Source organism: Heterocephalus glaber, unplaced genomic scaffold (assembly GCF_053883595.1).
Source record: "Heterocephalus glaber isolate CG9 unplaced genomic scaffold, H.glaber_assembly_v1.0 deba00000818, whole genome shotgun sequence".
Lineage (NCBI taxonomy): Eukaryota > Metazoa > Chordata > Mammalia > Rodentia > Bathyergidae > Heterocephalus > Heterocephalus glaber.
This window is the reverse complement of record NW_028258164.1, coordinates 15569913-15642001: the sequence shown is the minus strand read 5'-3', so window position 1 is coordinate 15642001 and position 72089 is coordinate 15569913. Positions and strand designations below refer to the sequence as shown.

General features: G+C 42.0%; 1 long non-coding RNA gene across 1 annotated transcript; it reads right to left on the bottom strand.

The window, feature by feature from the left end:
• Positions 1 to 61971: 61971 nt before the first annotated feature.
• On the bottom strand, positions 61972 to 69037 carry LOC147828980 (uncharacterized). Its single transcript, XR_015449929.1, has 3 exons — positions 68917 to 69037; positions 68137 to 68291; positions 61972 to 62204 (listed from the first exon to the last, which is right to left on the bottom strand). It is a non-coding gene; the product is annotated as an uncharacterized LOC147828980 (long non-coding RNA).
• Positions 69038 to 72089: the final 3052 nt, after the last annotated feature.

Genomic DNA, 72089 nt, shown 5'->3' with positions numbered 1-72089 from the left:
CAGTGGAATAGTGGGGTCAAATGGGACTTCCAGTCCTAGTTCATTGAGGTATCTCCATACTGATTTCCATAGTGGTTGAACCAGTCTACACTCCCACCAGCAGAGAAGCAGGGTTCCCCTTTCCCCACAGCCCCACCAGCATTTGCTATTGGTTGATTTCATGATAGCAGCCATTCTTTCTGATGTGAGGTGGAATCTCCATGTTGTTTTCATTTGTATCTCTTGAATGACCAGTGGTGTTGAATATTTTTTCATGTATTTACTTGCTATTTCTACTTCCTTGTCTGAGAAATGACTGTTCATTTCAGATGCCCATTTTCAGACTGGGTCTTTAAATTTGGGAGGTCTGATCTTTTTAAGTTCTTTATAGATTTGAGATAGTAGACCTTTGTCTGAGGAAAAGCAGGTGAAGATTTTTGGGGTTTTTTATCCCAGGGATGCAAGGATGGTTCAACATTCATAAACCAATAACTGTAATACACTATATTAACAGAGTCAAGGACAAAAACCATATGATCATTTCAATAGATACAGAAAAGGCATTCGACAGAATCCAACACCCATTCATGATAAAAAAAACCCTACAGAAAATTGGAATAGAAGGTTTTTATCTCAACCTGATTGAGGCTATATATGAAAAACCAACAGCCAACATCATACTAAATGGTCAAAAACTGAAAACTTTCACGCTAAAATCAGGAACAAGACAAGGATGCCCACTATCACCACTCCTGTTCAATACAGTTCTGGAGACATTAGCCACAGCAATTAGAAAGGAGAAAGAAATAAAAGGAATAAAGATAGGAAAGGAAGAAGCTAAACTCTCATTATTTGCTGATGATATGATACTTTAAGTAGAAGACCCAAAATATTCTACCAAAAGACTTCTAGACTTAATTGACAGATTCAGTAGAGTACCCGGATATAAGATCAACACTCAAAAAACAATAGCCTTCTTATACACAAATAGCAGACTCACTGAGAGAAAAATTAGGGAAAAAATTCCTTTTATAATAGCATCCAAAAAAATGAAATATCTAGGAATCAATCTAACAAAGGAAGCAAAAGATCTCTACACTGAAAACTACAGTACCCTGAAAAAGGAGATCGAGGAGGATATAAGAAAATGAAAAGACATCCCTTGTTCCTGGGTAGGAAAAATCAATATAGTGAAAATGGCCATGCTTCCAAAACTGCTATGTAGATTTAATGCAATGCCAATTGAAATTCCAACAATATACTTCACAGAGCTAGAGAAAACAATCCAAAAATTCATTTGGCACCAGAAGAGACCTAGAATAGCGAAAGCAATTCTAGGCAACAGAGACATGGCTGGGGGTATCACAATAACCAACTTGAAGCTATACTACAACGCTACTGTGATAAAAACAGCATGGTACTGGCAAAGAAACAGACCCAAGGATCAGTGGAATAGATTAGAAGATGCAGAAACAAATTCAGACATACTCAGCCACCTCATCTTTGACAAAGGAGCCAGCCACCTCATTGGAGGAGAGATAGCCTATTTAATAAAGGGTGTTGGAAAACTTGGATTTCAATCTGTCAGATATTGAAACTAGACCCATATCTATCACCATGCACTAAACTAAAATCAAAGTGGATTAAAGATATAAATATTAAGACAGAAACACTAAACTTCCTGGAAGATAAATTAGGTAGAACTCTTGAAGATATTGGCATAGGAAAAGACTTTATGAACAAAGCCTCAGTAGCACAGGAACTAGCACAAAGAATCAACAACTGGGATTTAATCTTATTAAAAAGCTTCTGCACTGCAAAAGAAACCACCAACAGGGCTAAAAGGCAACCTACAATACGGGAAAAAATTTTTAGCAGCTCTACCTCAGACAAAGGACTACTATCTAGAATATATAAAGAATTGAAAAAAATCAGACACCCCCAAATTCAAAGACCCAATTCAGAAATGGGCATCTGAAATGAACAGACATTTCTCAGACAAAGAAGTAAGAGCAGCAAATAAACATATGAAAAGAATGTTCAACATCACTGGTCATACGAGAGATGCAGATGAAAACAATGCTGAGATTCTACCTCACCCCAGAAACAGTGGCTGCTATCAAGAAATCAATCAGTAACAAATGCTGGTGGGGCTGTGGAGAGAAGGAACTCTTCTCCATTGTTGATGGGAGTGCAGACTGGTGCAACCACTATGGAAATCAGCGTGGAGATACCTCAAAGAACTAGGGCTGGAGGTCCCATTTGGCTCCGCTATTCCCCTCCTGGGTATTTTCCCAAAAGAATTAAAAGAATCATACCACAGAGATATATGTGTACCCATGTTTATTGCAGCACAGTTTGTGATAGCTAAAGCTTCGAAACAGCCCAAGTGCCCATCAACTGGAAACTGGATAAAGAAGATGTGGTTCTTTTATAAAATGGAGTACTACTCAGCCATAAAGAATGAGAAACTAGAGACATTTATAGCTAAATGGATGCATATTGAGGACATATTCTTAAGTGAAATAAATAGGACACACATGTGTAAATACCTAATAGTTTCTCTAGTGTGAGAAATTGAGAGTGTAACTAAGGACTAAAAGGATTAATAACTAATAATTGATACTTTGAAATAGGAAAAGGTCCAAAGGGGTAGGGGTTGTGGGAGGTGATGGGAAAAGGAAAGAATGGAAAGGAAAAATTATGAGAAAAGAAAAAAAATGGAAACAAAGTATGTAAATAGGGAAGGGTGGAGGGGTGAAGGGCGAACGGGTAATGGGGAAAAAATAAGAGCCAAGATACATTGTGTACAGGTACAAGCACCCAAAGATAAATGTAAATGTATTGTATACCTAAAATGTACCAATAAAAGAATTTAAGCAAAAAAAAAAAAATCAAAGACCTCTTCTCTGAAAACTATAGCACTCTGAAAAGAGAGATTGAAGATGATATCAGAAAATGTAAGGATATCCCCTGCTCCTGGGTAGGAAGGATTAATATAGTGAAAATGGCCATACTCCCAAAACTGCTATATAGATTCAATGCAATCCCAATTGAAATTCCAGCAGCATACTTCATGGACCTTGAGAAAACAATCCAAAAATTCATTTGGAATAAGAAGAGACCCAGAATAGCAAAAGCAATTCTAGGCAACAGAGACATGGCAGGGGGTACCACAACCCCCAACCTGCAACTATACTACAAAGCTACTGTGATAAAAACAGCATGGTACTGGCAAAGAAACAGACCTGAGGACCAGTGGAACAGATTAGAAGATACAGAAACAACTCCAGACACACTCAGCCACCTCATCTTAGACAAAGGAGCCAAATATCCTCACTGGAGGAAAGATAGTCTCTTTAATAAATGGTGCTGGAAAAATTGGTTTCCAACTTGCCAAAGATCAAAACTAAACCTATAACTCTTACCATGCACTAAACTAAAATCAAAATAGATTAAAGATCTAAGTATTATAACAGAAATGCTGAACTACCTGGAACAGAGGTTAGGTAAAACTCTTGAAGACATTGGTATAGGGAAAGATTTCATGAACAAAACCTCACTTGCCAGTGAACTAGCACAAACAATCAACGAGGGGGATCTCTTCTTATTAAAAAGCTTTGGCCCACTTTCAACCAGGAGACCTAGCCGAAATCTAACCGAAGATCTAGCTGTAGACCTAGCCAGTGAGGACCCCCGGGCATGCCCACCAGCCTCATTGGCCCCGGGGGTGCCTGCAACAACAGCCTCCCCCACCCCGGCCTCTTGGCTGGATCCACACTACAGAGGCACAGGGGAGCATAAAGGCCATTGTCCTGAGCTGCAGAAGCGAACAACAGAAAGAGGGCCCCTCTCAGGCTCCCTGATGAAAACTGAAGCCCACTGGAAAAGTGAAGAGAATCTCTGCAATAAAGGCACACAAGACCACCGTGCTTGATAATTTGGAGGGACGATCACCTCCTATCAGAACCTGGACTATCTTCTGGGGAAGGGCAGCTGGAACCTACAGTAGAACCTTGCAGAGTTCAACCCTGCAGGAAGACAGGGACCTCAACTTGGGACTTGCAGCCAGAAATCTGCCTGAATCTCATGAGTCTGTGACTGGCTTACTGAGACTCATTGACTTATAACTGCACACTGCTGCCCACTTTGCCTATTGTGATAGCACAGACTTACCCTGAAGGAGGCCCTTCATTTTTGACTTTTGTTATTTTCAAACTTACCACTTTTTTTGCTCTTATTTTTAATTTTTTTCTTCTTTGCTACTCTTTTAAATTTTTTTATTTTTTCCTTTTTTCTTTCTCCTCTCTCTTTCTCTCTCTCTCTCTCTCTCTCTCTCTCTCTCTCTCTCTCTCTCTCTCTCTCTCTCTCTCTCTCTCTCTCTCTCTCTCTCTCTCTCTCTCTCTCTCTCTCTCTCTCTCTCTCTCTCTCTCTCTCTCTCTCTCTCTCTCTCTCTCTCTCTCTCTCTCTCTCTCTCTCTCTCTCTCCCCCTTGCTCCCTTCTGTCCCACATTGTTCTTCATATCCCATTGTGTTCCTGTTCTACCCCTAATTCATATTTCTTTTTTATCTTTCTTTTCTCGTCTTTCCTTCTCTTGCCTGTTCCCACTGGCCTCACTGCTAATCTTCCCCTATCCTTCTACTTACCTATTCCTCCCTCCCCAACTCCTTCTAATGCCCCACCCCAAAGGGTAAAGTTGCTGTATTGAAGAGTTTATTTACTATAAAAATATGTTGGGTTGGTCCTTGATTTTGATCTAATTCACACAGTTAAAGGAGATAGATTAATAACTACCACAAATTGGCATTTTTCTAAGAGGTACTTGATGCTACTGTGTTGCTGACTGTATCACTTGGGCTAAGGTGTTGTGATTGATCTAATCAATCGCCCTTCCTGGTATAATGAACATGAGACAGCCTCAGAGCCATTAGAAACTCATAACCTAAAGACTAGCTATATCTGGAAGACACCTCTGAGAAGCAATCATTCCATAAGTGTTCTAAGTACATCAACAAAGATATTTACAATAAGCAACTTCAAAGTATCAACCCAGGAATTAAACCAAAGACAGTACCAAAAACAAAAATGAGAAGACATTTAAGTAAGGCACAAACTCAGACTTCCACCCCACAAAAGGCAATTTCTGGGGAAATGAGGTGCAGAAGTCTGATAATCAACCACCTGGACACCCTGAACTGATAGCACAGGAAGTAACAAAACAGATGAATGAGGCTCTAGAAAAGTTCAAAGCAGAAATAATCTCCCAGATAACTACAGAGATGGTGAGCAGAGTGAAAGACATGATTAGAGGCTCTAGAACACAAACTGATGAAAAAAATAGATGAGCTCAGAAACATGCTGGAAGCCAGTAATGCCCAGCATAAAAAAGAAATGGAAACAATGATCACCCAACATAAGAAAGAAATGGAATCCATGAAACAGATTCAAACAGATATTCAGGAGATTAAAAGCCCACTGAAAGTATCCACAGCAGATTAAGGGAATCTGAAGATAGAATATCAGATATAGAAGACAGGATTGCAGTTAGAGACCATTGAAACACAGATTTCTCAAAAATAGAAAGGGACCACGAGAAATCAATCCAGCAGCTGCTAGATGATGCAAAGAAGAATAACATAAGACTGATAGGAGTCCACGACAAAACAGGAGAAAGTACAATTGACATTAAAAAACTGTTCACAGAAGTAATAGTAGAAAACTTTCCAGACAGAGGTGGAGAATTGGACATACAGATAAGTGAGGCATATAGAACTCCAACTAGCCATGATTAAAAAAAAATCTACACCTAGACATATAATAGTCAAGATCCCAGAAACCCAACAGAAGAACAAAACCCTACAGGCAGTTAAAGAAAAGAAACAAATCACCTACAAAGGAAAGCCCATCAGAATCATGGCAGACTTCTCAACACAAACCCTCAAATCAAGGAGAGCCTGGAGTGAAGTATTTCAAGCCCAGAAAGAAAATAACTTCCAACCTAGACTGTTGTAGCCTGAAAAATTATCTTTTGAAATCAATGGGGAAATTAGATACTTCCACAACAAAAAACACATGGGAAATTTCATGAACACCAAACCAGCACTACAAGCAATTTTAAACAATATCCTAGAAAAAATAACAATGAAGGTCACAACTCCATGAGGCTGAACAGAGAGAAGCCACCAGGCAAGATAAGAAAAAAAAGGGAAAGGGGGAAAAATAAATAAAACAGCCAACAAAAGTAAAACATCATGACAAGGATGAGTCAATATCTATCAATTATAACTATCAATGTTAATGGCCTCAATTCACCAATCAAAAGAAGTAGATTGACAGAATGGATTAAGAAGCAAAATCCAACAATATGCTGTATACAAGAAACACACCTAACTCAAAAAGAAATTAATAGACTGAAAGTAAAAGGATGGAAAACAGTTCTCTATGCCTCAGGAACCCAGAAAAAAGAAGGGATAGCAATCTTACTTGCAGACAAAGTAGATTTCAAACCAAAACTAATTAAGAGAGACAAAGATGGTCACCACATCCTTGTAAAGGGAACAATCCAAGAGGAAGAGATGACAATCCTAAATACATATGCACCAAATACAAATGCCCCCAACTATACAAAACAAATACTAATGGACATGAAAAATCAAATAAGCACTAATACAATTGTAGTGGGGGACTTCAATACCCCACTATCACAAATAGACAGATCATCTAGACAAAAGGTTAACAAGGAAATTCTAGAACTGAACCAAGCTATTGAACAAGTGGACTTAATAGATGTTTACAGAGTGTGCCACCCCACAAAATCAGAATATACATTCTTTTCAGTTGCACACAGGTCATTCTCAGAAATAGACCACATGCTACCTGATAGGACACATCTAAGTAAATGTAAAAGAATTGAAATTACCCCCTGTATATTATCAGATCATAGTGCAATAAAATTGGAAATCAATAATATAAGAAACTGCAAAACTCCCACAAACACATGAAAATTTAATAACACCCTTCTGAACAACCAATGGGTCACAGAGGAAATTAAAGAAGAAATTAGACAGTTTGTGCAAGTAAATGATAATGCCAGTACAACATAGAGGAATCTGTGGGACACAATGAAAGCAGTTCTACACAGGGAATTCATAGCAGTGAATGCCCATATTAGGAAAACAGAGAGAACTCAGATAAGTAACCTAATGCAGAACCTCAAGCTTCTAGAAAAAAAGAGCATAACAAATCCAAAGCTCATACAAGAAAGGAAATTATAAAGATCCGACCAGAAATCAATGCAATGGAGACTAAGAGAATGATACAAAAAATTAATGAATCAAAGAGTTGGTTTTTTGAAAAAATAAATAAAATTGACAAGCCTTTAGCCAACCTTATCAAAGGAAAGGAAAGAAAAGGCTCAAATCCATGCAATAAAGAACAAAAAAGGTGAAGTTAAACAGACCCAGCAGAAATCCAGAGGACCATCAATACCTACTTTGAGAACCTGTACTCCAATAAACTGGAAAACACAGAAGAAATGGACAGATTCCTAAATACATATGAATTGCCAAAGTTAAATGAAGAAGATATAGAAATTCTAAACACCCCAATTACAATGAGTGAAATTGAAAATGTAATAAAAAATTTACCAACAAAATAAAGCCCAGCACCTGATGGTTTCACTGCTGAATTCTATAAGACATTTAAAGAAGAACTATCGCAATTACTCTTTTAACTCATAACGGAAATTGAAAGGGAAGCAAGGCTTCCAAATTCATTCCTGGAAGCAAGTGTTACTTTGATTTCAAAACCAGGGAAAGACCCAACCCAAAAAGAGAACTACAGATCAATCTCCCTAATGAACATAGATGCAAAAACCCTCAACAAGATACTGGCAAACAGAATACAGAGGGTTATCAAGAAGATCATACACCCTGACCAAATCGGATTTATCCCAGGGATGCAAGGATGGTTCAACATTCGTAAATCAATAAATGTAATACAGTATATTAACAGAGTCAAGGACAAAAACCATATGATCATCTCAATAGATGCAGAAAAGGCATTTGACAAAATCCAATGCCCATTCATGATAAATATGCTACAGAAAATTGGAATACAAGGTCTTTGTCTCAACCTCATTAAGGCTATTTATGAAAAACCAACAGCCAACATCATACTAAATGGTCAAAAATTGAAAACTTTCACAATAAAATCAGGGACAAGACAAAGATCCCAACTATCACCACTCCTGTTCAATATAGTTCTGGAAACATTAGCCACAGCAATTAGAAAAGAGAAAGAAATAAAAGGAATAAAGATAGGAAAGGAAGAAGTTAAACTCTCATTATTTGCTGATGATAAGATACTTTACATAGAAGACCCAAAAAACTCTACCAAAAGACTTCTCAACCGAATAGACAGATTCAGTAGAGTACCTGAATATAAGGTCAACACTCAAAAAAAAATAGCCTTCTTATACACAAATAGCAGACTCACTGAGAGAAAAATTAGGGAAACAATTCCTGTTACAGTAGCATCCAAAAAAATGAAATATCTAGGAATCAATCTAACAAAGGAAGCAAAAGATCTCTACACTGAAAACTACAGCACTCTGGAAAAAGAGATGTAGGAGAATATAAGAAAAATGAAAGACATCCCTTGTTCCTGGGTAGGAAGAACCAATATAGTGAAAATGGCCATACTTCCAAAACTACTACATACATTTAATGCAATGCCAATTGAAATTCCAATGATATACTTCACAGAACTAGAGAAAATAATCCAAAAATTCATTTGGAACCAGAAGAAACCTAGAATAGCAAAAGCAATTCTGGGCAACAGAGACATGGCAGGGAGTATCACAATCCCCAACTTGAAACTATATTACAAAGCTCCTGTGAAAAAAACAGCATTGTACTGGCAATGAAACAGACCCAAGGATCAGTGGAATAGATTAGGAGATACAGAAACAACTCCAGACATACTCGGCCACCTCATCTTTGACAAAGGAGCCAACCACCTCATTGGAGGAAAGATAGCCTATTTAATAAATGATGTTGGAAAAACTGGATTTCAACCTGACAAAATTAAAACTAGACCCATCCCTGTCAGCATGCACTAAACTAAAATGGAAGTGGATTAAAGATCTAAAGACAGAAACACTAAACTTGCTGGAAGATAAGTTAGGTAGAACTCTTGAAGACATTGGCATAGGAAAAGACTTCATGTACAAAGCCTCAGTAGCACGGAAATTAGCATAAAGAATCAACAACTGGGATCTCATCTTATTAAAAAGCTTCTGCACTGCAAGAGAAACCAACAGAGTTAACAGACAATCTGCAATGTGGGAAAACATTTTTAGCATCTGTACCTCAGACAAAGGACTACTATCTAGAATATATACAGAACTGAAAAAAATCAGACCCCCTAAATTCAAAGACCCAATTCAAAAATGGGCATCTGAAATGAACAGATATTTCTCAGACAAACAAGTAAAAGCAGCAAATAAATATATGAAAAAATGTTCAATATCATTGGTCATTTGAGAGATGCAGATGAAAACAACCCTGAGATTCCACCTCACCCCAGAAAGAATGGCTGCTATCAAGAAATCAACCAATAACAAATGCTGGCAGGAGTGTGGGGAGAAAGGAACCCTTCTCCATTGCTGGTGGGAATGCAGACTGGTGCAACCACTGGAAATCCGTACAGAGATACCTCAAAGAACTAGGACTACAGGTCCCATTTGACCCAGTTATTTCCGTGCTGGGTATCTTCCCAAAAGAATTAAAAGAATCATACCACAGGGATATATCTGCACCCATGTTTATAGTGGCGTGGTTTGCAATAGCTAAAGCTTGGAAACAGCCCAAGTGCCCATCAACTGGAAACTGGATAAAGAAGATGTGGGTTTTTTTATAAAATGGAGTACTACTCATCCATAAAGAACAAGAAACTCAAGACATTCATAGCTAAATGGATGCATATTGAGGCCATACTCTTAAGTGAAATAAACAGGACACACATGTATAAATACCAAACTGTTTCTCTAGTGTGAGAAACTGAAAGTGTAAATAAGGATTAAAATGATTAAAACGAATAACTGATAATTTGAAATAGGAAAAGGTCCAAAGGTGTAGGGGTGGTGGGAGGGGAAGGAGAAAGGAAAGAAGGGAAAGGAAATATTATGAGAAAAGAAAAACATGGAAATGAAATCTATGTAAATAGGGCGGTGGGGGGCGCGGTGAAGGGAACACAAGGAATGGGGAAAAAAATAAGAACCAAGATACATCATGTACATGTACAAGCACCCAATGATAAATGTAATTGTATTGTATACCTAAAATATACCAATAAAAGAATTTTTTTTTAAAAAAAGCTTCTGCACAACAAGAGAAACCACCAACAGTGTGAAGAGACAACCCACAATGTGGGAAAAAATTTTCACCTGCTGTTCCTCAGACAAAAGTCTACTATGTAGAATCTATAAAGAACTTGAAAAAATCAGACCTCCCAAATTTAAAGGCCCAATCCAAAAAATGGCCATCTGAAATGAACAGACATTTCTCAGACAAAGATGTAAAAGCAGCAAATAAACATATGCAAAAATGCTCAACATCACTGGTGATTCGAGAGATGCAAATGAAAACAACACTGAGATTCCACCTCACCCCAGAAAGAATGGCTGCTATCATGAAATCAACCAATAACAAATGCTGGTGGGGCTGTGGGGAAAGAGGAACCCTGCTCCACTGCTGGTGGGAGTGTAGACTGGTGCAACCACTGTGGAAATCAGTATGGAGATACCTCAAAGAACCAGGACTGGAAGTCCCATTTGACCCCACTATTCCCCTGCTGGATATCTTCCCCAAAGAATTAAAAGAATCATACCACAGTGATATATGTTTACCTATGTTCATAGCAGCACAATATGTAATAGCTAAAACTTGGAAGCAGCCCAAATGCCCATCAACTGGAGATTGAATCAAGAAAAATGTCTTTTTTTTTATAAAATGGAGTACTACTCACCCATAAAAAATGGGAAATTAGAGACATTTATAGCTAAATGGATGCACATTGAGGTGATACTCTTAAGTGAAATAAATAGACACACATGCATAAATACCAAACAGTTTCTCTAGTATGAGAAACTGAAAATGTAAATAAGGACTAAAAGGCACAATAGATAATGGGAAATAGGAAGGAAAAGGGGCAAAGGGAAAGGGGAAGTGGGAGGGGTAGGGGAAAGGAAAGAAAGGAATGGAATTAATATGAGAAAATGAAAAACTGGAAACAAAGTCTTTGTAAATAGGAAGGGATGGAGAGGTTGAAGGGAGGGCAGAAGAATGGGGAAAAAAATAAGAACCAAGAGAGATTATGTACAGGTGCAATTTCCAATGATGAATGTCATATTGTATACCTAAAATGTACCAATAAAATTATTTTTAAAAAATAAAATAAAATAAACTTGAATCTTTTGTAGGAAAATGGAAGCACCTTGAGACCATAATGTTAAGTGAAATAAATCAGACACACAAGCTTCATTATTGCAAGGTTTCTTTTATATGAGAATACCAAAGTATAAATACATTAAAGAGAAAAATAAAATGATAGATAATAAGAGACAGGGAGAGAGGCCTTTTGCAAATGAGAAGGGGATCTAGAGAAGGAGAAAGGGAGGGAAAAGGGAATATGAAAAGAATTAAGATGCATTGTGTACATGTGCCAACCCCACAGTGAATACAGCCATTACATTCGGCAAACATGGACTAAGAAAAAAATTTTAAATTAAGAAAAATAAGTTCACTGCCACATGTTCTTCTTTCCTCCTGTTAGAGCTTGTGTTTACAGTCCTTACTCATCTGAATTTCTCTGTCCTGAGTTCTAAGGGGTACATGAGCCTTTCCTATTAGTGGGCAGGGACAGGATCGGTGAGACGGCAGGTGTGTCTGCTCCTTCACAGTTCCACACAGGAACTGTGTCAGAGGGGAAGGGGTCCAGCTGGCCGGCAGGTTCTTTGCTCAGCCCAAATGCCTAGGTATTTGTTTCTTTAAACTCAATTATTTACAGAATCATATTCAACTGAATCTCACAATATTCAAAATGGCTCATTTGTTCTGGGGATTACATGGCTCTAACTGCATCACAAAAAATGTATGCAAGCAGCAGAATGGTAATGAAACGCAGCAGCTACCAACAGTGGCTCAAGGACACAAAACACCGGGCAATCGCGGACAGTGCCACAGTGCCAGCCATGGCAGCAATGCAATTAGGTGCAGGGAGAATTTGGACTTAAGCCATTTAGGTAGGTTCCTACCTTATACCTACAAGATTCTTCAGGTGTTTTTCTGAACCACCTAACCCAGTGGTGGTGAATCTATGCCACATGTGCTGCAGCAAGCCGTTTGTGTCATTGAAAGCTCTAAAAGGTTTGCCATCATTAACAACTCCTCTCAGATACCCATTTTCCAATTAATAGACGCCTTAGCAAATGGCAGGGATCACAGCTCAACATGATGCATGCCATGATGGGCCCCAGACTCTGCCTGAGACTGAAAGATCCATCCCTCCAGTGCCCCGAGTGACTTCCCTTAGCCTCCACCCTCTCTGCAAGTCACCTGCAAATGAAGACGATGATGATGGCCCCTTCACTCCATAGCACCCAAGAGAGTAGGAAGCCCACAGTTTATGATGGCCCGTGGAACCACCCTGAATGTGCTCCTGGCCCTAGAGCTCCTGGGAGCTGGCTGAGGTCCTGCAGAGGCTGTGTCCATGCTGTACGGCCTGTCTGCCCTGCCTTCTCCCTTCCAAGGCTGTCTCTGTGGACAGCATCCCTGCTAAACTGCTGCACACTGGTTTCTGTCTCCAAGCACTCTTGACCCTTGACCCTGTTGTCCCACACTGACTAATTCAGTCCCCGTCCCATCAAGGTCCAGCTCTGGAAAAGTAACTAGGTGTCTCCATTCCTGGGAAGTTTGCCACTTCTGGTGTCTGACAGTGAATCTGCTTTTGTTGGGGTATGGGGAGAAATGGCTAAGAAGGAAGATTATCTGATGCTTCTCCATCCTGCTCAGTTCTCAGGTCCACGCTGAGCTCAGAGGCAAGGTCAGAGGACTTAGCTAAGATCACAAAGTTAATAACAGCTGATCTTTCTAATTTGACCACTACAAGCTTTTCACTCCGTTGCAATACCTCTAAAATATCAGACTGATACTGAACAACACTTTTACTGTGACAGACACACCAGAGACTGCAGTTTAAATGAAAGGATTAAGTCTATAATGGTGACATTTCAGGCAATGTGCAGAATTTTTGCTCACATTAAACAAATGCAAATCCTTCATAATCCTTTTCCAAAAATACCTAAAACTGATTTTTACTCTAACAGAAGCCAAGTTTTCAAAATCAATGAATGCAATTCAAAACTCTCTCCTTAATTGTACTTCCTTGAGTGATTTCATTCTTTCAGATAATTTTTCCCGTGGCTTGAAAGCCTTTAGCATAAGGCTGAGTTACCACACAAGGGGCATTCCTAGCTACACTGATCCAACAAAAATCCTATCAATACTGGTACTAGTTATTGAACAAGGGTATAGTATTCTGAAGTTTCAACCAACATAACAAAAGCCATTAACACTTATTAAAACATTTAGACCATTACAGAATTGATGAATTGGGTTTTAAACAGAATTATTAATTTTCATTTTAAACTCTAATATGTTCATCAGCTTTACTGTTCGATGCAATTTTCAGTGAAAAGAAGCAGTCCAGTAGGGAGAGAGCTCATCACTGGATATCAGTTTCCATCATAAAAGCATTCAGGATGCAGCTCTGAAAATTACTATCATAGAATACATTAGTTGGATACCAAGATTTTCTCAGGCCTTTATGAAAAATGCAGATTCCTAAGCTCATGGCAGGTGTGCTTAAAGACTGTGAGGATTAGACCCAGGCACCAGGTTTTATCAAGTTCTCCAGGTAAATCTGCTCAAGAGCCAAGCTGGAGATGTATTATAACCCCTAGTATAAAAGACAAGCAACATATTTCTAAGCCAGGGAGGAATTCCTTCCTTTAGTTTATTTAGTTTTTCGTGGTCCTAAGAGCTTTGGAAATTCTTCTACCTTCACAAAACTTTCTTGTCTCAGTGGAGGAGAAAGTAGCAGTTCCAAATAAGACATGCCAATCACGGAAAATACCAAAAATCTGAGAACTAAATCTGAGAACTAAACCCAGGCATTTGTTAATAAAAATGCACAAATTGTGGAGCTGAATATTCACAGAGCAAGAACTGCACTTTCTCCTGCAGACCAAGAAGGTTAACAAAATGCAGCATCCCAGATATGTTAGGTCAGGGGACTCAGCGGAGTAAGTCACAAATAAAGATACCAGATACTTTCCACTGGGTCAGAAAGGTGATATGCAGCTCACACTGCAGTGCAGGCAATTGGAAACGAAATTTAATAGCTCAAAGTTACTTTTGGAGGCCGAATTATGGAACACCTTGAAGATCCAGCAACTCCACTCCCCAGAAATAAGAAACGACTTAATTAATGAAAATTCTTTTTTAAAACAATCATTGAAAATCTAACTTTAAAAACTGGCAAAAGATGTAAATAGGTATTTTTCTAAAGAAAATATAAAGATAGTTAATAACCATTTGAAAAGATGTCCTAGTCATTGGAGGATCCCAATTGCAACCACTTTGAAACACCACTTCATCCTCATCCTTCATCCTCATCGAAACCCCAAAAGACAGAAAACAAGTGTTGGTGAGGATGTCTGAAGTCAGAACCCTCATACTGAAGGGGGTGTAAAATGATGAATCACTTTGTAAAACTATTTTGAAAGCTCATCAAATTGTCAAACATGGAGTTTCTGTCTTACCCAGAACTTCTACACTTCGGAATATACCTAAGAGAAATGAAAATACTTATCCACACAAAAATGTGCGTACAAATTTACATAACAGCATCGTTCATCATAGCCAAAACCAATCCAAATTGCATCAACTGATAAGTGCATTTAAAAAGTAGTCCCATCTTTACAGTGGAATATTGTTTGGTAATAAGAAAAGAATATAGTACTGAAATGTGTAACTGCATGAATGAAATGTGTAACTGCATGAATGAAATGTGTAACTGCATAGATAATCGTCAAAACATTATACTAAGTGAAAGAAGCCAATTGTGAAAGATCACATATGATAATTTCTTTTATACCAAATCCCAAGAGCAGATAAATCTGTAGACATAGGATGTGGTCCTTGGTCTTGGGTGGGAGAGGAGAGTGTGGAGCAGGTATGGTATGGATATAGCATTTCTTTGGGGGTGATGAAATGTTCTAAACTTACATTTTGGTGATGCATAATTCTGTGTGCACACTAACAACCATTTGATTGTATGCTTTAAATGTGCAGCCTTCTTCCTCTTTTCATTCTATCCAACCTGAAACCACCCACAATAGGGCCGGTTTCCCCTCAGGTTGCTAGCCAATGTGCCAATCATTTCTGGAAACACCCTATAAACACACCCAGAAATGTAATTTACTAACCTCCCAGACATCCCTTGATCCAACCAAATTGCAATTAAGATTAACCATCACACACAGATTTCCACTGAAAGTCTCTTATACATCTGATATTCACATGTAACTAGGAGTCCTATAGTTTTATTTGCTAAACCTGGCAACCCAATTTGAGGGTCTACTCCACATGTGCAGGAGGTAAATAAAACAGAAGTGCTGCCCTGAGTGTCCTCAAATCCTATCCAACAGTGAGTGTAGACAGTCCATCCACTCTGGAAAATAGCATTTTGGCCTTAAGAAGGAGAAGTCATGTGTTGTAATGCATGTGCTTGTGGACCTTAATGGATGGGTCCAGTGAGTGATGTCTCGGGATGCTAAAAACATTGAAGGAAGATTTTTTTTATAACTCACATCTTCTGACAGAAGGGAGATTACCATGCCACACAGGGCCACATACGAGATGCCAAATTCAGTCAGGAGGCAGTAGGAGCAGGTGCAAGGGGAGAGTCTTGACCTAAGATTTTATTGTATTTTCCACCATAAAGGTGAGTCAGAACAGGACAAGATGAATAGATTAGCACATCCACACTTGAACAACTTCAGTGGCCTTAGTCCTGTCAAGGTGGTTTTAGTTGTCTGGTACCTGGCCAGGGTAGTTTAGGGCAGGGGAAGTCCTGGCTTGGTGTGTTAAGAGTTGATAAGGAGATGGTGGGCTCCAGCTTGGTAGGTTTCAGAGGTGTTAGTTTTCCATCACTATAACAGAATACCTGAGATAATTAACTTATAAAAGGTGAGATCTGTTCTGGCTCACAATTTTGGACTGATTGGTCCCACTATCTTGGGACCAAGACAGCACATCATAGCAGAAGGACATAGAGCAAAATTGCTCACCTTATAGCCAAGAAGCAAAAAAGAGAGAAGAGGGGCCAGAGCCCCACAATCCCCTTTGAGGACATACTCAATGATTTAAAGACCTCTGATTTGACCCCATCTCTCAAAGGCCCACAGAACTTCCCAATAGCACCACCAAGCCTTTAACACATGGACCTTGGGGACATTCTACATCCACACTCTAGCAACAGGAAAGTTCTGCTGTCAGGACAGAACTTGTTATCTATAAAAAAAAAAACTGACTAGTCCTGGGAGGGCCAGGCCTTCCCTTCATCTTCTCCAGGATTTCAAGGCATCAAAACATCCTAAGATACAAAAACTTTAAAAGTTTTTAATATACTGGACCTGGAGCCCCTTGAAAACTTAAAACTACAACTACCATTTAATCCAGCAATCCCTCCCCTGGGTATTCATCCAAAAGAGTTGAAATGAGGATCTTGAAGACACATCAACATTATTCAAAATAGCCAAGATATGGAAGTAACCTAAATGTTCATCATTGGGTAACTGGATAAAATGGAATATTAGTCGACCTTTAAAAAGAAGAAAATCCAGCCATTCATATACAACCATATGGATGAACCTTGAAGACTACGTGAAATAAGCCACTCATGGAAGCTCAGCCAGTCCCAGCACCCGGAAGGAAGTTCCCCCGCTGCCATCCCAGGCTCCTAGGGCAGAGAAGGTGAGCCAGTCCCAGCACCCAGAAGGAAGCTCCCCCACTGCCATCCCAAGCTCCTAGGGCTGAGAAGGTGAGTCGCGTGGGTGCCAGAAGCACCCCCTCCCGTGGAAATGAGAAGACACGTAAACAAGTCTGAAAAACAGACTTCTGGATCACTTACAGCAACACCAAAGGGAAATGAGATGCAACACTCTGATACTCAACCACCTGGACTCTCTGAACTGGCAACAAAAGAGGATCTGGGAAAAATGAAATCAGAAATAATTACTCAGATAACAGCAAAGATTTTGCTCATGGAACAAGACATGATTAATAAATCTAGAGAGAACACAGATAAAAAAATAGAGGATCTGAGGAACATGATGGAATCCCAACATAGGAAACAAATGGAATTCACAAAACAGATTCAAACAGATTTCCAAGAGATTAAAAACTCCATCGAAAGTCTGTGCAGCAGAATGAACCAATGTGGGGATAGAATTTCACATATAGAAGATAAGATTGCAATTAGTGACCAGGAAAAGAAAAATTGCTTTAAAATTGTAAGGGAACATGAGAAATCAATCCAGCAGCTGCTAGGCAATGCAAAGAAGAATAACATAAGACTGATTGGAATCAATGAAGAAAGAGGAGAGAGTGCAGATGACATAAAAAATCTCTTCACAGAAGTGATGGCAGAAAACTTCCCAAGGAGGGGAAAAGAACTTGACAAACAGATAAGTGAGGCATATAGGACTCCAGCTAGCCTTAATCAAAAAAATCTACACATAGGCATATAATAGTTAGGATTCCAGAAATCTAACAGAAAAATAAATTTCTACAAGCAGTGAGAAAAGAAACAAATCACATACAAAGGAAAGCCCATCTGAATCACAGCAGACTTCTCAATGCAAACCCTCAAGGCAAGAAGAGCTTGGAGTGATGTATTTCAAGCCCTAAAGGAAAACAGCCTCCAACCCAGATTGATGTACCCTGCAAAACTATCTTTCCAAATTGATGGAGAAATAAGATACTTTCATGATAAAGAGCACCTCAAGAACTTCATGAATACCAAACCAGCACCCCAAAAAAATTTAGACACTACCCTAGGAAAAGACAAAGAGGATCACAACCCCAGGAAACCCAGCAGAATGAATCCATTGGGCGTGACAAATTAAACACAAAGAGGGAGAATCCAACAAAAAGAAAAAGTCATGACAAGGCTTTTAAAACTTTTAACTTCATCTCCCTAATTAGTGTATAATTCAATCTTATTATTGTACTGATCAGTATTTTTCTGATTGTAGAGTTGCACACCATTCCTTGTGCTATACCGGCTATTTATCATCTTCTTATGTCTACTTTTTAATTGGGTTGTCTATTAATGAGCTCTAAGAATTCTTTATATATTCTGGTCATAGATTATATGTATTGTAAATATGGTCTGTTTAAGGACTACTTTTCATTTTCATGATGTCATTTAAAGTTCTAAATTTTGATGGAATCTCATTTATCAATTTTTTTTCTTTTATACATCATGTTTTTTGTATCCTAGGTAGTTATTGCCTACCCTGAATTCATAAATATTTTCCCTTATAATTTCTTCTTAAAGTTTTATACTTTTAGGCTTTCATATTTAAGTTCATAGATCCCTTCAAGTTATTTTCATGTATGGAAAAAAAGGGTTGAGGTTAATTTTTTTATATACGGATACCAGGTGTTCTAGTGCCGTTTGCTGAAAACACTATCTCTTCCTTGGCTCTTGAATTGAGTTTATGTCCTATAAAATGCTAACGTTAAATAATCTTTCAAAACTCAGTGGACTGTATATGTGTGGTTCTATTTCTAGATTCTCTGTTTTATTCAAATGAGCTATATGTCTTTCCTTACACCAACACTGCCTTGATTACTGTAGCTTTAGAAGAAGTCTTAAAATTAGGTACTAAACGTCTTCCAACACCATTTTTGTTTTTGTTTTTGTTTTTGGCTTTTCTGGGTCCTTGTACTCTTACATAACTTTTAAATTTCAATATCCAGTTCTTCATTTATAGCAAGTATACACAGACCTGAATTTTTATATATACCTTGTGTTTTCTAATCCTGCTAAATTCAAGTACAAGTTCTAGGGGCTCCTAGAGATTTCTTAGTATTTTCTCTGTAGATGATCATTTCATCTACATATAAAGATTTTGCTTCTGCCATGCCAATCCTATCCTAATTGTGTCATTTTATTGCCAGACTATTTTGGTGGAGACTAGGTTTCAAAGTTTAATGGACAGATAAAAAGTAAGCATATCTGCCCTTGTTCCCCACCTTAAGGAGAAAGCATTGTATCTTCTCCATTTATATAAGCTGTTCTCACTGGAAGTATGGAGTACATGTCTTTAATCTGTTGAGAAGTTTCTGTTCTACTTCTAGGCTCCTGATAGCTTTTACCATGAACAGCTGTAGAATTTACTCCAATACTTTTTCTCCAACTAGTGACAGGATCATATGGCTTTTGCCTTTCCTCTGTTAAAATGATGACTTTTGGGGGTGAATCTTCCAATGCTGAACCAACACTGCCATCCCTATAACAAAACCACTTTCTACATCCTGCCAGATCTGACTTCTAATAGTTTGTTTTGTTAAACAAATTTCTATCTATGTTCATACTTTTTTCTTCTATTATCTTTATCCAGTTTTAGGATTAGCACAATGTTGAGTTCCTAAAATGAGGGGAGAAGTGTTCCTTCTTTTTTCTGCTTTAATTGTTTGATATAATTTATCAGTTAAAATGTTTATGAGCCTGCTGTTGTCATATAGGTAGGTTTTCAAGCTAGGAATATACTTTCTTTAATAGGTGCTATTCAAATTTTATATTTCCTCCAGAGTTAGTTTCATTAATTTGTCTTCCAAGGTACTTCTTAGAAGTTGTCAAATTTATTTCAAAAAAGATTTTTGTAATATGCTTTTCTATATCCTTTTAAATTCTGTAAAATCTGTGGTAATGTCTCCTAGATCTTAATATTTTAATTTTAAAAATGTATAACTGATATTGTGTAACAGGAAGAAAAGGTCTAGAAGAGCAGAGGAATTGTGAGGGGTAGGGGAAGGGAAAAAAGGGAATGGAAAAAATATGAGAAGAGGAAAAAAATGGAAACAAGGTCTCTGCAAATAGGGAAGGGTGGAGGGGGTGAAGGGAGGGCAAGGAAAGGGGAAAAAAATAAGAACCAAGATGCGTCATGTAAAGGTACAAGATGCCAATGATGAATGTAACTGTATTTTATACCAAAAATGTACCAATAAACTTAATGGGAAAAAAAAAAGAAATAAGCCATTCATGAAAGAACAAGTCTGCATGACTCCACTTACATGAAGCATCTAACATAGTCAAACTCATAAATGCAAAGACAAGGATGTAGTTTCAGGGACAGGAGAGAGGAGGAAAAGGAGACTTGCTTCTCATTAGGTGCCAAGCCCCAGTTATGCAAGATGAGGACATTCTAGGAGGCTCACCCATCACAGAGCCTGGAGTGAACTGTACTACTCTATGCACTTAAAAACTGTTAAGAATATAGATCCAAGTTCTCTTCTCACCAGAACGTGGGAGAGCCCAGAAGAAGAATTTGGAGGCCATGGACATGTTTGTCACCTGGGTTGTGGCAAGGGGTTCCCGGGTGCGTGCACATGTTGAAACCCATCACAATGTGTGTATTAAAGATGTGCAGTGTTTCATATCCATGACCCCTCTCTAGGGCTAATTTTAAAATATACCTGCCTCAGGGGTGAAAGTAGGGGATTGTCTTGGGGAGAATCATCCTCACCATGGTGAAAAAAGCAGGTAATTCACTGGCATCTGTAAGAAAGGTCCGGCTACAGCAGGGAAGTGTCTCAGAAGAGGAGGAGCAGGGACCAGAGACACGCAGTCAGGATCTGGACATCGGAAGTGGCAAAGGAAGAACTGCACGTGCCAGTGTGGCAGCCAGTGCAGCAGCAGCAACCCCATCCAATCAGCACTTGTGATCTCTGCTGCTGTCTCCCATGGTCAGGGCTGGTTCTCACTGGGCTCCTTGTATCCACATCAGCAGGATGGCTGGGAACTGTTGTTCAGGTTGTACACAGCCAGGCACTGAGGCCCCGTACACATCGTGGGGCACTGTCCACAGCAGACACTCCTGCAATTCAGAGACCCGGGCACAGCAGGCCCGATGGAGGGCCTAAATTAGTGACCAAGAAAAGATTAGCCACGAACCTGTAAAGCCTTTTTAGAACAAATGAACAAGAGCTTTCCCTGCCTCTGGGAATTTGATTCTAAAAGCTATTGCAGATGTGTACAGAGATTCAGTAACAAGGATGGTCATGGCTCGGAGGTCCTAGGAAGAGAAAACTGGAAACAATCTCAGTATCCAAAGTTCAATGATTGGTTAAAATCATTCTGAGTATTTTAGATGGAAGACACTGAATACAACAAATGGGTTTTCAACAATTCCGTCTCCCAGTTCTCTTGCTTTGTTTTGAGAACATGTTTGTGATTCAGAATGAACCCACACTGCATCATAATCCTTTTTATTTCCCTTCTCCTCTCCCTCTTCTCTCCTCCACCCCTCGATTCCCTTCCCATCAGCAAAACCATCTCCCAGCTGTTAAGTAGGGAGTGGTGGGCAACCCCAGGAAGCAACCCCAGCAGACAGATGCTGCCATCTTGAGCAGCTCTTGGTGGCACAGTTCTTGGGGACCAGGGGCTAGAATGGGAAGAGGAGGACCCACAGTGGTCTTGGGAGAAGCTGGGGCCACATCTGAGCCAGAGTCAGGGTACATGGTCTCCTCCCTCCTCACGCCCTTCAGTCTCTCACTTTTGTCTCCCTGGGACCTAACCAGGGTGGAAGCAAGTGTTCAAGGGTCTCTGGAAAGAGTAGTAGCACCAGACGGAGTAGCAATGACCGACGGTGAACAGGAAGTGATTTGCTTGGCAGATGAAGGAAGTCTGCATGAGATTTCCTTACTATAAAATGTGTGCATGGGAAAGATAATAGGCAAAGTGTACAAATAAAACTCTTCCTCTCTGTCTGTCTAGATTATGGTACAAAGAGTTGCTTGCCTGTGTTTCCCACATTGTCTACACTAACAAGAAGTGGATCAGAACATCCCATCCAGGTTCCCTCCACCCTGGCTGCAGCACTCAGCCCCATATTATAGGATGTGAGCATCCAGGGTCCCCTCTGCACACCCTGCCTGATGCCATGGCCCCTCCCAGGGGTGATGGCAGGGTGTTCCCAGGACTGACTGATGAGAAGGAAAAAGGGTTACTTTTCCCCGTCTCACAGGAACTCTGAAGGGCAGCCCAGAACTAGAGCTACCTTGAGGACCAGCCAAGGCCATCAGATGTACGAGGGCAGAGCCGTGCCCTCAGAGGCCCAATCCAGAGAACAGAACGGAAGTTCATCAGCATGGAACCACTTTCCCATGCCAGAGGTCTAATGTCCTGGGGAGCCGATTCGGGACCATGCCAGGGCAGCTCCATGTGGCCGTAACCTTCAACACGTGTCCCTTTCATGGTCATTTTGACTTTGGGGAAGAGCCAGAAGTCACGTGGCATTGATCTGGTGAATAAGGTGGATGAAGATACAGGCTCGTGTTTTTATTCGACAGAAACTGCAGTACACATTTGGAATTGATTCAGGACGTCAAGGCATCCAGGAAAAGGCACTCAGGAAAGAGGACTTCCAAACATGCTTCAGAAAGTGGTGAGAACAATGGGAGGAGTGCATTTGCAGTGGGGGGGGTATCTTGAGAGGGATTCATGGAAATGTGTTTTTTACTGTAATGCATTTTTTATTTTTAATTTAAACATTCACCGTAGTTTTTCATCAGACCTCACATATCCTCTGCCCAATGGCCATTGACTTTCCAAAAGCAGCTTTCTCTGAAAAGTTTTTGTCCCAGGTCCCTAATTCCAAAAATTTCCTCTCTCTTTCCCTTCAGATCTAAGGGTGGCAACAGATCTTTCTCTTGTGGCCCACTTTTCCTTGCTCAGAAATTTGTAAGTAGTCCTATGATTAAATCATCCTCCAATTGTCCTAATCTGAGTATGCCCTTCTTCCTCTTTAGGACCCCAAACCTTCTGCAAGGACCAGGGTGAAATCCCAAGCCAGTGGGCATTGCTGACTACCTCTTCAGCCACCCACAGCTGCTTACTCCTCCTCTCTTAGCCTACCTGGAGGCTCTAGTTGTGGTTCATATTCTGCAGGAGCAGCTTGCCCTAAGTCCCAGCAACTACAAAGCAAAGTCTTTGTAGCAGGATTGATTGGAAGTCATTAATCCAGTTTTATATAGGAGAATACCAATAACACAATATATAGCATTACTTTTAATTAACAAAAGCAATTAGCACTAATTTAAAAGCACTCACATTTGTCAAAGAGCCATTTCACCTTAATTGCTAGGTGTGTTAAATAGGCAATTAAAAACAAATTAAAATGAAGACCACAGATAAAGAGGGCAGGCAAATACATCTGTGACAGCACACAGGCAGAATGTTCTCTACTGCAAAACCTGGGGAACTGCTTTTCATAGCCACTATATCAGCTCCTGCCCGGGATGCTTAACAAGACAAGATCATAAGTGCATAGCAGGAATTGACTTGAAAAATAAAGTAAGCAAGCTTGAATTTTGACATGGAAAGGCAATATTTTTAATGTTTTACACAACCCACAAAGGAGTTCTTACTCTGTGTCTCTTCTGCTAAGTTCAACAAGGAAGAAGGAAGCCATTCTGCGCTACAACTGTTGAGAGGGATGCAGGGTTATAAGACAAGATGTTTCAAGTACTCAAGTGGGTGGCATAAGTGTAATATGCAGTAAGTGGTGCACTTGGGAAAACACTCATTAGAGGGTGGCAAATTGGTGGAAGAGGGAGAATTCTTAGCAGACCTTGCAATATGAGTAGCAAATGTTTTGAATAAGAAGAAAGAAGCAAGAGCTTTCTAGGCAAGAAGAGTAGTATGAGCACTGGCTCAGAAGTAGAAATTGAGGGCCGGGGATTTAGCTCAGTGGTTCCAGCACCTGCCTCGAAAGTGCAAGGTCCCAAGTTCAATCCCCGGTACCAAAAAGAAAGTAGAAATTGAAACCAACTGGTTTACACACACTCCTGTAAGGTGTGTGGGTTTGAGTTGAAGTGTGTCTTTTGGGCGAGTTGTCCCACAAGAGAACAAATGAATTTCTTTTTTGATATTGCTGGTGTGCTGCTCCACTGGGCCAAGTGATGGGCTGGCTGTTCTGTGAACAGCAATCAGAAAAACATTCTCTAATTCTCCAAGAGTTATCCACCTGCCAGACAGGTGGGGCTCTAGTGTCTGACTCTAGCACTAAGGTAAGTGTGTCAGTGTCTCTAAATCACTTTGTCTCAGAGTAGTTCTGTCCAAGGGAGGTGGAAAGGACAAGTTAGCAAACCAACAGAGGCTGTAGAGGGAGGAGCATATAATGGAGGCTATGGAACTCACACAAATAAATTCCATAGATATTCGGTATTGTGAGTTGCTGTAACTTCACTGACCAAAGGGCAAAGTTCAGAGACATTAAATATTATTTCAGTGGTCAGCTTTAATGAAAGCAAAAAAAATTGAAGACTTCATTATTTGGGAAGCAGTCATATTACAAGAGGTCTTGAGTTGATGTCACCGCCTGAAATGAAAAATCTCTTCCCCAGAAATATCTGAATTTTTCAGGACCATAGCAATTAGAAACAAATGTAAAACACTGATGGTTGGGGGAAGGGATCACCAATGAAAAATAAAATGGTATGTATCTCAAGATTGAAAGTTCAGGATTCACAACTGGCTGAATGATGTAGGACAAAGTCAGTTCGGCACCAGGTTCCTTACTATTCTAAGACAAACTTGGTGACCAGGAAAAACTGAGAAGCATAAAGTGTACATGGAGAAGGGAATCACACACATATCCCAGGAAAGCTGCCAACCTCTGATCTGGGGGAAAAAATAAACACAACCCAAGCCCATGAGTATCTTCTAGTGGGAGTGGGTAGAGAATGTACTACCCTAGGAGGCATCTGGAAATATTAGGAGTATATTTCCATGATAAAAACAGGGGCAGAAGGAAATGTCTTTCACCTGATGAAAGTTAATGTATTGGAGGAAAACAGCTAATGTACTTAGTAGTGAAAGACTGTAATATTTCCCCTTAATATCAGGAACAAAACAGAAATGTCCATTCTCTCCATTGACATTCAATGTTGTACTGCAGAGTGTAGCCAGAGAAATTAGGCAAGAAAAAACAGAAAGGGAAGAAATAAAGTTATCTCTATTCATAATGACATGATCTTATTCTGAACACCCTGGAGAATCCATCAAAATAACAACAAAAACTCTTAACACTAATAAAAACTTTCTCTAAGATTTCAGGGTACAAAATCAATCCACAGTTGCAGAGGAATGTTCAGAGTGAAGGGCAGATGGCACACATGCCACAAAATCAATTACAAAAATAATTTGTACTTCTAACATTAACAATGAATTACCAAAAAAGTTTTTAAAGATATAAATTTGCAAAAGTGTAGATGAACAAGCATTGCTATTAAAGTTAAGAAAGTAACTTGTTCAAGTCTCCATGGAAAGAAACCTGATGGGACCTGTCAGACTCACAAATGCATATTTATTTTACCTGGAAATTCCATTTCTAGGAATGTATCTTCTAAATATACACATATGGGGAATGATATGTTACTAATGTACATTTTTAGTCATACAAAATTTGAAATAATAATCCATGCAGCTAGTTAAATTAATTATGTACAACCACACTGTGTGTTATATTTTCTTTCTAAATTCTTGAAGGTTTAATGGAATACTTATAGATTTAAGGGAAACAGGATGATATTTTAATATGCATACCCTTCATGCACTTTTTAATATAGTCAAGCTAATTAATATATCCACATCTTTACATAGAGACCCTCTTCTGTGTGTGCATGGTGAGAACACCTAAGTTCTGCTCTCTTAACCAATTTCAGGTATACAATCCGATGTATTAACTACATTTGGAACACATTTTCATTGCACATACATTTAGACAGTGGGAGAAAAAAACTAGGACCTTCACATATCTCGAGGTTTTCTTGCTTTAAACACAAGCATAAATTGATCCTGGCAGGGGTACACAGTCCACTGTTGGAGACCAGTGTTGGAGACCAGTGTGTGCTCTCTGAATCCTGAAGCATTTTCTCACTGTTCCCCCACCTCCTTCTTAGAATGACTATGCCCTCTATTTGCCACCATGGGTCTCTTTAAATCAGCAAGTGTTCAGTGCTGTGTTATCTCTTTTTATCTGTCCTCCTGCCTTCAGAGTTTGAAGAAAGGTTGTGGACATAATACTAACACATAGAGCAAATGCAAGCAATAGCCTTAGTCCCCAGGAGTTTGTATGGAGAGTTGAGCTCCCCAACACAAGGCAGCCTAGGAGCCCTGCCCCTGCATAGTGTTCTTGGAGAACCCAGAGGACAGGAATTTTATCCTGCAAACTGAATAAGCAAGGAGACTGCAGAATTGAGCTTCTCAGTGGGAAACTCAGGCTTGAAGCTCTAGAAAAGTTAGAGCTCAGTGCCTTTGGAGACCACTTGGTGCTTGCATAATTGGTCTATCCCATTAAATATGGGATGAGTTTTTCTATGTGAATCATGCAAATCAGGTAATTTTCCAGAATGGGAACAAAATGCTCCCAGAAGCTGTGAGTGAGAGTCCAGTACAAAAGGTAAGAAGAGAAGGACCCTCAGAGCCACTCTGTGACCCAGGAGCCTTTGGGACCCTAATAGTGACACACGGAGGCCAAGGCACATTTCCACAAAGCTGGGGGTTAGAAGGGAAGAGATTCTGTTCCATCACCAACCAACAAAGATGCCTTCGGCTCCTACCAAGCTCTAAGAGCAAGGTGTGGGCATGCAGACAGGGAGAGATAGAGCCCCAGTTGTTGATAAAGGAATCATTTCACTGGTTAAAGCTGTAGTATCTTGATCAACAGTCTCCCACCCACTCTCTCCTTCCTTACAATTTCACCATGTAAGAGAGACTCAGGGAAGTTGATGGCAGGCCCAAAATGCAAGCTGTTGTTTTCTGGCATCAGACGCCGAAGTCATCCCATTGTAAAAAAAAATCTGCCTATTTGCCTGGAAACAAGACAAAAACATCAGGAGAATATCAGGACTTGGCTCTTTTATTTCCAACCATCTCATTCCACCCTGCATCGGTGGTACCTCTGTTAATGAACTTAATTCTTTCCACAATTCCAGTCACAAACCAAACCGGATGAGAACCAAATCAAATTTCCCCATAAGGTCAACACTGAACCTAACTACTGAATTTGATTTGGTTCTGGTCCAACTTGGTTGGTGACCACAATCGTGGAATGAATTGTTTGTGAACCAAGGTACTACTGTACTTACAGGTTGTGGAGGGAAAGTACATTATTGAGGCTTTGTTGAATTTCATAAATCCTCAGAACTTTCCTACAATACTTAGATGACGAATAACTTTTGTTAAAAATTTACACTCAGGGGGGCCGGGGATTTAGCTCAATGGTTTCACCACTGCTGTGCAAGCGCAAGGACCAGAGTTCGATCCCTTGTACCAAAAAAAAAGTTTACACTCAGAATATTCACAAATGGTCAAAAACATCAGAAGATATGCTCCCTATCTTTAGTCATATTAGGAAATATAAATCAAGATCACACTGAGACACCACTTCCGACCTGCTAGGGTTGCCATCATTTCTTTAATTGGAAAAAAAACAGTTTTCAGGATGTAGAGAAGCTACCACCTTTGTGCATTGCTGGTGGGAACTCTAAAAGGTGGAAGCACAGTGAAAATAGCTCTGTGGTTCCTCGGAAAGTTAAATATGGAATTAATGAGACCCAGAGATTCTAGCCCTAAGTATATTTTGCAAAAATTGAAAACAGATGTTCGTGTGCAATTGTGATCACAACAGCACAATCCACAATAGCTAAAAGGTAGAAATAACCCATATGTCCATGAACACATGAATGAATGGAAAAAATTGTGGTTCATCCACCCAATGGAGTATTATTCAGCCGTGAAAAGGAGTGAGGTTCTCATACGCGCTAGAATGAAAAATCATATATTATATGATACTACTTCTGTGAAACATCCAGATTAGGTTAATCATAGACAGAAAGCAATTGGCAGGATGGAGGCATACAGTGCATCTGTTTAGTGGATTTTCTTTGGGAGTGATGAAAACACTTTGGAAATAGGTAAGAAGTTGGTAGCTGCACAAACTCATGAATATACAATACCTGTGAATGGTACACTTCAAGTAGCTAATTTCGGGGTGCATGAATTTCACCTCAATTTTTAAATGATCATGCCCAGCCAATCCTTTCTGAAACAAAAACCCCTCCAACTGAGCCCCATGCACCCTTCTGCTTTTCTGCCTCTCTCACCTGAGAGTCCCATTGCCCTCTGGGAGCTACCTCCCCTCCCTGGCCCAAACTGTCCCTAAAGACAGCTGCCCCATAAGGGAGCCAGAAGAACAGAAGAGATGATGTTTCCGGAGTTTCTCTGCAATTTTTAAGACAATGGGCTTAAAACCAGTATTTCCATTAGGGGGTCTTTGAGGGCAAAATACTGATCTTAGCCACTTATAGACTTGGATTTGTATGAGTTAGTATCTGAGTCTAAATAACACCAGGCCTCCTTATCTAATGAACAGAGCTTTTGTGAAAGCCAGATACAGTGTTACAGGTGACAGAGTAATGAACAGCAGAAAGCACTGTAATAAGATTTTAATTACTACAGTTCTATGCACAGTATCTTCTTTTGCTATCTCCAGTGAAGATGTCTAATTAGTGAAACGTTAGAAATCAAAGATATTCTGATTTATATCAAGTCACCATTTGCATGAACTACAAATGTACCAGGAAAAGACAAATGACTACTTTCTCCCTGTTCATCCTGGAAAGCTAAATGTTTGTGTCACCAACTCTCAGCAGCAATGTGAGGAAAGTCGCCAGGGGTCTGGAACTAATGGGACACCATGCCAGATGGATCGGAAACACTTGGGTTTATAGGAAAAGGACAAAGCAGGGCACACAAGCCACATGGGCATGAACTAACTCCTGGTGTTCATGGCTCTTCAGGAACCTGGGTAAGGGCCATGGTTGCTCACTCGCCCAGAACTCCAGCCCAGAATCCCACCCTCTTGTCTATACCAGCAGAGAAAGCTGAGGCTGCCCTCCAAGCAGGCCTGGGAGAGGTTTCCTCAGGGAGACGACAGCGACCACCTGCTGCCTGATGGATGCAGACATTGCTGGAGAGATTTACAGGGCAGGGCTGGGATAGTGACAAGTACCTAGAACACCAAGGAGAGAGGAAGAAGAGGAAGGGAGGGATGAAGGGGGACAGAGAGAGAGAGAATGAAAAAAGGAGGGAGGGAGGAAAGAGAGAGAGAAAAGGAAGCAAAGAGAAAGAAACAAGGAAAGAGAAGAGAAGGAAGAGAAAAGAGGAGCAAAGGAAGGGAGAGAGAGGGAAGGGGAAAGGGTAGAGGGGAGGAAACAGAGGGGTAGTGCTGTGCTGTGTCAGGGAGAAACGACTTCGTGGTCAGCCCCACTGCCTCACTGAGACTCCACCACCATGCTCTAAACACCGATGCGCTATCTCACTGAAGTTTTGCTGGCCCCATATCCGAGGATAGGAGTACAGGAAATGTGTGTAGATAGAGCAGTAAGGGAACAAGGTGGAAATAACTAAATCCTCAGCTTTCTTAATGGGACAACGATAGGTAAACCTAACAGGTAAACATTTAGAAAGATGTGTGAAGCAGTTGGAGTTCTAGCCAGTAGAATAAGCTAGAGGAGTTCCAAGGCAGCAGATTGCTGGGGGGTGGACAGAGGAAACGGTCTTTCATGATATGCCTCTTAAAATAACTTGACTCTTTAAAATGCATGTGTGCTTGTCTTTGTTAAAAGTAAAAATGACATATAGAAAAGTGCAAAGTAGGGTGGGTTTTGCAGACTGGACTCTCTCAGAGGCATCCTGCTCACCCCCATTTCACGCACAGGTGTGCAGCCTGGAGGGGACATCCATCCTGGCCTCTCACAGCCCCTGACCATGGTGAGGTCACCATGGACTGGGATGGACTTGGCTGCAGGCCAGACTCAAGTCCGAGTTCGACTGATGATGAGCTGAAAGATCTCGGGCAAGATGCAGCCTCCAGGATTGACCTCTTCATCTGGAAATGGAGGGGACCACCTACTTTAGAGGTCAGCATGGGCCAGGGGACTTCAGGAAAGTGTGTAAATGGCTCTGTGTGGACTTTCAGTGGTTAAGGGCTTTGGCTAGGTTCTTGGACAGTAATTCTGGAAACAGCCCCCAAACAGAGAAGATACTTGCTTTGTTTTGTTTTGTTTTGTTTTAGTACATGTTTGCAGTGCATAATGATGACATTCATCTGGGGAATAGTTGCATGTACATATAACACCTCTTACTTCTTTTTAAGTCCCTTTCTCCTTCTCTCTGTCTCCCCTCTCTCTAACTCTTGGTCCCCTACCCATTTGCAAAAGATCTATTTCCCTTCTTCCTGTTTTCTATCTTTTATTTTGCTCTTTATTGATACTCTGGGTTTCTTATATAAGAGAAACCATGTGATATTTAAGCTCGTGTGTCTGATTTATTTCACTTAACATTATGGTCTCAAGGTGCACCAATTTTCCCATAAATGACTCAAGTTCATCCTTCTTTATGGCAGAATAGTATTCCACTGTGTATAAATACCACATTTTATTTATCCATTGATCCATAAATGGACATATAGGCCACTTCCAACATTTAACTATTATGAGTCATGCTGCTATAAACATGGGTATGCATGTATCACTATAATATGATTTTAACTCTTTCAGGAAGATACCTAGAGGGGAATAGCTGGGTTGAATGAAATTTCTAGTTTTAGTTTTTTGAGGAATCTGCATCCTCATCTCCGTAGTGGTTGTACTAGTTTACATTCCCACTGACAATGTAAAAAGTTTCCTTTTTCCCTCCAGCCTCACCAGGATATTTATTATTATTTATGTCTTTCTTTTTTTTTTTCCAGGACTGGGGATCAAACTCAGGACCTTGCGCTTGGGAGGCAGGTGAGGTGCCACTGAACTAAATCCCTGGCCCTATTATTTGATTTCTTGATGATTTACCTCAGACAGAGGACTAATATCTGGAATATATAAAGAACTCAAAAAATTAGACCTTAGAATAAAAGACTCCATTAGAAAATGGGAAATGAAATGAATAGACACTTCTCAGAAGACGTACAAATAGCCAATAAATACATGAAAAAATGTACTACATCGCTGGCCATTCAAGAAATGCAAATGAAAGCAGCACTGAGATTCTATCTCACTCCAGAGACATCTTGTTTTATCCCAGAGCTGTGGAAGGCTGGTGGCTCCTTCGGTCTCCCCATGGCTCTGCAGACAAGGCCCTCAAACTAGGACAAGGTATCATGGCAGGTCAGGGCCCAGGGGGCACTTTGAATAACTGTCTTCTATGTACCATGCATGTCCTTGGCACCAATGACAAAATTCTGAGCACAGTGATGCTCAGAACCATGCTGAGTGGGCTGAGGGCTTTGTGTCGCTGGGCAGCAGAGCATGGTTCCTGCTCCCAGCCCTAACCTGGTCCCTTCTCTGAGCCCACAGGTCCTTGTGCGAGCCAGAGCTCCTTGAGGAAGGAGCAGCCTCAGCCCCAGAGGTGAGGCAAGTCAGCTTTGAAAATGGACACAGCGACAACAGGAAGAAGCCTTGGCCTCTTGGAGTCATAGGCTACTTTTCCTGGTTAAATGGCAAGGCGGAGACTGTACCCAGTCTCCATTTAGCTGTGACCATTTAGCTTCAGTTAAGCTCTAATCTCCCTGCACACCTGAATTCTGTGTTTTCAAAGGGTCTGACTTCAAGGAAGGGTGGTCTCCCTTGGCTCTCAGGTCTGCTGTGTTCACAGCAGATAAAGAGTTACATGGAAAAAAAAAAAAGAGTTACATGGATCAGATCTCAATACCAGAGGGGCAGACAGGGATCGGAGCCCCTCTTCTCCCCCGTGTTGACCCCACAGTGTTCAGGTTCAGGCCAGTTCCACAAAGTCACATTCCCACCCAGTACTTGACCCAGGGCAGGGTTTCCCATGCCCATCCAACCCCTGCCATACCCTGCCATGGACTGCTTCTCCTCAGTGATGCCCCTCTGCCATGCTGCCCTGACTTAGAGCCAGCTGACTATGGACTGAAACTCTGAGACCAAGATGAACCGAGAAACGCCATCTTGGCCTATAAATGAACTCCCCTCATAACCCTCCCCTTATAAAGTATGAAAATTCCCTTAAAGATGTTTTTGTAACTGCTCTTTCTGCTTCTGTAAACTTGCTTCATCACTTCTCGGAAACGGTTGGTGCCTGGTGCCTCCCTCTAACCACAAAATGTCCTAACTTGACAAGATAGCAAGATAGGTGAGTTGTGAAAAATATTTTGCACCATGTTGACCACCCTTTGAACTTCTTTAAATAACAACCTATAAAAGCTGTGCTGTTCCTAGACTCGGAGCTTCACTCTTATTAGAGGGCGGAGTCCATGTGCTTGAATAAACTCCTTTCAGTTTTAACTTTGTCGTTTGTCCCAGTGTTTGGTGATTTACTGGCTCGCTTGGTACAACAGAACCCTCTACAAACTGTGAGGCAAAATAAACCTTTGACTCGTGGGTGTCAAGTAGTTTTTCCCAACAACGAGAAAGTAACTAAGACAGTAGGTGACACCTCAGGTTACCTGTGAAAAACAAGGCTGGAGTGACTAAACCTCCCCTCAGAGCAGGGGTGACACTGGGACTCAAGCCCAGCAGGGCTTCCCCAAGGTGGCCACCAGGAAGCTCTGTGCACTCAGAACCCATGGAGGAAAAGTAGCAAGGAGGGAGCAGGGCTACGTGAAGGTGGAATGCACACTGATTGCTCCAAATGATAGCTCAGACAGTTCAACAAAAAAATTCAACTTCAAAGGCTCCCAAGCACACACAACAAATCAAGACATTAACAGTATGTTGCCAAGTGAAAAGCTTTGGAGCACCCGTTTTAATGAAAATAATTGTAATTAGCAAACTGATTTGAGTCAAAAGCTGCTTTCAAGAAGCTTTTCTTAAGTAAGATGAGCATTCCCCAAGCATCGTGATTCCTTATTAATTTGCCTTCCTGACCCGATAGCAGACATGGGGCTGCATCTATTGGCCTCTGTTAAGCCTGCCCAGCACCCACCTGGTTTTTTTCTGATAGGCAGCATGTCGACTTCCTTGGGCTCTGCATTTACCCCTTTCTCTGTCCCACCCTCTGCTCTTGGGGTGGACTTGTGACCCAGGCCAGGCCAAACAAAGACTCAGCTGCCTATACAAGGACCCCAAACCCAGATCAGTCCCCATTCAAAGACAAGATCTTCCACAGCTGGAATTGTTAACTGAGAGAAAGCCAGCAACAAGACAACACCTGCTGCATTTTGCAAAGTGGGACAAGAAGAGAGCCACATTTTAAAAACTCAAATTCTTTAAAGGGAAAGGATCCTGGAGGAAACAGAAAGTGAGACATCTTTCATGGATTCAGCATTTGTGTTCCTAGATCCAACCATGCCTGAATCTCTCCCTGAAAGCCTCCATTAAGTCATCTAATAAATTCCATTTTTAATTAAGGCAGTTAAAAAAAAATTAAGGCAGTTAAAATTGAAGTTACTTCTGAACAAAAGAGTCCTATCTAATACTGCTTTTATGCTTCCTGAAGAAAATCAGTGCTGTGATTTAAATGTACCTCCTCTAAAATTTAGGTGTTGAAACTCAATGATCAACGTTTTCACATTAGGATGGGAGGCCTTTGAGAGTTCATTAGGCCATGAGGGTTCCTCCTTATAAAAGGCCTTAAGAAGGAATTCATCCCCTTCCTTCCTCCACCCATCTTCCTTCCAGAGAAGGACTTTTCTGTGCACCTGAGGATACAGAGCTCAAGTCGCCATCTTGGAAGTACAGGCCAGATTCTCATCAAACCTACTGATGCTGTGATCTGGGACTGCCCAGTCTCCAGAACTGTGTGAAATGCATTTCTCTTCTTTATAAATGTCTCAGCCTGTGCTATTCTATTTTAAAAGCACAAACAGACTAAGACAGCCTCTGACCATGTAATAAATGCAATTTCCAGTCCAGCTCTGTACAGATTGAAACAAACTGCACATAAATCAGGACTGAACTGAATGTTGATTATCCCTCTTCCTAGGAAATGAATAGTTTTTGTATCTTGCAGAGGATTCAACCCAGACTGGCAAAATGCCTGCAGAAACTTCTTGTCCAGGGTCACACAACCAATTTATCTCTAAGTCAGGAAAGAGAAATGGCCAATTCTACCAAAAGCAGTGTTTTATGACAAAGACACAAAGGAACATGACATGCACAGAGTACAGTGCCACCTTAGCTGTACTGCCACTCTGAAACTTGGGACATGCATCCTTCCTTGCAGAGACCTGGGGACACAACTCAGCGACATCTGCTAACATGGAACCATTTTTAGTTTTAGAATCAGCCCCCCTGCTGAGAAGCACCCACCCAGGTCTAATATGAAGCACTGGATTGGGCCAAGGTCTACACAAGTCACCTTCAGGGCTCATCTCCAGCCAATGCACATTTATCTTTGGCTTCAGTTCGCATCCCACTGGTTGACTCAAAGGGCAGGAGCCATGGCAACCACACCATGTTGTACTGCGATGGTTTTTCTCCAGTAGAGAGTAGCTCCTGGCACACAAGGACTGACCTTGCTCCAGAGCCTCTGGGTTCTGGCCTATACCCCCTCTGCCATGTATGAGACTTCAGAGCATCCTCTACAGTGTGGGTACCCCTACTACTTCCATATCTCCTGGGTTAAGTAGCAGGGCCATTTGCACCCCAGCCTGGACTTTCTGCTGAACCCTCTTGTTCTGCCTGCTTTAAAACTGAACCCTTCCCATTGGTCCAGCTAATGGGTCAGGGCAATATTCACCACCCCAAAATCCAAAGAGGTGCACCAAACACGGGCCTGCTTCTGAGCACTATTAGTATCAAGGCTCAATAACTTCTCATTCACCAAAAGGGAGAAACACCAGCATGTCACAAACCATCAGGCCCTATCTGCTTCACTGAAATGGAGGCCTCCCATGTATTCATGACATTTTTGCTCTTCCCCCTCTGAATTACTGGGCTTTATAGAGTGCTTGCGACTTTCTGCTCATTAGATCCGATTAGCACATTGTCATCAATATGATGGACCAGTGTGTTGTAGTGTGGAGTATTGAGATGTTCAGGGTCTCCGCGGACAGCATTGTAACAAACAAGTGAAAAGTCCACAGGGCTGTGGGCAAGACAGTGAATGGGCCCTGCACTGCCTACTTCCTGAAGATGAACTGCTTTTAATCTTCCTTGTTAATGGCTATCTGGAAGAAAGTGTGTGATTCCTCTCCCAAGTGATCACTCAAGAGAAATGAGAAGAGGAAACTCTGCAGAGACAGAAAGTAGAGCAGCAGTTTCTTAAGGCTTGCAAGGAGTAGCTGGAGAGATGAGGTGAAGGGTTTCTTTTTGAAATGATCAAAATGGTCCTAAACTGACTGTGGCAATGTTGCAGTTTAGTACCTGGAATATACTAAAATCCATTGTGTTCTACACTTTAAATGAGCAGCTTGCAGGATCTGTGAAACATGCTTCCATAAAGCCAGTCATCAGAAGGAAGGGGGATGGAGGAAAAGGAGGAGGGGGAGAAGGAGAAGAAGAGAGGTGCAATTATCCCTCAAGCAAAGTGGGCTCCAAAATCCCTCCTACCATAAAGTGCTAGGCTCACAGATCGCAGACTCAGCTAAGGTCTTCCTGGATGCCGAGTACACCCATAGACCCTGAAAGAAGCTATAATATTCAATTGTCATATTGTCACTGCAGCTCATACCACTTATTGTCATGTCAGAGAGTTCATTTTGTTCTTTTCACAAACATATTTCATTCTTCTTAGCAGACCTCTCACGGCAGGGCTTTAATGGGTGGTGTCTGAGAAGATGCTGGATAGACCAAGAGGATGTTGTGATTGTTGATCTCACCACCAGCGGTGAAGGTCTACAGGATGCTCATGGTGTAATCTGAGTCAGTGCAGTTTAACTCCTGAGTTACCCATCAGTGGAGCACCTAACAAATAGCAGTAGTATGGTAATCACAAAACAAGTCCCTTAAAATCTCACCCAGCATAACAGTAACAACCACCAAAATGGCAGCACTTCCCGTCTGCTACAGGATTTGTGATCCAGTTTTTTGTCTCTGGATTTTCTTTATTTGTTTCTTTCTTTCTTTCATTTCTTTCTTTTCTTTTTTCTTTCTTCCCTTCTTTCTTCCTTTCCTTTTTTAAAGAACCAAAGGGAAGGAGGGAAGAGAAGGAAGAGGAGAGAGGAAGGAAAGAAGGAAGGACCAGATTGAATTTATATTTGCACTAGATATATATTGCTGATAACAGAAGCATAATGCTTTATTCCTGCTGGGGATTTTTGTATCCAAGAAAAGGAAACTCTTAACTAGAATAGCTCCCCAAGGAATGTGTCATCCAAGTAAACAATTTCCAACAATGCGTAGGAGATGCTTGGACTCCACATTCACATCACAGACTTCTACTTACTCTCCCTTCAGTTGTCATAAACATCAACTGAGTTATTTTATTTGGTGGTGCACCTTTTCCATTTCACAGAAAAACCACACAGAGAGAATTGGGAGAGTGGAGAGAGAATGCAGAGCAAATGGAGAGTCCAGGGAAAGGGTCTGTATGGGCGGGAGAGGAAGCTAGGAGGGCAGCAAGGAGCCCCAGGGGAACCAGGCCCATGACACTGAGTCCTCTAGGAAGCAGAGAGTGGGAAGCCTGTTGGAAATGAGTGCCTGAGGCTTGGGAAGGCGGAGAGAAGATGAAAGGGGCCTGTGAAAGATGAAAGACAGGAAGCTGGGAGTGTTGACCTACACTGCAATCCCAGCACTCTGGGAGGCTGAGGCAGATGGGTTGCAAATTGAAGCCCAACTTGGGAACTTGGCAAGACCCTATCTCTCAAGTTCTGGACCCAAACTGTAAGCGCACTACCCAGCCATACAAATGCCTGATGCCTCTCAGGCACATGTTTTATTTGAAGCCAATTGTGGGTATTTATGGAGTGCAGTGTAATGTATGTATACAAGGTAAAGATCAGATCAGGGTAATTAGCATTTCCACTTCCTTAAATACTTATCAGTTCCTTGCTTAAGAACCTTTGGCATCTTCTGATTCTTTATAATATATATAATAAAGCACCAAGGACTACGGTCATGCCACTATGTTATAGAGCTCCTAAATTTACTCTTCCAACCTAACATATTTGGCCCCTGTTCTCCAGCTTCCTGCTACTCCCGCTCCTTCCTGCCTTACCCAGCCTCAAGAAACCTAGGCAAGGTGTAGACAAGGTGTAGACTAGACCTCTAGTCTATGCTCACTCCCTTCAAGTCAACAGCTAGCTTCCACATCTGAGTGAGACTATATGGAATCCTTCTTTCTGGGTCTGGCATATTTCACTTAACCTGATGTCTCCTAGTTCTGTCCTTGTTGCCAAAAAGGCAGCATGTCATTTTTTATGGCTTGATTGTATTCCATTGTGCATACAGCCCACAGATTTTTGTCTGTTCATCTGCTGTTGGACGTGTTGGTTTATTCCATATCTTAGCTGTTGTGACTAAGACTGTGATAAACATGATGGTACAGGTGTCTCCTGGGTACACTGAGTTCATTTCCCTTGGGTAGATATTCAAGAACGGGATTGCTGATCATACAGCAGTTATGGCGTTAGTTTGTTGAGGAGCCTCCATCCTGCTCTCTATCCTGGCTAGAGGACGGCCTCACTTCGGAAGCGGAGGTGGGCTGTGAAGGTGGAAAGCCTGCCACAGGGAGATGCCTGCAGCTGGAAGCTAATCCTGCATGCAGTACCCTCCATGCTGGCTGGGAGCTGGCTCTGTGTCACCCCTTCATGGTGTCAGTGTCCACACCTTGCACCTCCACACATGTTCAGGGTGTGGGCTCTGCAAGCTCCCTCAGAGCCACGCTACCTGAGGGGAGGCTGAGACAGGGAGTAGATGAGATGCACTGTGTCCTGTCATTGCCTTTGAACTGGGAGCAGCTACCGGGGCTCAGCACCTCCCTTTTTTACTATCCTTTATAAATTCCTTCTCCATCCGCCATTGGTCCTGCTGGTCTCAGTGGCTTAGCTAATATAGTGGACTGAATTGTGCCTCTTGAAAAATATAAACTGAGATCCTAACCCCAGCTCCCTGTGAATGTGATGTGATTTAGGAAGAAGGTCTCAGTGGAGAAACTAGTACACGTGGCTTTCTATGGAGCTAGGTAGGTGTAAATCCATATGACAGTGTTCCCAGAAGAGGAGAAGACACAAAGACATGGAGGGAAGACAGCCAACCTGGACATGAGGGTACATGCTGGACTGTTGCATCCATAAATCAGAGATTCTAGGAGTGCCCAGAAGCTGAGATTGGTAGGGAAATATTCTCCTCAGAGAATCTTTCTCCTCCTTTCAGAAGGAGCATGATCCTGCTGATACCTTGATTTTGGATGTCTAGAGAATGAATTTCTATTGTTTCAGACCTTTCAATGTGGATGCTTTGTTTCAGTAGCCCTAGGAAATGCATACATTTAGGGGATCTGAGCCCCTGGACAAGGGCACACCAGGAGGGCCCAAAGAGTCATGGGAATCCCACACACTTGGACCATTTGCACTGGAGTTCCTTTTTCTTTTCAGCAATACTATCTCCTCCTACTGCTGATCAGGGCCCCATACTCCACTACGATGACTCCTCTTCCTGTATACAAGTCCCTGGGCACAAGTAGCAACCAGCAACCATGGCTCAAAATTCGCAGGAACCCTTGTCATGTGTCCTAGAAAAAATATGCACTCTTTGAGGGCCAATAGCTCTTACTTTGCAAAGCTCAGAGTTGCTGCAGTGGATAACAAGCTGTCCCCTAGTAGGGAATCATTCATCCCTGGCCAGGGAACACATCTATCTTTGAAAATTAGACCACTTCTCCTTCCAAACCAATGAAGAACAGGCAGGCCCAAATCTTGCTCATTGGGAAGACCTTCTTTGGCAACTCTTTCCAGCCTCAATGCCATTGCTTATATTTGTGGTTTACTCACAATACCAAGCTACCCCATCTATGAATCAAGTTCTGACTTCTCTCCTTCTCTCCTCCTTCAGATAGCACCACAGGGTCCCCTTTTGTGGCCACAGGTACCAGCCAAAGAAGGAGTCCAGAGGCATAAGCACCTGGGACCTGTTCACAGCTTCCTTGTGCCTCATGGTCCTCTCAGGTCATCCTGGATTCTGCCGCTTGCAACTTACAATGGACCACTGTTGGCCCCTTTGGACTTCCCAACTTGGGGATCTGACTGAACCCAGCTTGAAATAAGGCCATTCCTGCTGCACTGTCCCTTGGTACCCCACATTAAGCATCCTGTCCTTACCAGAGTCCAGTGGCATGTAAGGTGCTCTTTCCTTTTTTATTTTATTTTTTATTAGTCCATGTTTGCAATACATAATGATCACATTCATTCTGAGGAGTTAGTACATGTACACAGCACATCTTAACTCTTTTTATACCCTTTCCCCTCCCCTTCATCTCTCCTTCCTCCATCTCTTGGTTCTCTTCCCTTTTGCAAAAGATCTGTCTCTCTGTTTCCACAGGGCCTGCATCTCCCTGATGCAGAGGGCATGGTCATCCCCAAAGCCCCAAGAGATGCTATGACCTTACAGAAGAGGAAATCAAGGCCAAGACCAGGCCAGCAAACCATTGTTGCCACTGGACAAATTCCAGGGACCTTGCATCCTGAAGGTGAGCTCTTCTTTTAGTAGTGGTGTCACTCAGTTTGCTTAGGGACCAGAAGAATTTCTCAGCTGTCTGGGAGGAAGAAATGAGCACAAATTTGAAAGTTCTTACTGGACCACAGTGATGTTGCACCTTTTCAGGCCCACCCTGGGCTACAGGAATAGAGTGAAATGGATTTGAATATAATTGTCCTTTCTTCCTGGGATCTGGACATGTGTGCGTGAGAAGGGTGAAAGGGGCTGAACCAGCCCTGTCATGGGCTCACTCTTGTCCTCCCTGAGGCTCTGTCACCACCTAGCAGGCAGCTGGATGTCCCCTTCTCTGAGGGTGAGTGTTGTTCCACACACTTTCACCTCCATGCACCATGCAGAGGCTCTGATCTGCAGACCATGCGGCCTTGTGCAGGTGCCAGCAATGGATGCAGACAACATTCGACCCAGGATCTTGGCTAAGCCAGAAAACAATCTTGTTCTCAAAATCCTTGGATGGCAAGAACACAGATGCTGCTGCTCCTTCCTACCACACTCCATCCCACTTTTCCTCTCCACCCGCTTAAGAAGAAAGTGTTGACCCCAAAGACTACTATAGAAGATATTTAGGTCTTTTTTCTCTTCTTGGCATTGAATCTACTTTATTTCAGCCAGGCTGTGCTTACTATGAAAGCAAGCATATGGGGCCGGAGATTTAGCTCAGTGGTTTCGCTGCCTGCTGTGCAAGTGCAAGGACCCGAGTTCAATCCCCGGTACCAAAAAAAAAAAAAAAGGAAAGCATACGGAAGAGCTCCCAGACATTCTGCATATTTTGAAATCATTCCATGGGGTTTTCTTGGGGGAAATTATTCCAAATAAGAGCATTCTTCCTTCCTCGTGGCAGTTCCTTCAACAGCCAATGTCTCCTGGGAGGGACTCCCTCCCACCGACCACACACAGGGACTCTACAGGGAGATGCTACAGCTGACACTGAGGAAAGCTAAATGGCCCTGAATGATCCTTGCTGTCATCTCCTAAAAGGGAGAACAAAAGGGATTTTTCTGTAGCACAGGAACATTTCCTAGGTACGGTCACAGATGATCTCCCTCTGAGCCCCTAACTCCTCTGTCTCCTGTAGAGTTCTCCTGTCTAGTAAGCAAGACAGGTGTGCCTAACGTCTCAGAAGGCCTGAGAACTATAACTTCATTATAGCTTGTCAATTTATCGTTTTAAAAATTAAAGGAGAGCTGTGTTGCAATTAGCTGGGAAGTGCTCTCCTCTCCTATTTCTGAGCTGCACATAGCTCCATCGAGAAACCTTGGGCATGGCATTTGAAATCTATTTCAGTAGCCACGGAGGATCACTAATCAAGTTCAGTGTAGCTCAAAGTCTGGCCTGTGGATGACCTATGTCAGAATTACTTGAATTACTTGGTAAAAAACAGATTTTCTGGTTCTTACTCCAAACCCACTGAATCAGAATTTTCTGAAGGAATGGACTGCAAATTTGCACGTTAGACGGACTCTGTATGACTTCTAAACACAGTAAAGAATGAGAGCCATCACTCTGTAGTCCACAGTATCTTGTCCCTGAGTGGTGCTTGGGAGTATCTCTTGGGGAGAGATTATAAATATGAATTTATTTTTTTCCATTAAGTTTGTTGGAAAAATAAGAGCCAAGAGAGATTATGTGAAGGTGCAAATTTCCAATCATGAATGTCATTATATTATATACCTAAAATGTACCAATAAAATTAATTTAAAATAATAATAATTTTAAAAGTCTATTGGTACATTTTAGGCATGCAATATAGTTACATTCATCATTGGGATCTTTTACCTTTACATGATGTATTTTGGTTCTTATTTTTTCCCCATTCCCCTGCCCTCCATTCACCCCCTCCACCCTTTTGTATTAACAAAGACTTTACCATTTTTTTCCTTTTCTTATAGTTTTTCTCTTCCCTTCTTTCCTTTCCCCTACCCCTCCCATTTCCCCTACTCCTTTAGACCTTTTCTTCCTATTTCACAATATCTATTATACATTTTGATCCTTATTTACACTTTCAGTTTTTCACACCAGAGAAACTATAAGAATATGAATTTAAAAGCAAGGGATATGGAGTTGGACAATATGGAAATGGAGCTAGGAGACTCCGGATAAACTTATGCCTATGACTTGAGTGTGCTGCTTCATTTCTCCCTGAGTCCTCTTTTCTGATGTCTGCAGCAGCGTAACTTCCCCCCACTGCCCCACAAAGAGTTATTGCAAAAATTCAGAAAGACTGTAAGTGTAAAAGGATTTTATATACTTGAATTTTCTAATTTCTAAACAATCCAAATTGTTTAGAGAGTGTGTGATAAGGTCCATATCTATCTCATATATGTATGTTATTCTGTGTGCCATATTTTAATATATAAGCCATTTGATATATACGGAATTATCTGTTTTATAAAGAGCTCCAACTTCAACCCAACATCACAGGATTGATTCCAGTTTTTCCCTCTCCTATGTCCATAGCTCTATATTGGTAACTCTCTCCATAAGAAACTTCGCTTCTCTTATCCTTGATATATTTACTTAATTGATCAATGCCAATGCCCCACATCAGCCCCTTGCCCTGCACAGATGCCCTCTTTCTCCACTTGGACACCGACACCCTTTGCCAGGCCACACTTCTCACAAGGCGCCCCCACTCTGCCACAGTTCTGACTCCAGCCACTGGACCTCTTAGGTCCTGCCTTGCTGCCTGCCTTGGCATCCACCTTGGTCCCCCTCACCAAATGGTTTTAAAGGTAAATCATTCAGAAAAAAATAAAGAGAAAGGCAATTTTTAGGGCTTTTTTTTCATTTTTATATGCATACCCCTAACTAAATCATGTTTCATTTACAAACAACCATAAGGAGACTGCTTAGATGTAACCAGCCTGAGAAGAAGAGGCTTGCTCCTTGACTCCATTATTCAGGGGCTCAGCAGGACACTGAGCAATAGGGTATTGCTGCTGTTCCCTGCTCACTCCAAGGAAAATGCAACCTACTAGATGCACTCAATCATTCAAGCTTGGTGAGGAACTGCTCATGCACTTGACTGTGCACTGTGTCTCCAAGACAGCACATGAACAGATAGCGGGTGCCCAAGATCTTTAGTACCAGGGAGAAGGACAGGACATGCAGACAAGAACAGTAAAGAGCAACCATGCTAGAAGGAGATCTTGCAAAGGGACCAAGGAAAGACCTCCATTTCTCTGATGGAATCTGGAGAGAACTGCATGCTTTTGGATGTTTTCGGCTGAAGAGCCATGGGTGTGAAGCCACATGTAGTTAGAAGGACTGTTAATAAAAGACATTCGAGAGATGTGGAGAAGGTCTCGCATCTGCTGTCTTTGCATCAAATAGAGAGCCACTGGCGAGCCACTGGTGGGGATTTTAACAGACTGTTCCTGTTAGACTGGGTGACAGAATACTGCACATCCTGCTTCTAAACTGCATTTTGAAAAATCAGGAGGAGGAAAATTGAATCCCTTTTTTAAAGTTTTATATCTGAAGAAATATGTTGGAGGTAGCACTCTGTACTAAAGGATATGAATGTTAAGACTCTGAGCAACATCTGTGGACAGCAGAGATATCAGCAAGACCAGGGGAGAAAGCCATTGGGTCAAGCGTTGCTATTCAAAGTGTTTCCAGGAGGGTTATAGTAGTGCTGTACTCTCCCCCTGACACTACAAACAACTGGGAGAATCCAGAGGCCTTGGAGTGCCTTGGCCTTGGGGCAAGGGGTGCAATGAGTAGCTCATTTCCTGGGTGCTCACCTTGGTCCCAATCCCAGACTTCCCCCCATGTCTCAGATCTGCTTACCCTGCACAAATCCTGACCCATCTTTTTCATCTGCTTCCTACGCTCTGAGTTTCATATACTGTAAAGCCACATCCTGTGCATTTACTACTGAAAGCTAACCACAGGTTTCCACTCCCAGGATGGGATACACAGCAGACATCACACAAGTGACCTACTCTCAGCCCAAGCGCAATATCCCACTGTCACCTGAGAGCTGCTGCCGCACCTCTGGTTTAATGCAAGATCTATTCTTTGTCCACGCAAAGAAAGGCATCAACCTACACCATCCCAGATCATCCACATCCCTGGTCATTGCAGATGCATCTCCCATTCCCATTTCATTTACTGAGTAATGTAGATAGAAGGGCTGACAGAAAAAGACCATGTGCACAGGGAGTTTTCTCCTTCTGATTGAATTTCCGATTAAAGCATACTTTGGGGATTTACAATTAAGCAGTCATTGCAAATTTAAAGAGTCTTGATGTGGAACTGGAAATAGGCTCTATCAGAAGTGAACATAGCCGTGCTTTGTATTGCATGAGAAATAAAACAAAAAAAGCTGAGTGTGGGGCCAGGGGTTTAGCTCAGTGGTGCAGCTGCTTGCCTCACAAGCACAAGGTCCTGAGTTCGATTCCCAGTACCCCCCCCCAAAAAAAGCTGAGTGTGAAGCTTCTGTTCAATACATGTTTGACAAAGGTCAGCATCCCTGAAAAAAAAATCCAGTTTAGGCTTTGCTCTAAGTCAGAGGAAAGAGTAAGTGAGGAGAGGACCCTCCAGTTGCCACACTACTGACCACAGGTTGTAGCTTTCAGGGTCGGTGTGGCTTCCTGTGGCCAGCCGGGATGTGGTGGAAGTGATTTGTGCTAACAGTGGCCCTATTATGGCCCCCTCGCAGGCCTTGTCAGCCTCCAGAACATCGTCTCCTGCAGGAGTCGGACAGGCTCTGCCTGGCTTTTTTCTGTACTCACAGCGGGCCTGTCCACCTGTGCAACTCTGCCGCTTGCTCACCAGCTCTGTGGCAGAAATTACCACTGAGATCGATTCATCTCCTACTTCTGCCCAGGCTAGCAGGGAGGCAGAACCTGCAATGGCAACAAATTGCAGAATAAATTACAATGCAGCCCTGCTAGAGACCTCCCTGCTCAGCACCTGTTCTCTTACAGCTCTGCCTGCTATTTCGAAAGCATTGTAAAAAAGAAAGAAAATCCCTACTTGTTGGGGATTTTTAGGACTACTAATGCAACTATCTACTTCTGGACTCTGCAATGGAAAAAATGAAATACAATATGATCATTCCATTTTTTAGGAGTAGTAACAAGAAAATCTAATTTTACCTTTACAAAGACATGTGCCTACTACCATTTTGACCTGAATTATCTCCTGGAGAAATAGTCTTTGCACTAGAGATAATGGCTAAGGGCAGCTGGAATAGCTTCCAAAACAGGTTTTTATTCTCTAACTACTATAGTCAGTTGAGAAAGCTACACAAAAGCAAAGGATTTTATGAAACTAAGAAGGCAACTACATGTTGTTAGATACACCTACTTTTTCAGGATTTGTGAGTACTCTCATTTCAACTGCAATAATTTTTACAAGATAATACCTAAATTCATCTAGTTCTCTATCTATATCTTTCCATCTATATATAAGTATGTACCCACATATAATTCATTTATAAAATTAAGCATGGTTTTGATTTAGAGATTTCAATATTGCTTCAGAAATGACTGGTAGAAATGGAAAAGCCATTGCTGTTAACATTTTAATCTAGTATTTGTTAGACTTTTAATACCATGATTAAAAATATAACTGTTCTTCTTTTTTCTCCAAATCCAGAGAGATTTTAATTTTCTTTTCCTGTTGTTCCTAGGCATGTTATAACTGGAAAGCTTTTATGCATCCCAGGGCAGGTCACTTATGTATGTCTAGCTCTGCCCACAGTTCTTAGAGGTGAATAGAAGGTGTCGATTTTTATTTATTCTTCTGTGCCTTACCTATGACACAGAGAAGATGGGTTTTGGACTACTTTAGATGAAGGACACACAAAAAAACACTGATCTATTGAACAGGGGTGATGGGTTAGGATTGTTTGGGCTATAAATAGGATAAGACAAAACCCAAATAGAATAAAAACTGAATGAACAATAAAGAAATTATTTGGTTCTAAATTTGGAGCTCTATAGATAGCTTAGATCTTAAAATTGGTTAATCCCAGAACTCAGAGGGGCCATCAATAATACAGGCTCTTTCTCTTTTCTTTTCGTCCCTTCCTTTTAGCAATGTATCTTGAGCCATTAATAATTTTGGAGTTTTAATCCAGAAGGTATATTAGAAACCTTTTCATATTTTTCATCTGATTTGTTCATGCTGATGTAGTTCTGTCAGATACCTTATTTTACCTTATAGATACTTAATGCACAGGCAGACACTGCTGTATTTAGAAGTTTCTATTTCAGTTCGTTAAAAACTTCAAAACCGATCTGTATCATGTACCAAATTAATTTAAAAATAAATCTACATGTTTACTGAATTTTTTTAAAAAATAATAATACAGGCTCTTTGTCTTGCCTCTGTTTACAAGGCAGAGAGACCAGCTCCCCCCAGACACACACACAATAAGGCTTCCTCAGAATGTCTTTTGCAGACACCAATGGCTTCCCAGCTTTCCCAGTTGGTGAAGAACTTCCTTTCCCAGAAATCTCATGAGATCCCTACCTCATGTGCCATTGGCCAGCATCAAAGCACATGTCCTGCCCTCAACCAGTTGAGGGCAAGGAGGAGGAGATATTTAGGCATAGATTAATGATGGCCACCCCCCATCACTACAGGAGGACTGTTCCCTGCAAGATGAAGGGATAAAACATTGGGAGGAAACCCAAGCTCCATTTTAGGGAAAGAAAATGGGAAATCACTGCTGCGAACCAGCCAACACTGCCCACAATAGGCCCTCAGACAGAGATAAAGTCATTACAAAAGGGACTCTTCCAAAGCTCTGCAAGCAAATGACCAGCCACGGTGCAGAGCCAAGTGCTTATGGGCCAAGGAATGATGTAACAGTCTGGTAACAAGGACTGGGGGGCTGTGGCCAACTGGGGCACCCAGCTCCTCAGGCAGTCATACTCTACTCAATTAAAACACTCTTCCAGTAAATCCAAGCATTTCTGGTGGGCTCTTCCCAATGAGAGGCAGTTTTCTGACCTCTCCAGGAAAATGAGCACATTCTGTGGAACTGTCTTCTGGGATGAGAATGGGAAAATCATCATCATCCACATTTTATGAATAGTGAGTGGCAAGCCAAGGTATGTATTTACTAGTATCTACCAAGAAATTAAAAACACTGTGCTTTGTTTTTTCTAAAATCTTTGTTTCTTTATTTTTTTAAGATTCCCTTTTATGTCATGAGCAGTGTTTCTCCCAGCCTGGCACCCAGAAGCTCTGTGCACCGTCTCCATTAACTTCTGTGTTAGATAAGTGATCACCAGTCTTTCCAGGCACTCCTGTGGGTCCATCCACACTCTCCCCCTCCTGGTTCTTCTTTCACAACAGTGGGCAGGGCTGCTGTGGAATCTCCTCTCTATTCCCCTTGCCCTTGTTTTCTCCTGTCTTTGAAATATCCTTCCCACAAAGATTCCCCCAGAGTCCCCTCTCAGTCCATATAATCAACATCTTACTTTATCTTCAGGCCAGAAACCAATTCCTTAGCTTTCTAGGAAAGGGTCTTATGAATCTGGCTGCACCCCACTTGCTACCTACTCTGAGGGCTTGCTGTGGAGGGAGATGGGGCATCCTGTGTGTCTTGCAGCCTGCTCCTCATCAGGAGGCTCTAGGCTGCCATTTGTCTGTGCACATTGCACCTCTTCCTCCTACAGCTCCTCCCACCAGCTTCTTGCCAATCGTACCGGACACAGGCATGGACTAGGGTGACAGCCATGTGGTTTAGGGAGGGTCCTTCCCTTGCAAGCCTGGTAGCTCCTTCAGGAAGAGCTTCTTCACTACTGCCCCATTCAGAGCACCTGATGCACACAGAGAAGCTGCTCTGGACCTCCATCATTGTGGGGCACCCTGTGCACCCAGGAGGGTCACACCAACATTTTCCCATCTGTGCAATGGAGGCTCTGCTCTCCTCCTGGTGATGGGTGGATTTGAGGTTCACAGAGGTTGTGCCTGGAAGGGTTGAACACTTCCGCTGATGAACAAAGGCTGTTCTCATCCTCTGCCTCCCTCTCCCCTCTACCCTTTTCCCTGACTATTCTGCTGCTCAGTGGGGACTGAGACAGCTGCTTGCTCTTAGCCAAGGATCCCATGTCACACAAGTTGCTCCAGGTGCAAGAAACAGAGTCCTGAGGGAGTGGGCTCTGGAGAGCAGGAAGGGACAGGTCAGGGTGTGCTCTGCATACAAGACCCATCCCACCCCTGACCCACCAGTGCTCCTAATGATCAGATCTTTGGCCTCCCCACTGCTAACAATTTCTCTCCTTTCTCTGAGGTCTTGTACAGACCCATTCCCCAAGGAGTGTGAATCCATGGAGACTCTCCAATAGGCAGGCAGAAATCAAACATTGAACTTCAATAAATTCATCCTAAAATTAGGAAACTATGAATTAAAATATTGTTTATTGTGTTACTTTGGATGCTATTTTGAATTATGTTCCATTGCTTTGTGCCCTGCCCATCCAGTGACTCCCCATTACATTCAATTTCCTGAACTCAGCCCTTGAATGCATTTAAAGACAGGCCTTATCCGTATTTCAGTCCACATCTTCACTGGCTCAAAGATTAACCCCCACCTCAAACTGTGTTTGTGCAGATTACATGAGGGCTTATGTAAATCATCAAGTCTATCCTTCATGTATTTAAGAATTATGGCCCAGGGTTTAACACTTGCATATAGTAATTCTTAAACTGTTCTGTTGAGTTTTATAAAGCTTTTCATCACTGGGACTAAATACCTGACATATACATCTTAAAGAACAAAAAGTTTATCTCTTGCTCAGAATTTCAGAGGATTCAGTCAATGGTAGTCTGGCTGCAAAGTAAAAACAGCGTTGCCAAAGGGCATGGCAGAAGGATGCAATGATGAAAAGCTACTCCACTGCAAGCAGGAAACCAAGAGAAGAGGAAGAGAGCCTGGTAGAAGAAAGGGCTGGAAATAAGAACACACCCTTCCAGGTCACTCCTAACAGCATCTCCAGCTATGAACTCATCAATTGATTAATCCACCGATGAATTTAGTGCCCCTGTGATCCAATCACCTTTCAAAAGCCCCACCTCTAAGCACATGAGCCTTTTGGAGATTCTTTTTTTTTTTCCATTAAGTTCATTGGTACATTTTAGGTACACAGTACAGTTACATTCATCATTGGGATCTTGTACCTTTACATGATGCATCTTGATTCTTATTTTTTCCCCATTCCCTTGCTCTCCCTTCACCCTCTCCACTCTTCCCTATTTACAAAGACTTTGTTTCCATTTTTTCTTTTTATCATACTTTTTCTTTTCCCTTCTTTCCTTCCTCCTACCCTTCCCACTTCCCCTGCTCCTTTAGACCTCTTCTACCTATTTCACATTATCAATTATACCATTTGAACCTTATTTACACTTTTAGTTTTTCATACTAGAGAAACTATTCAGTATTTACACATGTGCGTCCTGTTTATTTCATTTAAGAGTATCGCCTCAATGTGCATCCATTTAGCTATAAATATCTCTAATTTCTCATTCTTTATGGCTGAGTAATACTCCATTTTATAGAAAAACCACATCTCCTTTATCTAGTCTCCAGTTGATGGGCATTTGGACTGTTTCCAAGTTTTAGCTATTACAAACTGTGCCACTATAAACATGGGTGAGCATATATCGTTGTGATATGATTCTTTTAATTCTTTTGGGAAGATACCCAGCAGAGGAATAGTTAGATCAAATGGGACCTCTAATCCTAGTTTTTTGAGGTATCTCCATACTGATTTCCACAGTGCTTGCACCAGTCTACCCTCCCACCAAGAGTGGAGGAGGGTTCCTCTTTCCCCACAGCCCTGCCAGCATTTATTATTGGTTGATTTCTTGATAGCAGCCATTCTTTGTGGGGTGAGGTGGAATCTCAGTGTTGTTTTCATTTGCATCTCTTGAATGACCAGTGATGTTGAGCATTTTTTCATATGTTTATTTGCTATTTCTACTTCTTTGTCTGAGAAACGTCTGTTCATTTCAGATGCCCATTTTGAGATTGGGTCTTTAGACCTGGCAGGGGGTATCACAATTCCCAACTTGAAACTGTACTACAAAGCTACTGTGATCAAAACAGCATGGTACTGGCAAAGAAACAGACCTAAGGACCAGTGGAACAGATTAGAAGATCCAGAAACAACGCCAGACACACTCAGCCATCTCATCTTTGATAAAGGAGCCAAACACCCTCACTGGAGGAAAGATAGCCTCTTTAATAAATGGTGCTGGAAAAAATTGGACTTCAACTTGCCAAAGATTAAAACTAGACCTATATCTCTCAGCATGCACTAAACTAAAATTGAAATGGATTAAAGATCTAAATATTAAAATAGAAATACTGAATCAGCTGGAACAGAGGTTAGACAGAACTCTTGAAGACATTGATGTAAAAAAAGATTTTATAAACAAAACATCAGTTGCCCGTGAACTAGCACAAACAATCAACAAGTGAGATCTCTTCTTACTAAAAAGCTTCTGCAAGAGAAACCAGCAACAGTGTGAAGAGACAACCCACAATGTGGGAAAAAGTCTTCACCTGCTCTTCCTCAGACAAAGGTCTACTATCTCGAATCTATAAAGAACTTGATCCAAACTATAACCAGCATCTAGCCACATTTCTCTCTGAACATCCTGCCCTCTTACCTTCTTTTGCTTCTCTTAGATCTTGCAGAGCACAGAGCCGATGGGCTCTCACTAATACTCACTGTATTGACTCATTTTTAGCCCTTCCTGAGGAACCACGTATGCAAGGCTAATACTGCTTCTGGGTCCGACCTGCCACTGCTCCTTCATGCAGATAGCTTAATTTGGAATTACTAGCTGCTGACATTTCCTTATCTGATTGCTCTTTTGAACTTTCCTCGGGACTCTGTAACTTTACTGGAAGCCAAGTATTCAGAAAAGCCTCACATGTCTGTCATTGCCTTTGAACATTCTCATGTGTTTCCATCAAATGTCAGTCACACTGTAGCAATAACTGACATTCACATAGCACATTCTCACCCACTGAGGCACTGGCTATCTCTTACCTTGGTGTTGGGCAAGGCAGCAAGGCAAGGAAAGCAGGTAAGATGCCCCACTGTGGGGGTGAACACCAGGGCTGAGCAGTAGGAGTGAAGGGGCCCAGGACAGGGGCAGATATGTGTAGTGAAGTCCTCTCACCTCACCCCAGGTCCCCAGGCGATGCCGTCAAGGAAGTGCGCAGTACACTAGCTGCTACAGCTCAAGGTCACTCTGTCCTCAGCTTCTCCCTGCTCAGTGATGGGCCAAACACCCCTGAGCACCTTCCTCTCACCACCTTATTAAAATGTCACCCCTCCCACCCCTGCTGCTCTCCCTCTCTGTCCTCGCTCAGTTGTTATCTCCATCACCTTATTTCGAACAGAAAAGCCTGGCAGTTGCTTCTTTATTTTTTATTGTCTACACCACAAGGCAGATCTTTCATCTGTTTTGCACATTACTATGAGCTCGATGCCCAGAATGGTGCCGCACATGCTAGTAGGTGTGCAGGTACATGGGCATGGTGGATTTGCAGACAGCAGGAGCCGCCTGGCATGACTGTTACACTAATCCCTGCTGTCTCAGAGCTCACACTGGCTCAGGTATTATCCACTGTTGTGTGCCAATTTGAAAACATAGCAATGACCAAGGAAATCCAAGCTGTTCATTACTGAATCCTGTGCCTCACTGACCACTTAGCAGAGCTAAAACCGCAGTGTAACTTGACTCCTCTAATCCTACCCTTGAGGCCAGCAGAGATGTGAAGACCCGAGGTCCCAGCATGTGAATTTCTCATTGCTGACCCAAGGTCCCCCATGTCAGGACTCATCCAAGTCACCAGACTCCGGAAGGGGCAGCCCTTCCATGCCCTTTTTGAGGTACCATGTGATTACTAGGAAGATGAAGTCCTGTTGGTCTAGACAGTCCAGAAGTACTGCTATTTTCTCTGCCTTTCTGCCCATCCCCAACTCTTGCCTGCTGAACCCAGCTGCATACCTTCTCGCCCCCAACCCCAAATGCTCTCAGGTCCTAGAAGCCCGGTGTGTCCCTGGGTAAATCTGTGCCACCCTGCCAGTTCTTTAAGAAAGCTACATGACATCTTTGCTTCAAGATTTTTTTTTAATTTCCCTTCAACCCATTGGTTGTTCGGGAGTGTGTTAATTTCCACATGTGTGAATTTTCTAAAATTTCTCCTGTACTGATTTCTGTTTTTATACTACTGTGGTTGGAAAAGATATGTGGCGTGATTTCAGTCTTATTAAATTTGTCAAGACTTGTTTTGTGGCATAACATGTGATCTGTCCTGGAGAATGTCCCGTGTGTGCTTGAGAATTGTATTCTGCTGCCCTTGGATGGAATGTGCTGGATGCATCTTCTGGGACCTTTAGGCTTACAGTGTTGCTCAAGCCTACTGTTACCACGATAATAATAAAAGTACTGATGATGGGCTGGGGATTTAGCTCAGTGGTTCCGCCATCTGCCTCACAGCCGCGAGGTCCCAAAACAAAAAAGCCCCAGTACCAAAACAAAAAAAAATACTGATGACACTAATAATAAAGGGCGTGAGAGGAAACTTTGGGAAGAGATGGACAGGGACAGGTGGGAGCACTATGGTCAGCAGGTACTGTGCTACAGCCACATAATAGCAATGTCTGAGTGTTGGGTGACTGCAGTTAACAATAAGATGTTCCAAATTTCACATCACTAGGAACGAGGATTTAGAGCGTTGTTCCCACAAAGAAATGATTAATGTTTAAGGTGTTGCGTATGCTAATTGTGCTGATTTGGTCATTACTCAGTGTATGCATGGATCAAAACAGCACATGGGAGGCCAGGAACTTAGCTCAGTGGCACCACGCCTGACTCACAAGTGCAAGATCCTGAGTTTGATCCCCACTATCCAAAAAAACAGCACATGGTAACCCATAAATATACACAGTTGTTATGTGTTATCAAAAATAAAAATAAAACAAGAAATTTTAGAAATCCTTTCCTGTACTTTCAGGGTTCAGCTCTGGGCTGCGGGTGACAGATTTTCCAGAAAGGATCATGGACAGAACTCCCTGCTCTGCCTCACCTCCACAGGTACACAGGCCTGGCAGAAGGGATCCAGCTGCCTATTCACCCTGGCTCCCGCACATTAGGATTCAGACACTGGGGTGCTCTCTGCAAATGACTGCCCTCTGGTCACCGTGGCAGCCAGCAGCCCTGCTCACAGCTCCAGAACTAGAACCAGTAATAAATATTTTCCAAATGGCTCTTCACTAGAGCTGCTAAGTATTCGATGCCAGGGTGCATGGGGAGGGGCCCCGCTGAGCACTCTGAGGCATCTCTGACAGCAGTTCCTTTTTTAACTATGAGCAACCCTCATCCAGGCACTGGCTTAGCACATAGCCAACTGCAGCACCAGGCTCTGTGTCTCCTTCAGTACCACCGTAGGTGGCCATGGCCCTGGGAGCTGGCCTTTAGTCACCTTTTCCCCCAACAGAGTGGCCCTCACCTCCCTGTGGGTCAGGTAGCTCCCTGCTGGCACAGAGACTCTGGAAAGATGTTTTTTTCTGAATCTGCCTATAAACATATGTTGTTTAATCCAGCCTGCCCCCACCTCAAATGGCCTTGCTGCATGTTCCCTCAGGCATTGATCCATAGGAAAGGTGAGCAGGAAGGCTCCTTTTGAGAATGTTGCTGGGGGCATCCAGAGAGCTCAGCCAGGAATGGTTCTGTGTAGGGTAAAGCATGCCAGGAAGCTCTCCTGAGCCAACCCCAAAACCCAGCCTTGAGCCACACTGTGTGCCCTGGGTCACTTCAAGTCCTATTGCATGACAATGTGGTTGGGAGTTATCCATCCAGCTTCTCCTCCAAGTTGACTTTAAGCCTTTTCTGGAAAGGAGCTAAATTCTATGATATACTGATGTCTGATGCTTGATTTAGGTTGAGAAGAAGTCTCAAATATATGTCTTGCATCCTTCCATCCAGATTCTCAATGAATGGAACTCCTATCTCCCAAACTACCATGACTGCTACCAACAATATAACAACAAATAATGCATGTACAGTTCTTCAAACAGTACTTTTTCTTATCTCCTATTATTTGATCCTTCCAATCCAGGGATATTAATCATGATTGCCTATTAGTATGAGGCAGCTATGTACCCATTTCAGAAACAAGAAGCTGGATTTCAAGAAGAGCAAATTATTGTTTAAATCTGCAGAGTCAGTAATTGACAGGCTCAAGACTCAAATCTGGTCCTCATGACTGTAGACTACAATTTTTTCCCCATTTGTATTCTGCTTTGTTCCCTCATCTACGAATGCAAACAGCATTACTTCACTGCTTCTTCTTTAATCTCCCTGTATAAATCAAGAGTCTTTACTTTCCTCCAAAAGCTCTGAACCACCTCTATTTCAGCCTAAATAAAATGCTTCACCAGTGCTTGTGTTTCCAACTCATGTGCTCCACACTAGGGAAGATCTCATCTGTCAACTCAGCCGGTCAACCACGTCATCAGTCAGTGGCCGACCCCTCTGGAGGATCGCAAATGCCATCATATTTGAAGAGTAAGGTTTGCACTCTAGTTTACATCTGAAGTGCTCAAAAAGGGAAAAGAGTTATGACACTTGAACATAAAAATTATCTTTTAATTAAAGTTTGAAATTTTATTTGGCCCTTATATTTTACCTCTGGTACTAATATGACTCCCTCTCCACACCTCCAGGTATCTGGAAATACTTTGTTTTGTTTGAAAAAAACCTAAGTATGAAATTCTCTCTCACACTGTCAGGGCCTCGCCCTTGCCCCGTTGGACAGACAGACAGGAGGACACAGTGAGTTAGAGATGAACAGTAAGCACCTAGATGTCTCTGTTCCAACTCATACTCAACAGTGGGAGACTTGGAAATTTAGTGCATAATTGTAAAGCAAAATTAAAACTTCAGACCTGAATAACTCCAGAAGGCAAAATTAAAAGTGCAGACTCGGTTAACTCTGTGCAGAAATGGAGAGGAAGATAGTCGTCCATATGCAGGTCTCCAGCTCGCCTCCAAACGGTGCCGTTTAGGGAGCGCTCTCCGCTGTGACAAGTGGTCCTGGCTCGGTCACTACTGCAGCCTTCTCAGAAGCCAATGCTGTGTGTTGAGGCCTGAAACTCAGCCTCAGTATTCCGTGCTGACTTTGCTATCTGGTCCATCAGAGACCTCAAGTGGTCCAAATCTGCATTCCCTATCCACCCTGTGCCCACAAAGTCCCACACGCAAGCCCTCCTATCAGAGCCCAGGGACAGATTTCTGCTTCCTATCAGCCTGTAGAAGTACTCATGCAACCAATTTTCATCCTCTGGCGGGGACCACAGGCACCTCATCCTTTGTCACCACACAGCCTGCTAGCCAACTCTGTTTCCAATGTCCCCTCATGCATGTGGCATGCTCTGCCTGGGCTGTGCATCCCTGTGGGTCCTAGCCTGCCTTGAACCTCATCTGTCCAGTATCGGGTGCTGTGTCTTGGCCACCACAGAACTCTCTAAGGGTGTGAGGAGCAAGTGATCAAAGCAATGTTTTTATTACTCTATTTCAAAGACATTCGGAAACTTTGCCCCAAAACATCTGGTTACCAATTAGTGGGGCAGTTTAGGTCAGCAGACTTTGATCCCAAAGCCCCTTTCTGCTGTCTTTTAGTTCAGCATCTTCCTGACAGAGCCCTTGGCTGAGGACTCAGGCACAAGTGATTCATTAGGAAGGGCTCACAGAAGAGACCAATAAGGGAGGGGAACAAGGAGAAGAGGGGACGGGAACAAGCTGCAGGTGAGGTCCCAGGTGACATCCCAACCTCAGGCTGCTCCCAGCAGGACCCCTGGGATGGACATGCATCTTGGATTCTGCCCCATCCTGCAGCAAGGACACTGGGCTTCCATAGTGTGTGGTCTGTGAGTCATGGAAGGGATATGAACCCCCACACACTTCTGGCTCCTTCTGGGGTGAGGCAGCCCCTAGTTCTAGGGCTGTAGGCATGCACATATCTGCTTCCTATGTCATGGCTGCCCGGGAAATATGCACTTCAGGGCTGCTCCTTCAGCAGACAACACCTTCCCCCACTTTCTTCATGATTTTACTATTTTCACCTTTCTCCCAAACTGAAGCACTACATTTCCACTAATCCTGCCTGAAAGGAAATGTCAATCATTTTCTTATATTTTTTGATTATAAAATTGGTCTTGTGTTTTCAGCATTATCTCCATTATTATCTCCATTATTTATTTATCCAGCCCTGTGTGGACAATCAGCAGGCAGAGGTCCAGATGGTGTAGCCATTGGTAAGAACTACAAACAATGGTATAAGCATGGTGGAGATCGCCCATGGCCACATTGCAACCGGCATTGTACCACCAAGTGTCTGATTATTATCTCTTCCAGACTAGAAAAGGTAAAATCTACTAGAGTGAGGACTTTCCTTCCCCTATTACAGGACAATCACTTGATACACAGTGGCTATGAATAAATTTGTTAATGTGGGGACAGGAAAAACAAACACCAGAGTCTTTTCTTATGAAGTTATAATCTAACCAGGACAGCAGACAAGTTATTAAATAATTATTTGTGCTGTCATAATTGGGATAATTACCTTTCTTTCTCCTTTGGAAGCAATGTACTGAGATGAAAAGCTATTTAAATTTCCAGCTGTATCTTTCATTTTATTTAAGACATAACTGTGTAATGATTGTCAGAAATCGCACTTTGCAGAGGAAGAATAGAAGAACCTGCAGGCCCTGGTGGAGTCTATTACCTTAAAAGGGGACATCAAAAATAATTAATATTGGGCCAGGGTTTTAGCTCAGTGGTTCCGCCACCTGTCTCGCAAGCACAAGGACCTGAGTTCGATCCCCAGTACCATGAAAAAAAAAACATAAGTAGTATTACAATCTTTGCTATCCAAAAGCAGACTACACAGAGAGAATGCTGAAAAAACAGATCTATGGATGGTGCTTTTAAAATGTATAAGCTGCTAGAAAAGAGACAGAAATACTCAAAGCAGACAAAATCGAAAAGGGTAGTGACCTAGAGCATTAAGAACAGGAATAATTATATCTCAGGTCCCCAGAGTTTCAGAGAACACAAGATGTCTAGCAAGCCTTAATGATCAATAGAAGATTATAAAACTTCATGATTGGTTAAAGTTCAACATAATTTGCACAATAATTCTTATGAAAATGTTTCCATTCCAAATCACAGGTAGAAGTTTGGGTGTGTAAAGACTTTCAGTCATTTCTTATAAACCCAATGTAAGTATATTTAAGTAGTCCTTATCTGAAATGCTTGAGATCAGCAGTGTTTCAGATTTGATAAGTTGGAATAGCTGCATACATACAAGGACTTATCTTTGGGATGGAACACACACCTGAACGCAAAATTCACTCACATTTCACACACACCTTACACACATAACTCGAAGGTGATTTTACACAATACTTTCAGGGCGCCTGCACTTTGACTGTGACCCCATGCATAATATTCAGCATCACGGTGCTGAAAACTTCTGGATTTGGAGCATTTCTGACTTTGAATTTTCAGATTAAGGATATTCAACCTGCTATAAATAAGGGGATAGGAAAAATTTACACAAGATTAAGCTAAAGGGCCTCTAGTCTAAGAGTCTTGAGCCCAACTACTGAACTGAAACAGATTACTCAATAACTGCCAGAAAAGTTGTATGTGGGGAAGGAGGGCCATCACATTAACCAAGTCACACTTCCTCTTCTCCTGACACCCATGGGAAAAATGATTCATGAAGACCAAAATCACAACAGTTATCTTTCTTCCAAATGTTAAGTGTCCTGGATTGATCTGCCCAGAAGAATCCAGAGACAGAGTACAGCTACCACTGATCCTACAGGCCCCATCGTTAATGTGGCACCACACCCACTCTCTGTCCCAGCATCTCGAGACTTGGACTTTCTGTCTTTTCCTAATAGTATGTCACCATTAGTCATTCACTTCTTCCAGCATTGATCATTCATCACTTTCTCCCACTTTTCTTTCTCCAAGCCTGCTTTTTCCTCTTCATTTTATTATTTATTGCTTGCTTTTATTGAACAGTAAGAATCATATTCTATTTGCCCAACCATCATTCTCCATCTTGTATGGATCCTCACACACAGACTTCACATCCCACGCCTTCCACAGGAAGCTGCATGTGCCCTCTGCAGGGCTCCCCATTGCTCTTCCTCCTGCAGAGAGCTTAAGGGCAGAGAAGTCTTCGCTCAGAAGACCCAGGGCAACCTCTGACTTCTGCTTGCTACTTAAATCATCTTGATCGAGTTATCAACCTCCTGGGTCTCAGTTTTCTCACATCTAAAGTGAGGATAGTAATACCTATCATAAGGAACTATAATGGAGATTGTAAAAACTGATGCGTTCAAGAGCTTAGCCTAGGGATTATCAGTTTCCATTCATTCAAATGCTCACTAATAGAAATCTGATCTTCTGCCCCATGTCCTCTGGCTTCCTGTTCCTTTCCACCGCTTAAATTGGCATTACACTGATGAAACCCCAGGAAACAAACACTCAGGATGGTATTTGGCTCTTCACCCCCAAGTTCCTATCCCTCTTTAGATTAAGAAAGGATTACATGCACAGTTTTTAAACCAAGTTAAACATAAGGGCTTTAAAGACAAGCAGAAGCTGGAAGATCACTGCAGATGGGAAGAGTCACAGGCAATGGGAACAGAGACTTGCCACTAGGGAACTAAACACGGGTCTGGCCAAGGCTCATTTTAGCTCCAACCTCTTATGAGTCAGTAATTCTTAGTTCACCCCATTTCCTTCTGATTGTCTGAAATCCAGCCCTTTCTTACTTAATGATGTGAAAGCCAAAGACCACATACATAAAAGGATTAAATTTTGCCTAGTGAACTAGTATGTAATTCTCAAGAATATTTTCTGGAGTAGATATGAAGCACTTTGACTAACAGATGAGTTTTTAATTCAGTTAAAAACAGGGAAAGGAATAAAGAATTGCAGAGACATCTCAAATTCCCAAACTCTCTTTCCAAGACCCCAGAAAAGAAACTTAGAGAGGAAAATGCTTATTTATTAAAAAGCTTTCTGTAGTAATTGTGCAACATCTGTCTCATGCAAAGAGACACTCAAAAGATAGCAAAGTTATTTGTGTTCTCTTCTGTGTAGGATGAATATAGATACCTATAAATCTTCTAGACATGACCAGACAGCATCAATAAATGTGAATGATGGCCCAGCACTAACATAATTAAGAAGAATTAATCCTTTAGACTCTGCCATGATAGGTGAGTTGTCCATAAAAGCCCTGTCAGCACTTCAAATATTTCTCAACTGACAAAGATTGGACATTTGGGAAGAGCAAATATATGTAGTCAGACACAATCTGACAGGATCCGCTAAGATAAATCAACCTCCCCACCCTTGGGGGAAGAAAAGAAAAAGAAAGAAAAGAAATAATGTATTAGGGAAGCAGAGAATAAGCAAAGTTTTATCTTCCAGACTCTCGAAGTCAAAGAAAGGCTGATTCTCAAACACCACAGAGGTTTTTCCATATGATGAAGACTGAGCCTGTCCTTAGCAGAGCCATTCAAAGAATGGCCTGAGGCTTGGTGCCATTTTGGCAACTGTCCCCAGATAAAGACTTTGTGGCAGAATATAAGTCAACAACACCTTTAACTATACATTTAGCTAAGCCTCTTTTGTGTGTGTGAGAGACTTTCTAAATGAAGGAAGCCTAATGACAATTGCAATCCAGGTACTTTGTGCCATGCCAGCTAGAAACCCCAGGTCCTGGAACTTTCTCCCTGAAATATGAGCTGTGTTGTGCTGCCCAGTCCTCCACCTTTGAATCTGAGGATGAAGCATCCATTCCTGCAGTCCGATGACCACAGCTAACAGCTCAGTGCATCTCAAGGAATCATGCTGGACAGTGGGAGAGGGCTTAGCTGGTCACACTCCCTCCCTGGGAACGATCTGTACTCAGCGCCTCTGTGTGGACAATTCTCAAGGGTTAGTCCAAGGCCTCTCTGCAATTTCCTCATTTCCAAATCCTGCTTCTTTCACAGCTCTCCAGCGCTGTCTCCAGAGCCCACCACCCACCCTGAGACCTCTGCTTCCCCCAGTGAGCTTCTACATGCAAATCTCAGCACCTGCCTTGCAGGGAACTCAGCCTTACTCACAAAATAATCATAATGGTAATAATAATAAAGAGCATGCACTTTCTGCAGTCTGAAGATAAAATAGGAAGGACATGGAAAGTCCTTAAGACTCCCCAGGATGAGGCTGAACCTTTTATATCAGAGTGGTGCCCACTCGCCCTGCACACCCCTAACTGTATCTTTCACTTGTTGACATCCCTTTCTCTGCCAGCTGCCCCAGTCCACATCCTATACACATTGGAGGTCTCCCTCCTATGCTTCCTCTCCAAAGAGCTTCCAGATGCCCAGTGCCCTCGTTCTCACCTTCCCCAGATTTCAGAGCAAGGGCTGCCCACTCTTTAGCTCCTGTCCTGCTAACTTTCCTGACCCTGTCCCACTGCAGCGCAGCCTGGATCCAGGAGCCCCTGACCTCCCTTTACCAGGACGCTATGAAGATGGTCCCCATTAAAACACCCACACTCACCCTCAGCTTTGAATCCCCAACCCTGGTGTCTCAGAGTCCACTGTTACTACTGGTTTGATGCATGTCTCCCAGAAGTCACCTTTCTCCTCAGTCTTATGCCCAGATAAAGGTACACAGAAGATTCACAGTAGTACTTGAGGTTTTGGAAAGGTGAGTTGTACACATTCTGCATTCTATAAGTTGCTCTTTTTACCTATTTTTGCTTCAAGATATTTCCATTTCTGTATTTCCAAGTATAGCAACTACAGTGTTTTTAACCATAGCTTGGTCTCTATGGTGCAGTGTCCCATAGTGTATACATTTCCCTATTGATGGACTTTGGTCTTCTTTCCCACAACAACAGGCTGCCACCGATGTCCTTGCATATGATCCTCTGGGAAGATGACAAGAAACCAAATTAATTTTTTTCTCCTTCTTTGAATGCTAGTGCCAGGCTGCTCTAGAAGTGGCTATCCCACTTTATCCATTTACCAGCGTCCTGTGGAAGTCTCTGTTCCCAATCTGCCCACCCCATTCCTGTTCTGATCTTTTGTTCCACCCCATACTGTGGATTCTCAATTTCAACTGCCAACCCGACTGGCTGGTACCCTTGCCTTTGTCTCTGAGAGCTGTCCTTCGAAACTGCCTTCTCCTGGGACCTGAGGAACTGACCAGAAGGAACATTCCTCCCTGGGCCAGCCCAGCCTCCAGCGCAAGAGGAGCTCCATGACTTGAATGACACTAAAATGTAGGTTCCACGTGGCAGGGCTTTGATCTGACTTGTTCCCCATTGTGCTCCCACAGCCTGGGACACTGCCCCCCCACACACACACACACACGCGCGCGCACACACACACACACACACAGTAAGTATCTTCAAATGTCAAAGCAAGTAGTATGCTAGTAGTCTCTCAGCAGTTGGAATTGGGACTCCTGAGTAACCCACTTGGTCAGGCAGAACTTAGGAGAGACGAACCCACCCAGTGCACTCACACACGTACTGGAAGCTCCATTGCCCCAGCGTGGCTCTGAGGCATCTCTGTCTGCTCATGTCTGTTTCTGGAGCCTCTGCCAACCGCACACCTTGCCAGGACCAGAGGATGCGTGGACACACCCATCTCTGTGCACCAGAGAACCCAAGTGGTTCCATGAAGTGTGGGAATCTCCCCCCTCCACTCTGTTCAGGCCCAATATCCACACCCTGCAGTCCTTCCTGCTCAAAGCATCAGCACCTTAATAGCACAGCCAGGTACCGCTCCCTCATATTGGTTAGGATTTTCTAGAGGAACAGAATCAATAGAGGAAAAAAATACACACACACATAGATAGATGATAGATAGATAGATAGATAGATAGATAGATAGATAGATAGATAGATAGATCAAAAATATGGTGAATGGTTACACTAAAAATTTATTACAATAAAAGACACATTGCCATTAATCCCCCTCAAAACCCACCCCCTTACCTTGAACATACTTACTCTGTCATCCTTGCCACTTTCCTTAGCAGTTCCAGAAGTCCTTTCATCGGTGTCTTTTCATGGCTGCCTCGATGTCTTGAATTAATCCAAAACCTTTATGGCAATTTCTGCCAAATGAAAACATGACAGTGTGTCCTCATCCACCTTGTTCACCAGATCTAGCACTGTGCAACTTCTGGCTCTTCCCCCAAAGTCAAAATGACCAGGAAAGGGAAACTGTTTGAATCTATTCAGCATTCAGCTGCCTCTTTATTGACAGGCTAGCAAGCCCTAGGAATTTAGGTGACACATAGACAAAACAGCATATTAAAGCTCTTACTCCTGAAAAGGTGGCCCCTGACCAGCACTGGAACCAACAGATCTTGCTAGGAATGCAGACCCTCAGTTTCCATTCAGATCCACCAAGCCAGGCCCTGCACTTCAATGGGTTCCCCAGAGTTTCATACTGGACATTGAACTTTGAGAAGGACGGCTGTAATGGAGACATGTTCTCTCTCAACCCAGAAGTGAGTACACAGTTTATTCTTAAACTAATGCTAAAGAGCAGAGGAAAAAAAGTATATCCCACTAAAACATGGCTTGACAGCTGGAGATGGATAGCTGCAGAAACATGTTGCAAGCTGTATCTGGAGCAAAGAGCTGAGTGTTCTCTGTGCAGATTGTTGGTTTAGGTTTGAAACTGGAGTTAGCAAAAAGCTAACTGCATCTTAGAATCCATGATGGGCCCTGGTGGGTTTATCCAACCAACTGAGAATCCAAAAAGCTTTCAGAAATACTGAACAGCTGCCCTGATAAATTGAGGAACTGTTTGCCACTTGTATCTCCAAAAAAGAAATGCTGATCTCAGAATGTATCTCCTATTCCCAAATAAGCCATGGTGCAAATTCACTGTATCTTTATAGCACTTCTGAGAGCCATGTTCTTCAGGACCCCAAGGACCTAAGGAGTACTCAAGATGAATACTTTATTGTCAGGACACATCCTCCAATGTACAATCATATACAAGGATAACCTGTGAAATGTGTACTGAAAATAAATGCTTGACAGCAAAAGAGGTTTTCTGACTTTGTTCTTGAGTATTAGCTCTTTACAACCTTTCCTTCAGCTTCTCCATTTGTTTATGCATATGTTTCAAACCAATCGTACCACTCTAAGGCACCAAATCACAGGACATCAATAACCCACAGTGCTGCCTCAGAGCTACTGAGTCAGAGTTGTACACACACAACGTCAGCTGGGTACAGAAAACCAGGACACAGCACAATCCAATGACAAGACTGACAGCAAAATTTTTCAAGATTTTAGAAGTAGGAGGAAAAGCTCAGAGGAAGAAGGATAAGAGCACCGTCCAAACCACCGCCCCAGAGTGCTGAGGAGAAGAGCCCACACCCCCAGTGCACAGGAGGTGAGCCTCAAGGGCACCTGCACCTACTGCACCCCTCTCCCCCATGGCTTTGCCAAGCCATTACCTGGATCCACACCACAGAGATGCAGGGGTCATAAAGGACATTATTCTAAGCTCGAGAAGATAGAGAGAAGTGAACAACAGAAAGAGGGCCTCTCTGAGGCTCCTTGATGAAAATTAAAGCCCACCAGAAAAGTGAAGAAAATCTCTGCCATAAAGCCACACCAAACTACCTAAGTTGAAGAAGCAGCAGTGTGGACCAGAGTGACACAGCTGCAAGCAGACCCCAGCCAGGGCTCCACCCCAACCCCAGAGGCTGGGGCACACCCGCCCAAGCCAAAGACCCACCTGGAATAGAGCTTCATAGGCACACAAGTAACAGCCAGAGGTTTGCCCTGATACCATCTGTAAGTTTGTGAGGCACTAGCCAGAAGCTTACTCACACAGTGGGAACTGGGGTGCACAGCCGCTAGCCAAAGGCCCTCCCAGACCACAGCTACATAAGGGCCCTAGCCAGAGGCACACCTACATGTGATCCCAAATGTTCAGAGTCCCCAGCCATAAGCCCACTCAGTCAACAGGTCAGCTCAGGGATCCAGAAGGCCACCTTTCTGAACCCAGGAATTAGTGCACTTGTGAGCAACAGAAAAAATGCTGCTCAGTGGCTTGCTGAGAATTGAAGACCACTGGGTGAGCAAAAAGTTGCCTCAACAAAGGCACACCAGGCTGCGTCTGTTCAAATGAGAAGACACATAAACAAGTCTTAGAACCAGTCTTCCAGATCACCTAGGGCAATCCCAAAGGGAAACAAGATGGAACAATCTGTTACTCAACCACCTGGAATCCCTGAACTGGCAACAAAAAGGATCTGGAAAAAATGAAATCTGAAATAATTTCTCAGATAACAGAAGAGATTGTGCCCACAGTGCAAGACATGATTGATAAATCTAGAGAGGACACAGATTAAAAAAAAATAGAGGAGCTGAGGAACATGATGGAATCCCAACATAACAAATGGAATCCATAAAACAGATACAAACAGGAGATTAAAAACTCCATTGAAAGTTTACACAGCAGAATGAGCCAATGTGAGGACAAAATTTCAGATATAGAAGATAAGATTGCAATTATTGACCAGGAAAAGAAAAATTGCTTCAAAATGGTAAGGGACCATGAGAAATCAATCCAGCAGCTGCTAGACAATGCAAAGATGAATAACATAAGACTGATCAGAGTCAATGAAGAAACAGGAGAGAGTGCAGACATCATAAAAAATACCATTCTCAGAAGTAATGGCAGAAAACTTCCCAAGCAGGGGGAAAGAACTTGACATACAGATAAGGGAGGCATATAGGACCCCAACTAGCCTTGATCAAAAAATTCTACACATAGGCATATAATAGTTAAGAGTCCAGAAACTCAACATAAGAACAAAACTCTACAAGCAGTTAGAAAAAAGAAACAAATCACATACAAAGGAAAGCCCGTCAGAATCACAGCAGACTTCTCAACACAAACCATCAAGGCAGGAAGAGCTTGGAGTGATGTATTTCAGGCCTTAAAGGAAAACAGCCTCCAACCCACACCGATGTACCCTGCAAAACTATCTTTCAAAACTGATGGAGAAATAAGACACTTTCATGACAAAGAGCACCTTAGGAATTTCATGAATACCAAACCGGCACTCCAAAAAATTTTAGACTATATCCTAGGAAAAGACAACAAGGATCACAACCCCTGGAAGCCCAGCAGAATGAATCCATCTGTTATGACAAGAAACTAAATGCAAAGGGGGAGAATCCAACAAAAAGAAAAAGCCATGACAATGATGTCAATATGTATCAGTTATAACCATCAATGTTAATGGTCTCAATTCACCAATCAAAAGAAATAGACTGGCAGAATGGGTCAAGAAGCAAGATCCAATAATATGCTGCATACAAGAAACACACTTAATTTAAAAAGAAACTCATATACTGAAAGTTAAAAGGTGGAAAACAATACTCCATGAGACAGGAACCTGAAAAAAAAACAGGAGTAGCTATCCTCTTTGCAGATCAAGTGGATTTCAAACTAAAATCTGAAACACTTCTGGTCCCAAGAATTTCAGATAAGGGACAGTCAACTCGTATGTACAAATCTATTGTGAACATGTGTTTTCATTTCTCTTAAGTAAAAACTTAAGACCAGAACTGTTGGTTCTTAACAGTAATACAAGAAATTTCTATATTGTTTTCCAAAATGGTTTTATCATTTTACACTCACATTAGCAGTATTAGAAAGTTCTAACTGGTTCACACCTAAGCTGACATTTGTTCTTTTAAAACTTTTAACTTCATCTCCCTAATGAGTGTATAATATGATCTTGTTATTTTACTGATTAGTATTCTTCTGATTCTAGTCTTGCACACCTTTCCTTGTGCTGTACTGGCTATTTATCATCTTCTTGTGTCTACTTTTTAATTGGGGTGTCTATTAATGAGCTGTAAGAGTTCTTCATATAGTCTGTCATAGGTTATATGTATTATGGTTAAGGACGACTTTTCATTTTCTTAATGATGTCTTTTAGAGTTCTAAATTTTGATGGAATCTCATTTATCAATTTTTTTTCTTTTACACATCATGTTTTTTGTATCCTAGGAAATTCTTGCCTACCCTAAATTCATGAACATTTTCCCCTATAATTTCTTCTTAAAGTTTCATAGTTTTAGTCTTTTATATTTAGGATCATAGATCCCTTCAAGTTATTTTTATGTATGGAAAAAAAAGGTTGAGGTTAATTTTTTTACATATGGATACCAGGTGTTCTAGTACCATTTGTTGAAAACACTATCTTTTCCTCGGCTCTTGAGTTGAGTTTATGTTATATAAAATGTTAATGTTGAATAATCTTTCAAAAATCAGTGAACCATATATGTGTGGTTCTATTTCTAGATTCTGTTTTATTCCATTGATTCCATTTATTCCAATTCTTCATTTATAGCAAGTATACATAGACTTGAATTTTTGTATATACCTTGTGGTTTCTAATCCTGCTAAATTCAAATACAAGTTCTAGGGGCTCCTAGAGATTTCTTAGTATTTACTGTGTAGATGATCATTTCAGCTACATACAAAGATTTTACTTCTACCTTGCCAATCCTATGCTATTTGTTTCTTTTTATTGCCAGACTATTTTGGTTTGGGCCTATGTTTCAAAGTTTAATGGATAGATGAAGAGTAGGCATATCTGCCCTTGTTCCCCACCTTAGGGAAAAAGCATTGTATCTTCTCCATTCATATAAGGTGTTTTTGCTGGAAGTATGGAGTACATGTCTTTTATCTGTTGAGAAGGTTCTGTTCTACTTCTAGTCTCCTGATAGCTTTTACCATGAACAGCTGTAGAATTTAGTCCAATAGTTTTTCTGCAAATACTGATAAGATCATATGGTTTTTTCCTTTCCTCTGTTAAAATGATGACTTGTGGGAGTGGATCGTCCGGTGCTGAACTAACACTGCCATCCCTATAATAAAACCACTTTCTACATACTGCCAGATCTGACTTCTAATAGTTTGTTTTGTTAAACAAATTTCTATCTATGCTCATACTTTTTTCTTCTATTATCTTTATCCAGTTTTAGGATTAGCACAATGTTGATTTCCTAAAATGAGGGGAGAAGTGTTCCTTCTTTTTTCTGCTTTAAATGTTTGATATAATTTATCAGTTAAAATGTATATGAGCATGTTGTTGTCATATAGATAGGTTTTCAAGCTTGGGATATACTTTCTTTAATAGATGCTACTCAAATTTTATATTTCTTTCAGTTTAATTCATTTGTCTTTCAAGGTACTTCATAGAAGTTGTCAAATTTATTTCAAAAAAGATTTTTGTAATATGCTTTCTATATCCTTTTAAGTTCTGTAAAATCTGTGGTAATGTCCTCTAAATCTTGATATTGTCATTAAAAATGTATAATTGATATTGTGTAGTAGGAAGAAAAGGTCTAAAGGAGTAGGGGAAGTGGGAGGAGTAGGGGAAAGGAAAGAAGGGAAAAGAAAAAATATGAGAAAAAGAAAAACTGGAAACAAAGTCTTTGTAAATAGGAAAGAGTGGAGGGGGTGAAGCAAAGGCAGAGGAATGGGGAAAAAAACAAGAACCAAGATGCGTCATGTAAAGGTACAAGATCCCAATGATGAATGTAACTGTGTTTTATACCTGAAATGTACCAATTAAACTTAAGCAAAAAGAGCACCGTCCAAGATGTCAGTTCTGTGGGCTGCTCTGCTTGTCCAGTCTCCTCTATGGCACTTCGCATGGCAGCCTGGGGTCTCTGCCCATGGGCTTTCCTGCAGCACAATACATCTTTCACATGCAAGGACAATGCCTTAGCCAGCTCTCTTCTCCACAATTTTTTTTTGTAGCTTCTTTGTTGGTTTGTTTTTTGCTGTGGTACTAAGAATTGTTAAACCCAGGGCCTTTGCACTGAGCTACAACACCAGTCCTTTTTTTATTTTGCGATAGATTCTCACTCAATTGCCCAGGCTGGGCTCAGACATTTAATCTTCCTGCCTCAGCCTTCCAGAGTGCTGAGATCACAGGTGTGCACCACCACACCCAGCAAGGTGGGCGCTTTGAACACTGGAATTACACTCACCTCCGCAGAGCTCTGAACATCATAAACATTTGAGATTGTGCTAATTTGGCTTCTGGTTGATTGGAGTGCAAGTTTTATTTCCTTGTTACTTCAGCTTCCCTGTAGCAGCCTGCAGTTTCCCTTCTCTCCCGGCTCTACATATTTTTATAGTTTATCTAAAGAGATGTTTAAAGACAGAGACAGAGACACTATGTTTAAAAAGCTAAGCAAAAATGAATACAGTACAGGGAGACTGAGGTTTAGCACCAGTCTCTAGCACAGTAGGGTGACTGTAGGTAACAGCCCCACACTGTTTACTCTAAAATCGATAGAAGAGCAGAGTGGTGAACGTTCCCAACACAAAAAAATTTATAAATGTTTGAGGTTACTAATATGATGATGACCTTGATTTGATACTTGCATAGTTATAAGAATCAAAACCTCACGTGGTACCCCATACGTGTGCACAATTACTACGTGTCAATTAATAACAAAAACGGTTCAAAAATAAATTTAAAATGTTTTAAAATTGCCAAGTGGAAAGAGTTCTGCTAACAACTTACAAGGCTCAAAGACAAACATCTAAGAATTCATTTACCCATCGTTTAGGTTGGCGGGGTGGCTAACTGCGCACAGGAAACACACGCAGCACCAGGCAGGCTCACTTCGGGCCTCACCCCCAGACGACCTCCTTCCTCACCTCCTCCAGCCCTGGGCTCCTCCCTCGCATTGCTGTATCCCTGATGGCTCCACACAGGAAGGAGACCCTACCCACACCAGCCTTGGCCTGCTCCTTCCCACCTTCTTTTCTTTTCTGGTGTCTATTTCCACCGAATGTAAAAGCCGGAAGGCGAGGACTACTTTGGCTCCCCGCTGTGTCCTGGGATGGAAGCAGCGGCTGCTGTGTGGTAGAGGGTGTCTGGGACCTGTGGAAAGCATAAATGAATTATTCTAAGCTTTGGATTAAGAAAGAAAATCCATTGTCAACACTGTTTCATTTATCAAGGTATTAACCTAATTTAAATTTTTTAAATCCAGGATAAGTGCTTTTTTATATTCTGCCATTTGAAGTATTAAACAGAGAGACTTAGGCCATATTATATTAGTTCATTTATTATCCAAAAATATATGAGATACTACTGTGAATCCAAGGCAAACCTGCTTAGCACAATAGATAGATGAGTAGATGATCGATACATAGGTGATAGATAGAAGATAGATGATAGATATATAGATAGTAGATAGGTAGAAAGATGATACGTAGGTAGGTAGATGATAGATACATACATACATACAGTACTACACATAGATACATGGAGAGTAGGTAGAAAAACAGATAGATTGAAAGATAGATGCTCGATAGATTATACATAGATGATAAATAGATGATCAATACATAGGTAGATGATAGCTAGATAAATTATAGATGATATATAAATAGATGATAGAGACATGTATACAGAAAGATAGATAGATATAGGTGGAGAGAGGTATAAGGCGGAAACCAAGAAAGAGAACATCACAACCACAGTGACCAACTTTGGCCCAGGATCACAGACCAAAGTTCTCCTGGGAGGAACACCCCAAAAGCCCTGGACAAGGCTTTCAAAGCATATATCTCTCCCTAGAGGACACTTAGAGGGGACACTGCCAAGTGTGTGCCCAGGTGTACACCACCCTCCCTGCTCCCTGTGTACCCCATGCTCATATCCCATACAGTTCCCCTGACCAGCCCCTAGGCACCATCATCTGGCAGGACAGCAGGGGCCTGATGGGACTGAAGTGGAGGATTTCCATCCTGTGACTGATGAGAAGTTTCTCCGGAGCAATCTAACTTCCTCCCCTTACTCCTAGCCTGCTGGGTGGATATAAGGACGCACGTAGCCACAAATGTCACCAACCACCACCTTCTGATTTGGTGACCAAAATCTACATACCAAATGGAAAATCTGAAAAGAAAACAGGGTCCTTTAGGGCAGAATTCATCTTCAACTGGAAGGCTGCCCTTCCTCTGACCTCTAGTATATGAGAAAATAAACCCTCTTCTTGCTCAAGCCAATTCAAGTTGGGAGTTTTGGTGACTTTACAGTCAAGGTTACCCTGACTATAGAGTTCTCTCCCAGCCAACCTCTGGATCTTCAGGGAAGCACATTGTCTCTTCAGTAAGAACTGGCCTCCCCCTCGTCAGAGAGTAAAGGAATAGAACAAGCTTTTTTTGAAATCTGAAGATCTAGGGCCAGGGATTTAGCTCAGTGGTTCCGGCACCCGCCTCGCAAGCACAAGGTCCTGAGTTCGATCCCTGGCACAAAAAATAAAAATGTGAAGATCTAGATCAAGTACCTTGATTAAAATCACAGAAGTTAGTTAAGTCAAGACTCAAAGCCAGGCTTTTCTCCTTTGAAACCCATGCCCTTTCCACTAGATCATTTTGCCTATTGATGTTTTTGAGCTATGAGCACATTACACCCAATCAAAGAAATTGAGGCTTAGGAAATGTAAGTACCATCATGTGCTCAAGAGTTCAAGGTCAGTAAAGATAAACCAGGTTTCAAATCCAGGTCTCATTCATTCAAAACCCTATGCTGGATCTACTGCACATACAGGCCCAAGGTCTCATCCTTATATGGTGAGCAGGTGTTGCCTGCCAGCACCATGCTAGGCACTTTGTGCATTACTGACTCCAGGAGTTATCAGCAGCATCCCCACATCACAGATGGGTAGTGGAAGACACAAAGTGATAAAATAACCTGAACGAGGTGTCATGACGTGACAATGCTGGGATTTCAGCCTGGGGATTCTGACTCCAAAGTTGCCATTCTTAGCCTCTATAGGTACTGCCTCTCTGCAGAGCAGGCTGAACATTTGTCCACTGGCTACCAATTCAGGACAGGCATTCTTCTGTCATCAATCTTGGTGTCCCCAGCACTTAGAAAGGGATTTAGAGTGGGTGGGGAGGGAAGATGGATGGAGAGGTGGATGGATGGATGGATGGATGGATAATGGATGGATGGATGGATGAGGGATGAATGCTTTGGATGTATGAGTGGGTAGATGAGTGGGAAAATAGATGGAAAACTAAAATAGATAGGATATGTGGACAGAGACAGAGGAATAAGTCTCATAGGGCCTTAGATGGCTAAATATATAAACTCACACAATAATCATCCTATAAAATAGTGGTGCAGAAACACCTGTAAGATAAGTGACACACTCAGAACCACACAGCTAATGAGCATAGGTGCTGGATTCAGACCAGAGTGTGCCCAGCAGCAGAGCCCCACACTGAGCTATCTCCCCTGGGCAGACTACATCAGATGGTGACACTGAGGCTGCCTTGGTTAGCTGTTGGGCTCTCACCATCTCTGCAAGTGTAGGAGTGGGCACAGGTAAGGTGGGGAAGGAATTTGTCCTTTACTGAGTTTTCACTCACCTTATGGTAAAAATGATTATGCATTTTAAGAATTCTTTCTCTCTTGTCTTGTTAAATTATGGCCAGAAAAGCTTATTCATGCATTTTTAAGCTTACATTCTTGGCAGTCGTGAATTAATAAGAAGATAATAATTATCTGGCTCCAGGATTTTACACCTGCACTCTCAAAGACAACATTAGTCACCAGGAGCATCACTAAATTTTACCTGTCACCCTCCCCTGACACGAAACACTCTAGGATATGTACAGTACAGTTGTGCCAAGGGGAAGCTGCCTTCTTCCTTCTGAGGGTCTGTAGACAAAGCCCCTCCCTGTGCTGCTTCCTGATGATGCCTTCTCCATCAGATGGGGCCACACGTCTCATGAAAGAGTCAGAACCAGATGCGGGCTCTGGGGAATCACAGAGTTCTAAGAACCCAAAAGCAAAAGACCTGAGGGATTATTAAATCCCCTCCACATTACCCACATAAAACCCTTAGAAGTCAGGAGAGTTGAGTTAGGGTTGCAGACCGCTGTGCAGTTTCCTGATTTCTATAGCCCTGAG